This window comes from Brachypodium distachyon, chromosome 4 (genome assembly GCF_000005505.3).
Source record: "Brachypodium distachyon strain Bd21 chromosome 4, Brachypodium_distachyon_v3.0, whole genome shotgun sequence".
Classification (NCBI taxonomy): Eukaryota; Viridiplantae; Streptophyta; class Magnoliopsida; order Poales; family Poaceae; genus Brachypodium; species Brachypodium distachyon.
Window position 1 is genome coordinate 16,954,207 of NC_016134.3, and position 70,236 is coordinate 17,024,442.

General features: G+C 46.0%; 6 protein-coding genes and 1 long non-coding RNA gene across 9 annotated transcripts; 4 read left to right on the forward strand and 3 right to left on the reverse strand.

Annotated features, from left to right (window-relative positions):
• The first annotated feature begins 25,368 nt into the window (after positions 1–25,368).
• LOC106866643 lies at positions 25,369–28,300 on the forward strand. 2 transcript variants are annotated; one of them, XR_002966118.1, is made up of 6 exons: positions 25,369–25,556; positions 25,627–25,755; positions 25,844–26,389; positions 26,492–26,685; positions 27,638–28,045; positions 28,117–28,300. It is a non-coding gene; the product is annotated as an uncharacterized LOC106866643 (long non-coding RNA). The 2 variants fall into 2 exon arrangements; XR_001407601.2 differs by having other exon boundaries at positions 25,369–25,755.
• LOC100821840 (probable F-box protein At4g22165) lies at positions 27,538–30,575 on the reverse strand. 2 transcript variants are annotated; one of them, XM_014902229.2, is made up of 3 exons: positions 30,367–30,575; positions 29,001–30,290; positions 27,538–27,573 (listed from the first exon to the last, which is right to left on the reverse strand). In XM_014902229.2, exon 2 carries the CDS (start codon positions 30,266–30,268, stop codon positions 29,003–29,005), a length of 1,266 nt encoding a protein of 421 aa, XP_014757715.1. In that variant the 5' UTR covers positions 30,269–30,290; positions 30,367–30,575; the 3' UTR covers positions 27,538–27,573; positions 29,001–29,002. The 2 variants fall into 2 exon arrangements, with proteins under 2 accessions (XP_014757715.1, XP_003575956.1); XM_003575908.4 differs by lacking the exon at positions 27,538–27,573 and having other exon boundaries at positions 28,891–30,290.
• Positions 30,576–42,698: 12,123 nt separating this feature from the next.
• On the forward strand, positions 42,699–44,114 carry LOC104584965. The gene has a single exon (XM_010240823.1). The coding sequence runs from the start codon at positions 42,699–42,701 to the stop codon at positions 44,112–44,114; it is 1,416 nt and encodes a 471-aa protein (XP_010239125.1).
• Positions 44,115–44,978: 864 nt separating this feature from the next.
• On the forward strand, positions 44,979–45,942 carry LOC106866690 (vicilin-like seed storage protein At2g18540). Its single transcript, XM_014902322.1, has 2 exons — positions 44,979–45,270; positions 45,497–45,942. The coding sequence occupies exons 1-2, from the start codon at positions 44,979–44,981 to the stop codon at positions 45,940–45,942; spliced, it is 738 nt and encodes a 245-aa protein (XP_014757808.1).
• Positions 45,943–47,678: 1,736 nt separating this feature from the next.
• On the reverse strand, positions 47,679–48,465 carry LOC100822148 (protein MAIN-LIKE 1-like). The gene is made up of 2 exons (XM_024454565.1): positions 48,400–48,465; positions 47,679–48,299 (listed from the first exon to the last, which is right to left on the reverse strand). Exons 1-2 carry the CDS (start codon positions 48,463–48,465, stop codon positions 47,679–47,681), a joined length of 687 nt encoding a protein of 228 aa, XP_024310333.1.
• A 3,101-nt stretch (positions 48,466–51,566) lies between these two features.
• LOC112268926 lies at positions 51,567–52,795 on the reverse strand. The gene is made up of 4 exons (XM_024455202.1): positions 52,425–52,795; positions 52,165–52,340; positions 51,943–52,091; positions 51,567–51,876 (listed from the first exon to the last, which is right to left on the reverse strand). The coding sequence occupies exons 1-4, from the start codon at positions 52,777–52,779 to the stop codon at positions 51,873–51,875; spliced, it is 684 nt and encodes a 227-aa protein (XP_024310970.1). The 5' UTR covers positions 52,780–52,795; the 3' UTR covers positions 51,567–51,872.
• Positions 52,796–56,621: 3,826 nt separating this feature from the next.
• Positions 56,622–63,169, forward strand: LOC100836806 (E3 ubiquitin-protein ligase RNF25). The gene is made up of 7 exons (XM_003577400.3): positions 56,622–56,838; positions 59,639–59,677; positions 60,112–60,249; positions 60,822–60,961; positions 61,041–61,123; positions 61,896–62,053; positions 62,344–63,169. Exons 1-7 carry the CDS (start codon positions 56,692–56,694, stop codon positions 62,779–62,781), a joined length of 1,143 nt encoding a protein of 380 aa, XP_003577448.1. The 5' UTR covers positions 56,622–56,691; the 3' UTR covers positions 62,782–63,169.
• Positions 63,170–70,236: the final 7,067 nt, after the last annotated feature.

The window sequence follows — 70,236 nt, forward strand, 5'->3', positions numbered from 1 at the left end:
TACCTCAAGATTTTGGGGACAACTACATGAGTCTCTAGGAACGAGACTAGAATTCAGTACAGCCTTTCATCCGCAGACGGATGGACAGACCGAGAGAGTAAATCAGATCCTTGAAGATATGCTGAGAGCCTGCGCTCTAGATTATGGATCCAGTTGGGATGACAATCTGCCGTATGCAGAATTTTCATACAACAACAGCTTCCAAGCCAGCATAGGAATGTCACCATTTGAAGCTCTGTATGGGAGAAAGTGCAGAACACCATTGTTATGGGATGGTGTTGGAGATCGTAGCCTATTCGGCCCAGACATGATAAAAGATGCCGAAGAAAAGGTTAGACTCATCCGAGACCGACTGAAGGTAGCTCAGTCAAGACAAAAGAGCTATGCGGATACAAAACGTAGGGAGGTTACCTATGAAGCTGAAGATAGAGCGTATCTAAGAGTTTTGCTGATACGCGGAGTAAAGAGATTTGGTATGAAAGGAAAGCTAGCACCCCGATTTATCGGACCTTTCAAGATTTTGTCAAGACAAGGAGAGGTAGCCTACAAGTTGGATTTACCCGAAGCACTGTCGAATGTCCACAACGTCTTCCACGTATCACAATTGAAGAAGTGTCACCCCGAGATGGCCAACACACCCCCGAGGGATACAATTCCACTTGAGGAAGTCCAGTTACAGAGTGACCTCACTTATGAGGAGAAACCGGTCAGGATCTTGGATACAGCTGAAAGATAGACCCGATCCAAGACCATCAAGTTCTGCAAAGTCCAGTGGGACCATCACACAGAAGAAGAAGCCACTTGGGAATGCGAAGATGATCTTCGAGAAGACCACCCACACCTCTTTGCTAGCCACACCGAATCTCGAGGACGAGATTCATCTTAAGGGGGTTAGGTCTGTAACATCCCAAAATTTCAAACTTTTACATGTGCATTGCATCCATGAGCATCATGCCACAATTGCATATTTGAATTCAAATTTTGGATCTCAAAAGGGCTCTAAAAGACTTTGTTTACACCCATTTAAGCTTTGGATTTTCAAACCAATAGGGTTTATGTATAAAAGGGGTTTAATGCATATATAAGCTATCCCATAATTTTTGGTTAATTATTTGGAGTTGAAAAAGTATTTTATTCAAATAGATATATAGCCCTAAAGGCATTTATAGGGCAAATGTATTTTTATATATTTTATTTTGAGGGGAAACTACTCCCAAAAGTTGTATCATGGTAGGACATGATTTTACAAATTTTCTGGTTTTTATTTGGACCAATTTGGAGTTCAAACTCAAAAGATATCAAAGACATAAGAAAAGGCAAAAAGAAAAAAAAGGGGTAAACCGGACCGGCCCGGCCACTTTGGGCCGAACCGGCCCAGTCCGACCGCGCCCGACCGCGACGTGCGCCGGCCCCGCCAGCCCGGCCGCCCCACGCGCGCGCCCGCACCCGCTGACAGGTGGGGCCCACCAGTCAGGGGCTTCTTCCCCGTTTGGAAGGCGCCCGCGACGCGCGCCGCCTTCCTTCTTCGCCGCCGCGCGCCGTCACCGCCGTGATCTCCGCATCCCGTCACCGCCGTGACCTTGGAGAAGCATCATTATTCAAATTCTATCATTTTTAGACAAATAGTTTTGAATTCTATTACCCTAAGAATTCAAACTATTTGTCTAAAAATGATAGAATTTGAATAATGATGCTTTTATGCAAAGTAGCCAAACCCCACTTAGCCAAACTATGCATGTACTTGGTAGGTCCTTTATAACTCTAGTGAGCTTGCCAATACATTCAAATGTATTGACCACATAGTGGATGCAATTAACAATGCAGGTGGATCCGACGATGAGTGAGGTTCGTCGTTTTGTCATGAGTCATGTGCTTACATTCCAACATGCTCTCACCTTGGAGTAGTGTGGCCCTTATGTTCTACCCTTTTCCGCTGCAGTATTTTGAAACATCGTTTTATGATGTTGAAACAGTATTTGTTTTATGCTGGCCCTAGGAGGTCATGCAAGTTTGTAAGTACAATCTAAGTTCTGGATGATACGATGTAATAAAGTACTTTTGACCTTTGTATCTTGGTATTACATCTTGAACTGTGTGTGCTAGTGAGTCGATCCAGAGACTAGCACAAGTAAGCACAGAGATCGAACCCTTGGTGAAAGGGGATCGCTTCACCAACCCACCCTTTCTCAACAACTAGCTTCCCCTTGCCCATTTCATGTCTACAGGGATGAGCAAGGAAACATCAAGCCAAGCCACCCTCTAACCGAGTGCCGGCGTTTCAAGGAACTACAGGCTGAGTTTGCCAGGACGCAGCAGTCGGCTACTAGTGCTGGCTTCTCACAGTTACTTGGGATGCTTCCATACCCTAACGAAGGAGTCAATGCACCTTTGCCGCCTCCCATACCAGGAGCTCCAGCCATCGGTGCTCCTCCTCCGCCTCCGCGCCCAGCCAGTTTCGCCGGAGCAGTGCACCCAGTTGCACTTGCACCGCCACCAGAAGCGTCGACAACGGTCGCCCGTTCATATCCGACTCCGGTCGGTCACATCTGCATGATTCAAAAAGGGAAACCCACGAATCGGGTCCAAAAGTCCATAACTCGGCAGGTCCATATGGCCGTGAGGTCACCTCCCTCTTCAACAGAGTACCTCAACTGGTCGGAAGTAGAGATCACGTTCTTCAGAGAAGATCCACCCTGCATCCCGCAACCGGGAAACGCAGCACCGGTGCTCGACGCACAGATCGAGGGCTACATGTTGAACAAAGTGTTCATCGATGGCGAAAATGGGCTAAACATTATCTGCGCCGACACCCTACGAAAGATGAACCGCTCAACAACAAAGCTGGCTCCCACAAAGACAACCTTCCATGGGATCATCCCTGGAAAAGCAGCCACTCCACTGGGCAAAGTTAGCCTTGACGTGGTGTTCGGCACACCCGACAACTTCAGACGCGAAAGACTCGACTTCGAAGTGGTCGACTGGCCATCCCAGTACCACGTGGTCTTGAGTCGCGTCGCGTTAGCACGCTTTGTGGCAGTCCTGCATTACGCTTACCTTAAGCTCAAAATTCCTGGACCCAACAGCGTGATAACTATCTGTGGAAGCTTCCTGCGGTCCGATCACTTCGACCGTGAATTCCATAAAATTTCCGAGTCACTTGCCGCGCAGGACCAAGCTGGCCAGGCCTACTTCTTAATAGACGATGACCAAAATTCCGTCCTTAAGAAAAGAGCCATTGAGGCCTCAGGCGGTGTAGACTTGAAGACGGAGGAAGTACCGGCCTCTTCATCAAAGGAGGCCAACGCTGGCTCAGCTAACAGCCCTATCAGCTAAGGGGTACTGGCTCGCTGGGCTCCCCCAATCGCAACAACGGGAGCCCCCTCTAGCAGGCGCACTAAAACAACGAGCACACCAAGCCGGCTTCGCAGCCCATGCAGTGTAGCTCAGAAGACGCCTGCTGAAGAATGAGTCAGTTCAAACACATACCTGCGAGCTCATCCACGCCTCGACATGGCTGTTCAACCAACTCGACAGTGGGATATGAGAATCAAAAACCTCCCCCTCAGACTCCAATCCAGAGTTGGGGACTCAAGAAGCAAGGCGCGGAACGCCACGCAACTGCGCCGCCAACGCGCCAAGCTTTTCTACTTGATTTTATTTTTTAGTTTCTCATCTATTTGCCTTCTTTTTTCTGCAGTTTTAAGTACCTTCTTGTACCATCGGTACGTAATAAAACTATTTATGCTCCTCTGCTCAGAGTCTTTTCCTTTTACTTACCTTTTTGCGATCGCATCACACTCAGAACTGAGAGATCGATCCCAAACCTGTCATTGGACGCACCCGACAATCGGAGGCTACGTCCAATCGACCCCAAGAACTTGTCATTGGATGCACCCGACACTCGGGGGTTGCGTCCAATCGACCCAAAACTTGTCATTGGACGCACCCGACACTCAGAGGCTGCGTCCAATCGACCCAACACTTGTCATGGGACGCACCCGACACTCCGAGGCTACGTCCAATCGACCCAAAAACTTGTCATTGGACGCACCCGACATTCGGGGCCTGCGTCCAATCGACCCAAAAACTTGTCATTGGACGCACCCGACGCTCGGGGGCTGCGTCCAATCGACCGCAAACATTGTCATTGGGCGCACCCGACGCTCGGGGGCTGCGTTCAATCGACTCTAAAACCTCTCGTTGTACGCACCCGACATTCACGGGTTATCGCGTGACAAACATCAACAAAATCATTCAATGGTCGGCAATTTCCAAGCAAGCAAAATTGGAATCACGATGTTTTCTCATACAAGATCAACAAAAGTACAGAACAAGGAGGTGCGACCTCTTCAACGATGCTAACAGTTTTCAGTTACAAAAGATTTCAAAGTATTTGGGTCTCCACATGACTGCAAACCAGACATGCACAGATCCTGGGGCTACTCCCACCGGGAGCGCTGGTCGCGCACCCCGTAAAAAATACTACTCAGGCAACTACACCTACATCCTTAACGAATATCAAAGTCTACTCTACTCCAAGGCCTTAAGAGTCACCAGCTGACGTGCCGTGTTCTCCATCATGTCATAAACCGGTCCAAGCTGAGCATCGTTTGGAACATAAGAGGGAGTCAAATGCAGGGAGTCCAGATTCAATGAGGGGTAGCGAAGACGAACAAACGAGAGGGCCAGCACAGCCCCCTCCACCAATTGTTCATGAGTAGCCCCCCTCACTACTGCTCCTTCGCAAAATCTCTCGATCAATCCCTTTAGGTCAACAGGAACAGGAAGCTCCAGAAACAAGTTATGGTGCACCTCTGTCAAACAGTGACTGCAGGACTTCAGGCAGATCACTGCTCTTGCAACTAGATCCTGGAGCAGCGCAAGGGCATAACCCTTGTCGCGGTTCAACCAGAAGGATGGGGTCTCTGAACCAGATCGTGCTAAAGCATCAAGACGACTCTTTACACGTTCAGCTTCAACGTATGGTTCTGGCATCATATCTGCAAAATGTGGCATGTCCAAGTCAGTCGAAATTCAGTTAACTCAACAACTTCAAGCAGAGGATTCAACTGTTACCTTGCAAATCTGAACTCAGCTTCACGATTTCCCCAAGGAGGAAATTCTCTCGGCCGCGAGCGGCTCGATTCTCCGACTTGAGCAAGGAGATCTCCTCCCGTGCTTGCACAAGTTGGAATTTAACATGTCCCAAACGGATATGCATAGCCTCAAGTGCGTCGGAGGAATCCATCTCTTCTCGCAAGACCCAAGTGCTAATCAGCAGGACAAATCTCTTGCGCTGACTGGTATGTTCGAGTCCGCACTCGGTTATTTATATTCGACTGCGAGGCACCCCCACCTGGAGTACTTCAAATCCGACTCAAATTCGACTTCCACAAGTCGGAATTCGACTCAGCGCTGATTGGCAAGTCAGGGCGTTCCATTTCCAAAAAAGAAGGGGAGCAACTTCGCCAAGAAATTCAAGGATATCAAATTACAACCTTGAGTCCGGTCGCCACTACAAACTGTCACAACCGGACTCGGGGGCTACTCCCATCGGCAGTGCTGACCGCGCACCCGGTAGAATATTCGTTACAAAAAAGGAGAACTACACGACTACCTACGACGAGGTATGGTCTCCTCCTCGGCTGCTTCCCATTGCCGGATCATCTGCAGCGCTGCCACCTGCCCAGCCTCTAGGAACGACTTTATACCCTAGGTGAGAGTAGCTGGCAGTGTAGCAGTTTCCCAGAAATCCAATTCTGGGCAGTTGACTCGCACAAATGCGAGGGCAATCTGAGCACCCTTCACCAGCTGGAGTCGAACCAGTTCCTTCATCTTCTCCTCGCCGTGAAACTTCACCATCAGGCTGCCCAGTTTACGAGGCACCTTCTCCTGCGGCCATAAGGCCCGATGAGTCGAAGCTAGCATGTCACGGCAGGAGGTGAAGTACCTTTTGACCTGCTTGACCCGCTCGATCAACAGCATCAAGTCGTAGCTCCTTGACTGATCCAGCCAAAAGGGTGAGGGATCATGCACTCGGCAATAGGGCCATCATGACGACACCAGCGACTCCGGTCATTGGAGCCTCATGGACCCACGCACTACAAGCTAACCTGGTCGAGGTAATGAGCCACTCTTCGGAGCAAACACTTGCTGCTGTCGAGTCGCATCCAGCACCAACAGGCCATGTCTGCATGATTCAGAAGAGCAGGACAACGAACAGGGTTCAAAAGTTAATAGCCCGACAAGTACATATGGCCGTGGCCACGCCACCATCAGCGCCACAGTACCTTGATTGGTCTGAAACGCAAATCAGTTACTCTCGAGAAGATCACCCTCCCAGGGTCCCAAGACCCGGACATGCTGCCCTGGTGCTCGAAGCCCAGATCGATGGGTACATGATGAACAAAGTACTTGTCGATGGCGGAAGTGGTCTCAATCTAATTTATGCTGACACCCTCCGCGGGATGAACCATTCCGTGACAAAGCTTCCTACAACGGATACAACCTTCCACGGCATAATACCAGGCAAAGCAGCCACGCCACTTGGAAGAATCAGCCTGAACGTCGTATTCGGCTCACCCGACAATTTTCGGCGTGAAAGGCTTGACTTCGAGGTAGTCGATTGGCCTTCACAATACCACGTGGTACTAAGCCGAGTCACATTGGCTCGCTTCATGGTGGTCCCGCATTACGCTTATCTCAAGCTCAAAATGCCAGGGCCCAACAGCGTGATCACCGTCTCAGGAAATTTTACGCGATCAGACATCTGTGACAAAGAATTCCATACAATTTCCGAGTCCTTCGGCATGCATGAAGAGTTCAAACAGCTACAAGCCTCAACTGGCTTAGAGCAAACACCAATCTCCAAGAAACCGGCTAATCAGCCCGAGTTTAACAGGAAAGCGGACACTAAGGAGGTTCAGGTCCATCCGACCGACTCTAGCAAAACCGTTGTAATATCTACAAGCCTTCCCCCTGTGCAGGAAAGCGCGCTCATCGAACTCCTCCGTGAGGGTTGGGAAATCTTTGCCTGGGTGCTAGCTGACATGCCTGGAATTCCCAGGGAATTAGCAGAGCACACGCTTAAAGTGGATAAGAACGCAAATCCGGTGCGACAACCCATGCGGCGTTTCTCGGAGCCAAAGCGCAAAGCCATCGGGGAGGAAGTAAAACGACTCCTCGAAGCTAAATTCATCAGGGAGATAAAACAAGCGACCTGGGTAGCAAACCCTGTCCTTGTCCCCAAGAAGAATACAACAGTGTTGCGTATGTGTGTCGATTTCACATCACTTAAAAGGCACTGCCCAAAGGATCACTTTCCTTTGCCCCGGATTGACCAGATCGTCGACTCGACCGCCGGCTACGATCGACTGTCCTTTCTGGATGCCTACTCAGGCTACAACCAAATTCGACTCAAGGTCGAAGACGAGGAAAAGACAGCATTTGTCACTCCATATAGCGTTTTCTGTTACACAACAATGCCCTTCGGACTCAAGAACGCAGCCGCCACCTATCAACGCTGCATGCAGGCATGCCTTGAGTCTCAACTAGGGAACAACGTCCAAGTCTATATCGATGATATAGTCATAAAGACAAAGAAGGGAGAAACGCTTCTCGACGATATACGGGAGACGTTCGACAATCTGGACAAGTACAAAATCAAGTTGAACCCAACCAAGTGCACTTTTGGAGTACCCGCCGGGCAACTCCTTAGATACTTTCTGTCGGCTCGAGGCATCGAGGCAAACCCGACAAAAATCAGAGCCATCCTAAGCATGAAGGAGCTGACTAAAATTCACGAGCTCCAGCAGCTCACCAGTCGACTCGCGGGCCTAAGCCGATTCATCGGTAGGCTAGGCGAGACGACTTCGCATGGACACTAGAGACCAGTGCTGCCTTCGCTGACTTGAAGCGCCTATTGTCAACCTCGCCGATCCTCGTCGCCGCACAAGAAGATGAGCAGCTCCTATTATACATCGTAGCCACCACTCAGGTGGTCAGCACAGCGATTGTAGTTGAGCAAGCCGAAGATGGCAAGACCGACAGTGTTCAGCGCCCAGTCTATTACATCAGTGAGGTCCTCTTGCCTACAAAGCAACGCTACCCACACTATCAAAAGCTTGCATATGGAGTCTTTCTGACAGTACGAAAGCTAAGACACTATTTCCAGCAACACACAGTTGTGGTTGTCAGCGAGGCTCTTCTCGCCAACATTTTGAACAATCCCGAAGCGACGGGACGAGTTGCCGACTGGGGAATCGAGCTCTCGGCTCGCAACATAACCTACGAACGGCGGAAGTTGATCAAGTCACAAGTGCTCCCTGACTTCATTGCCGAACTTGCAAGAGATTTTTTGGGCTCTGGAAGCGGGGAGCTCTAGGGCCTGGGGTGATTTCACGAGAAAGAAGAAGGGTAAAAGGCATTTCCCTTTCACCTTCCTCCTTTTATAGGCTGAATTCGGCCGAATAATCTGGGCCACAAGATCCTTATCGTGGCCACGTGTTCCACATCGATCGGAAAGTGAAGCGGTGAAAACAGAAACGGTCACCCATCTTTCGGGTGCAAGAATCCATGAAATCATTATGCCTTATTTACTGCACGAAGTGTGACCGTTTTCCCACTGACGCACGCCAACAGTACGCCTAGCTATCAGGCTAGACTGTGCACCCGGTCACATCTATTGACCCAACGGCTCTTCATCTTCAATAGGTACGTCATCAGTGATGGAGTCTGACTCAAATGTCATGACTCAAAAGCTATCTCTTGTATAAGGAGACAAAGTTTATCTGAAATGTTGAAATTTATCTTGAGTCTCGACCGTGAATACCAAGAGACTCATTCGAGTCATGAAATAATCAGCTGTTGTTTTATACTAGCTAAAGACTTCATTCAGTCAGCTATTGTTTCTTCTTTACTTATAGCAGCAAAAACAGGGCAATGACTCTGACACAATACAGTCGACTTCATATAATCGACTCAAGTGAGTCACACCAGCTGCGACACCTCAGTTGTTTATGCTCATTCGCATAACAGTAAGCCTCGTGGGCTTCGTCCAGAGAGCCTGGAGCCGCACCAGCTGTGCTGCTCTAGTAAAATCCATGCTCATTGCATGAAGATAAGCCTCATGGATCTTTCCATCGAGCCTGAAATTGTACCAGCTGCGTGTTTCAGTAAAACCATGCTCATTGCATGAAGATAAGACCCGAAAGTTTTCTTACGGGCCTGGGATCGTACCAGCTACGTTATCTCCAGTCAAATCCATACTCATTGTATGAAGGTAAGTCCTAAAAATAAGGCCTGGATATGCATCGACAGCATCCCTCCGGTAACAATTCTCACTTAAGGGTCGCTCCCTACAACCATGTTCATCTCCATGTTCTGCACTTGCTCTGCGAGGGGATCAATTTGGAGGCCGAGTTGACACTGAAAGTGCATACAAAGCGCCTCATATTGATAGAACTGCACCGGGGCTGTAGGATCTTGCTTCTTCTCCACATCATACTGATCAGCGTATGTAGACATGGTAGACACAAAAACAGCAGCAACCAAGTGTATATATATGGGTGGAAGCTCTCAACTCACTCAAAACTGAAAATAACAAGGTATCTTACCGTTCTGAAGTGAATTGAAAAAGCTACTTACCGCTGCGGTGGCTGAAACGCACGTGTGTGTGATCAAGCAAATTTTATGGGTCAAGACTATCACATGACAACTAAGGTGTATAAGGTGGAGCTTGGTTGGGATACCTAACAACACCAAATTTACGAGGTGTAGTGCTGATCGTATGACTCGCTCACACGGGAAACACACACGGTGGAGATAAATGGGGAAAATGCAACTGTATGGAAGAGCTGAAAATATGATATACGTCGGAGGTAAGCTCATGTTGCAATGCACAAGGAGAGACAATAGCAAAATCTCAAAGAAAACAGGCACAAGATTGCTCAAACGACAATTGGAAAAAGCAAATTTTGGATCACAAATTTTCCACCACAACGGCGGATAGCTAAAAACGATCCCAGAAGTGTAAAAACAATATATGCTTGAAAAAATTTTGGAGAGAGTTCCAGACTCTTTTTTTTTCTCACCCCTGCTCTTTCCTTGCAGCCGAAGCTTTGCTGGGAAACAACTTACAGATCAATTGGATATTTTCTTAACAAGAGCAGCCCGTGAGCAAAAAGATATGCTAGTCTCAAATAGGTTGGCTTACGCAAAGAAGGAAACGGCTATCACTCGGAAACCAAAACCTACTAAAACCTACTAGGACTCGGCAACTCGGATCAGAAAAGGAAACCGACCCCAAACTGAACTCGGATAGAACTCGGTTGGAAAAGGAAAACCGATCTCGGCTTGTATACGGAGATAACAAACCTGACTTGGAGTAGGACTCGAACCAAAAAACTGATCTCGGCGACTCCGACTAGAACAAGAGGAAACCGAACTCGCCGACTGCAAAAGGACTCGGAAACAAGAACCTAGACGATCTACTAAACGGAAGAAAAAGTTACGCAAAGGAAGACGACCAGCAACTAAACACAAGTAAAAACGGTGCAACTAAGGCTATGGCAAAATCTAACCTAATTTTTTGTATGGGTTTTTTTTCTGGATAGGACAAAAAAAATAGATCTAACTAGGGGGAAAATTATGCTCACCAAGTAAACATTGGAGCTCTGATACCAAGATGATAAGGGGTGGCCCGATCTTCTCAGAGAGCAACGTGGATAACTTGTATGATTCTACAAATCTTCCGGCTGTTCACCCGTCGCCGCACGACGAACTTGCAACCCAATGGAAATTCGCAACACCACACATTTGCGCAGTAGTCCGCCGACCCACAAGCGGTTTCGCAATCTTCCAATTGCCAGCGGAACGACAGACTACGCTCGAAATTTCAGTAGATAACAAACACCCCATCGAAACGAATATGGTGTATAGGATTCCAGATGAATGCTTCTCGCAATCAACAAGAGTTTCGAGAATAGCTAAAACGTTGTCAAACCCTAACACTAGGCGTACCCCTTGCATATATAGGCGAGGGGCAGCCCAAACACACAAACGGACTCAGACTCAGACTCAAACTAGGTTCGACTCAAACTCATACAACCAATCCGAATAGGACTTGGCATAAACAAGGACTCGCAGGTCCGAGCGCCCCTTAGACATGTCGGGCTCGTCGTAGGCTGTCCTGGTGCGCCTCATACTCGTACTCAACTTGTGGTGGGCAGATCATTCTTGTCGTTGGCTGCCCCTTGCACACAAGTTGCTCTTATAGCGTTTTGTATCCTCCATCTTCATTTGTGGTGCGCCTGCCTCCCTCTCCTTTCTCGCGCATATCTTGATGTTGGATAACAACACATGACAATCCTCGCACGCGGCCTCCTCTCCTCCATGTTCCACGGTTGCCTCAGCCTCAAATCTGATTACACAAAGATACAAAGACTTAGACAGTATAAAATTCTCATCAATATAAACATTAGATGCTGCTAGGAGTGAGTTCACCTGTTGTTCTAATAACTTGGCACGTGCTCGTGTAATTGGTCCAATGCGTAGATCATTGGGTTTACCTTGAATAGCAAGATCATCATTAGGCAAAGATGACAAAGGACCAGGGATGTGCTCATCAATTGGTCTTGATTCCTTCTGTAAAACAGCCCAAGATCTTTGGTCCCTTGCAAGTACCGAAAGACATCCTTAACACCTTTCCAATGCCTTTTGGTAGGTTCAGAGCTGTACCTAACCAGCAAATTGACGGCGAACACAATGTCTGGCCGTGCACAATTCACGAGGTACATGAGCGCTCCAATAGCACTCAGGTAAGGAAATTCTGAACCCAGAACTTCCTCCCCCTCTTCTTTCGGCCTAAAAAGGTCCTTGTCTTACTGTAATGACTGCCCAATCATGGGAGTCTTTGAAGGACACGACTTGTCAAATCCAAATCTTTCCAACACCTTTTGAGTGTAGGTAGACGGGTGCACTAGAATCTCATCATGGGAATGTTCCAGTTGCAGACCTAGACAGAACTTGGTTTTACCCAAATCCTTCATCTCGAATTCCGACTTCAAGTAGGAACTCACTTCCTCAATATCCTGACGTGTAGCGATGATATTCAAATCATCTACGTACACCGATATTATACAGAATCCATCTTGGGATCACCATATAAATACACATGGGCAATCTTCATTGCTCGTGTAGCCCTTTTCATGTAGAAAATCGCTCAGGAGATTATACCACATTCTACCCGAGTGTTTAAGTCCATACAGTGACTTCCTGAGTTGAACACTGTATAGACCCATGTTTGCTCTGTCTTGTTCGGAACCAGGAGACCATCAGGTACCCTCATATAAATGTCTGAATCCAAGTTACCATACAGGTAAGCAGTGACAACATCCATCAATTTCATTTTTAATTCCATATTGACTGACATTGAGATAAAATATCTAAAGGTAATTCCATCCATGACCGGGGAATAGGTTTCCTCATAATCGACCCCAGGTCGTTGAATAAACCCCTGAACAACAACCTTGCTTCGTACTGTACTCCTCATTATTCTAATTTTTCTTGCGGACAAATACCCACTTATGGCCGACATGGCGTACGTGGGGAGAGGTTCGCCACACAGGTCCAAAAACCTCTCTTTTATGCAGAGATAATAATTCATTAGCTATTGCCTTATTATGGCAGTAAATTTATATACTTAAGCATTGAAAAGTTATCATTTGAATAGATCTTTTTCTCTCACTTTTTTTGACCCAAAACTATAGGGAAAACCCGAAGACACTGTTCAAAATATTTAATGAAGGAAAACATCTAACTGAACAACTACAACATACTCCCTCCGTCCATAAATAAGTATACATCTATTTTTGTCATAAGTCAAACTTTTTTAACTTTGACCAATTTTGTTGAAAAAAGTAGCAACATATATGACATCAAATCGGTATATTATGAAACTACATTTCAAAACGGATTAAATGGTGCTAATTTCGAGTCATAAATGTTGCTATGGTTTTCAATAAAATTGGTCAAAGTTTGATATCTTCGACTTAGGACAAATCTAGAAGCACACTTATTTGTGGACGGAGGGAGTATATCTTGATAAACTATCTAGCCATTGAACAATTGATGTATAAGCTAGACCATATCAACCTTGAACAAGCTCTAAAGAGAGGGCGCTGGCCTTCAAAAATAAATTCATCCCGTTGCTTCCCATACATTCCAGCAGCAGCAGATGATCGCCACCTCTAAAAAGAAAGGGCAACCAAACTCCCCCTTCAGACCTAGGACTCCGGGAGCACTGAAGAAATCTACTCATCTTGTGGCCAAAGATTTCAAAGGTAATTCCAACACCTGGAGCTAAACTGACAAGTGAATAACAAGTTCTGCCGGGTTACAATATCATTCCTCGCACAGACATGTAATCTTCAGTCACTCTCCAATGCCGGCATGCCACCGCTGGAGCATATATATCCCTCTTATTGATCCTATTGTTCATGAGCAACCAAGCAAACACTTTCATTCCAGGGATGCATTTACTCTTCCGCAGCCACAACATCTCCCTCCTCATCACAAGATGGTCAAAATTTCGTGATATATCTGCTGAGAGCAAAAAAACCAACCCCTAAGGATAACGCCATGTTCACCGAGTAAGAAGGCGATGCAAGGGACCAGATTCCAAAAGGTGGTATAACTCATCATAAACCTCAACTGACAGAAACAAATGGAAGATAGATAACCATGAAGCACGCTATAAGCCACTTTTGACACATAAAGCTCCTCATCAATCACAAAGGAAAAGAGCCTCGGATAGGCCAAACGAAGGGAATGGCCCAACCATGGGTCAGACCGAAAACTGACAGATGAACCAACGCCCACCTAGCAAGAAGCAAAATGCAAAAAACTAGTCAGAAAACTTCATGATGTTCCTCCACCAAAACGAGCCAGTCAACCTAGCAAGATGAGGCACCCCTGAGTATAGTGTTGTTGGCAAACCAAAGACACCCAAGGCTGTAAATTAAATTTATGAAGTTTTTTCACACTACAACACCACGTAGTTTAAGTAACACAATCATGTGACACATGTTAACGGAGAAAAATTATTGTATCACATCTTGACGAGAGAAAACCTAACCGGGTAGGCTCATGTGAAGGTTGTTAACGACGAACCAGGGAGGCCCACATAGATAGTTCTGACATCTGACTAAGGTGGGCCCACGTGATGAAGATTGGGCGGCTTTTGTTTAAGCCGGACCTAGCAGAAGTATGAGTCCCCGACGATGGGCAACACTTGTCCTACAAGGCAAGGGCCGTAGTCGGTTTCAATTAGGACTCCATCCCCACTCGGACCCTAAGCTGGCCGTATATACATAAAAAAATGATATACTTTTGCACTTCTACGTGTCGTAAGATTCATTAGCGTTACTTTCTCTAGGTGTACCATTGTTCATTAATTCTACCTTTCTTCCTATGTAAGCCGAAATACTAAATATGTATAAAGATGTTCCCGCGCAAGATCGTGCGAGTTTGCATTTAAAAGAAATAATTTTTTCTACAGGATGAGAAAGTGATTGATCACCACCACCGATTGGCATCTTTTATGAGAGTAAAGGAATTCTACTTGGTCCATATTCAATCCAAAATATTGAACTAAGCCTAAGTCTAGTATAACTTTGTACTAAATCAGAAACATTTTATGGATCGGAGGGAGTACAAGAGTACGACACAACATAATAATATTTGAGAAATTTTAAGGTACCCGGTACTCCATAAGCAAGGGAGGGAGTACCGATCAAATCTAGCCATCCGTTAGAAAGGGTACTTTTGACTTTTTTGTGTTATATATTTGGATTAGATCTATTTATCTCCTAATTTTCCGGTTACATGCCGCCGTGTGTCTACCTGAACCCGGATCACGTGTTGGATTAGATCTATTCCTCTCCTAAATTTCCGATCAAGCACCCGCCGCTGTGTGCCTCCCTGATCGCGCACAAATTAAACTGCGTAGCGTTCTCCTCCCTCTCCGTCATATGCACTGACACATCCTGCATGCCTGCGTTCTCATGGTGCCCCAGCCGGTCCTCGTAGCTCGTCAAATCAACCTTTGCACTTCCTTATCCGGCAGCTTCAACTAGCTAGCAATTACTCAAACCTGAGTATAGACGTGCGTGTTCATCACATGGAGGGAGCCCAACGTGGGGATTAATTAGGGTTTACCATGGAACTTTGTACGTGCTCAAACGAGCAAGATTTCCTGATTTTTAACAGTACTATTTTCTCTAATCTATTTCAAACTATATTTGTATTGTTTTGACCACACTAAATTGTGCTAGATTACTATTTTACCCTCAACATCAAGGTACTCCTTGGTTTTTTAAGGCAGTACTCCATATCACCTGTAACGGAGTACCACGGAACACTAACCGTTAGATCAGACAAAATAGACGGCTCATATTTATTTCAGGGTATCATAAAAGAACTCTAATATTTTACTAAACATCAACTAATTGAGTCTAAGCACATGCATACAGTTGCGCCAGCCGTGAAAGGTAACACTACCAGAAAGTAAGGGGTGTCGATCTTTAGCCAGTAAAGGTCGTACGTGCGTTCCTTTATTACGCATTCCTTTATTACGGAGTATTCCCTCCGACCCATAAAAATGTCGTGCATTTTGTACTAAGTCGTTAGTACAAATTTTTTATTAAGTGGCGACATTTTTTATGGATCGGAAGAAGCACCGTGTGACTAAAGGCACTCAAGTCGCTAGCTATAGTCAGACGTGCGAGTCAAGTACCCAAAGTGTAGCACGTTTCAGAAAGAATTTCCACACGTATTCTACTCCTTGCTATAGTACTACTTGCATCGTGAACGAATGTGTGTGACCCTGAATGGGGAATGCATAGATCCTGGCGTGAGCTCTACGTACGTACTACACGCACTTATATCCGCCGCGGTTTGACGCCAGACCCCGACCGTCGCCGGTCGCCCACGAACGACTTGGACCGTTGATTTCATTTTGAAGTGAACTCAATGCTTGCTTGCTACGGAGTACTATAAATCAGACACAGAGGTGGTGCCTCGGCAGGGCCAGATAGCACGTAATACAACTTGGCCACAAGACTAATTAACCACGCCATATATTAGTGATGAGTCCCACGACTAAGCTGTTGCTCCTCCTCGTCGTAGCCGCCGCTATCCGTCGCCTGGCTCCTCGCCGGCCGGCCAGGAGCCGCAGCCATCATATCCGCGACGTGTGCGCCGGTGGTTCCACTGAAGGCGGCGGCCGTCCGGAAATTTATTTGGTCCGCTTCGGCCAGATGATGAGCCCTTCGGCTCTGTTCACCACGAAGCACCTGGAGCAGCTGCAGCTCGACCTCAGCGCGCAAGAACTGGACGACGCGGCCGACGGCAGCCGTGCTGCGCCGGATCACATATTGGGCTATTTCAGGAACCTGAGACGACGCTTGAACCTATGGAGGTTCCACGACCGATCGCAAAGAAGCGATGAAGATGTTTCTTCCTCGTCTGACGGCCGTCTTGTGCATATGTTCTCCACGGATGTCTCATGGTTGACTCGTTTCCGTTTTCTGTGGCTCCTCAACATGATACGGGTCAACTAGCTACTATCACTCCGTTCCCATATATACATAGTTCATATAGATTATTATATTTGTTTCCTTATTATCATCCAATAACTATGCACATCCATTTGCTCTTAAATCAACTTGCTTGGCTAGCCACTGAAAACGAAAGCTTGTCTTGATTCAAGTGCACGAATAATATGAGATATATTAAAAAAGGTGACTATGACATGAACGGCCGGCCTCATCTTTCTTTATCACCGCACAACCGACAATTCATTATTGATCCGTCAACACACCAAGCTCTATTATAAATACTTGTTGTCGTATCAAGCCGATACATTCAAAGGAGGACGGATCCAAAGGGGTTCGCGCAGTTGCTCGAGATAAGGGAAAAAGAACAACTAAGCTTGTCACTCTTCGCTCTTCTTCTTATACTCCGTAGGATTTAAGCTTGAAGCGTTTTGGAGGTTGAGAAAATAAAAGAAAAGAAAAGGAGAAAGCAAAGCGGCCCACCCAACCCACAAACGAGATGCCCCGATCTCCATAGCGGCCACGGCAGTGGCAAAATGATCATGTTGCTCCCGGACGACGTGCTGGCCCTGATCTCCGCCCAGCTCTGCCTGCGCGATCTCCTGATGCTCTCTGCCGCCTCGCGCCGTCGACAAGCCATGGCTGGCGTAGTGCCTCCGCCTCCTCCGTCTGTTGCTTCCTCTACTCCGCGGCCCCGCTTGGCAACCTCTGGGTGCACCAGAACTCGGAGCTCGGCAATCTCGTGGCCGCGCTCCTGTGGTTCATCTGATCTCCCTCGTCGTCGTCCGCGGCGCCATCCAGGCGAGGACTCGGGACGATGTGTTGATCGTGTGTACCCGGATTTAGGCATATGATGTACATGACAAGGCCATGCAGTGGTGCGGCTCATCCGTCGTACGAGGACGCCAAACCCCTGTGTGATGCTCCAGCTGCTAGGCAGCTCGATCCGCCCGTCGTCTGCCGCCGCTCCTGCCGGGGGCTGCCGCGCGTCATCCGCAGCTGGCCGCCCTACCCCCCCCCCCCCCCCGCTCCGCGCTTGCCTCCACAGCGCGGGCCACTGCTCCTGCTACGGGCGGCTGTGTCGTGTCTACCTGGGCCTCCGCATGCCATCCGGTTCGGGAGAAATTGCGGTTGGAGTCGGGTTGGGGAACGTCCTAGGGGCTAATTTGTCTCGTGGGGAACTTGCCGGAGGAGGAGACAGCGGTGGAGGGGCCGCTCGATGCGCCGACTCCGGGATAGAAGGGGCGGCCGCCGAGTACTGAGGAAAGCCGTGACGGCGGCAGCGGGCGAGAGAGTTGGTATCTGCGGTGGAGGGATGGGGCGGTGTGAGGATTGCGGACAGGGCCGCGGGGGCGGTGGTGTCGGGAGAGGGCAGGCGTGCGACGGTTGTGGTCTGTGGAGATGAGAAATCGGGGAACGGGGGAAGCGAGTAGGGAGGGATGGGAGGCAGGCTTTCCCGACGTACAAAGGCGCCAAGACTAAACCGCGTTCCGTTGCTCCTCGCCAGATGTACCGGCCGTTGAATTAACAAAAACTTGAAGGGGCAAATTGCAAAATTCACGGACGTACGACGACGAAGGAAGCGTTCCTCCCTTTATTATTTGGGTAGATTTTGTGGAACCACATATTTTGGGTCTATGGTATCACAAAACTATGTGACTAATTTTTCTCACGGAACCACACCATAAGTTCTCAGGCAATTCTTCTCAAATAACCCAACTCTGACATTTTTGTGGGTTTAATTAACCCAACTCTCGAGATATTCTTGTGTGTACTAGACACCTAACTCACTATCTATAAGACGACGAATGTCTCGGTAGTATGATTCGGATACTAATATGAGTAAAATACACTAGATATTCTAATTCTAATTTAAAGGTGCCAATTTAGTTCTTAAACTTTGAAAATGCACGTTTGGCTCATAATTCTTTTTTAAGTTGTTCAACACAGGTCCTCACTGTGTATCTCCGTGTTTCACTGGGTGACATGGCCATTTGACGAACACCACGCAGGCATGTGCCACCTTGTCGGTACCCATTAAAATGGCTAGCTTGCAAAACACCTGTCTGTTTCTCTGTTCGTCACTCGCGGTCCCTCCCTCTATCTACTCTGCTCCCTTCTCAACCCTAGCCGCCGCCGCTTTTTGGTTGGACGGGTGACCTCGATCGCGATGAAGGCAGAAAACAAGACCGCAGCGGCAGTAGGACGACCAGCAGATCTTCCTGCAATGGAGATCCCCTAGTTTCATATTGCAATGTTCCTGCGTGCACTCGAGATCCCCCACCAGTTCCACCAGTTTCCCCACAATGCAGGTGATCCAAATCAACAACCATTCTTCCTTCTGGAGAGTTGTGACTGGATATCTCATCCTAGTCTCCTACCAATGCACTCCCCCTCCTGATATAACACAACCATAACATATGCCTTCTTCAAGAGAGTGTAGCCCCTTCTTTGCCCTTCTCCTTCTACAGGCGTCTCCAGAAAACTCCTTGGAGCCTGGCCGGATCCCATCTTCTTGCCGCCGGCAGAGCCGGTGCGGTGGGGAAGGAGATGGAGGAGGTGCTCGGTGCTCCGCCGTAGTCAGGTTTCCCTTAAGAGGGATTCGGCTTCATGCGGGGTGTGGCGCTATGCCGTTAGGGAGCAGGCGGCTGTCGTGGTCAAGCGACGGCGGTCGGTGTTTGGCGGCGGAGAAGCTCGTAGGGACTGGAGGGTAGTCCGTGTGGCGGTCAACGCCGGCAGCTCCAAGAATAAGCTTGATGGTGTCCTGGATTTGTAGGAGATCAAGTGACTTTCCCTTTGAGGTTATGGCCACCACAGAGGTGGTCCTCCGATGAGGAGAAAGCGACAGGCTGGAGCTGATGTGTTGACGTCGAACACAACCACGGTGGTCATGGTGGAGCTACAACGCCTGCAAATGGCCGCCGGCTTCTCCCTTGCCGCCAGGCCAAAGGGCGGGCATCTTCATTCCTCCTGGTCAAGAGGCCTTATGGGAGAGGCAGTTCAATGTCCGATTGGTGGCCATAGTCTCCAACTATGGCAGCCTCGTCGCCCCAAGTGGTTCCGTCCCCGGCGACGGCGAGGTGGATCCCGAGTGGATGTTGAGGACCCGATTGCATTTCTTCTTTCTTGTTTTGGGTCCTTTCTACAATTTCTAGGGACTTGTGTGTAATTCTCAGTCTTTAGAGGGTCATGTTGCAATATGTGCTAAGTTCACTACTAATGAATAAAATCCTCTTGATCCTTCCGGATCCAGCTTTTACAAAAAAAAAAAAGATATGCCTTCTCCTTTCCATTCCACCTGTTCCACGAGTGCAGCCACTTCCTCCTCTCCACTGGTACAAAAAAGACACGACCTCAGTAGTGCCGAAAGACTTCAACCTTAAGACGAGGCACAACTGGATGGTACGATCGAGTGGAAGGCCTTATGCAGAAGATGAAAGAAGAAACTTATAGGGAATTCCAAGTGAGGAACCGGCCATATGGATGTTAGATGCTCTAGTTGTGACATGTTTAAATTGCGCTTCCCGATTATAGGCGCATTACATAATATTTATCTAGACGAGGAAGAACAAGAATAGTTGCAATCTTTGTAGTTTTATTTCCTTTTTGTAATTTTCATTTCCTTTTAAGCCAGATTGTAATCTTTTTTCCTTACGATGTTTCTAACAGCTCGTTTCGCAATCAAGAATTCATTTCATTTGATCAAAATGAAATGAAATCCAATTTTTGATAGGATTTCATTTGGTTGAATTTGAATTTCGAGTTGAAAAATCATGTTTGTCTACCAAATGGAATTGAAAAGTGAAGACAATTATAGAGAAATGATGTTTTTAAAGAGGAATTGAGACTATTTATAGTGTGATTCCATGAAATTTGAGATTGAATTCATGTGGCTAATTCCGTGCCAACCAAACAAGTTATTTTTTTTAATTTAAAATGAATTCTATAATTTTATGCCCAAATGATGAATGTCAAAACGAGCTAAGAGGAAAGGAAAGCATGATAAAACACTTTGGCTTGTGCCGTGTGCCGTGTGCCCTGCTCCGTGTGCATTGAGACAGGACCCCGATCTACAGAGGTATTCCGAGACGGGCTCCACCACAGCGTCCAATATTTCGACTCCGACCGGAGCAGGGCTTGCCGCACCTCCGCCCCTGCGCCTTTATTAACCCAGGGCAACAGCGCGGCGTCTCCCCGTAGACCCATCCAGACCAAATCTCGCCGCGAATCAGATCCACCGATGGCCGGTAACCAGGGTGGGATGAACGGGTCCTCCACCGAAAGGCAAGCGGAGGCGGCGGCCGCGGTGGCGTCCAGCTTCTCAGAGCCCGAGGGAAAGGACTCTGTTTTTCCGGAACCAGCGACCGGTGTCTCTTCTGACGGAGGAAATCGCGTTGACGCGGCGGCGTTAGCAACGGACGACGAGGCGCCCAGGAATTACCGCATGTCGGACGCGTTGGTGCAGCAGATCCTCGCCCACAAGAGGACGCCATTTGTCATCCCCGACGGGATCACGCACCCGGAAGCCCGGAGGCTCCTTCTCGAGGTGGCGGCCGAGCACGAGGAGCTCGAGGACAGGTACCCCGCGTTCCAGGCCCGGATCCGCCAGGAGTACGAGGCCAACGGCTTCGTCGCGCTGCCCGACGACTTCAAGGAGATGATGGGCGAGATTGACGCCGCCGCCGGGGAGGTCGATTGGGGCGATGAGTCGGACGAGGAGGACTACTACACCGAGGAGGAGCTGGCCGCCATGCTCATGCGCCAGCGTCAGTCGATGGCTTTAGCAGGGATGATAGTTGAACCTTTGAGATGTTGAGATCGAGTCAGAAGACCCACGGGAAGTATCCATGGCCCGTACCAGCAAAACAATCTTGCCAATATAGGAGTATGTTTTTTGTTGGATGAAAGCTTGCCCATAAAACTGCTGACGACTAGCAGCTACCGTACCATTAGTCCAACGTTCTCTAACTCATGGCAAAAAAGATCCATACAGTATCTTCTTGCAATGGTTTTGTTTATCAGTTTTGCCACTTCCTCAGATCCATATTATTTGTCTTAAATTTGCCAAATATGAATGTATTTATGTCTAAAAAGATTTCTAAATACATGTAATATTTTGACAACTAATATGGATTGAAGGAAGTATTTAATTTCTGAAAACAACTATCTAATCTAATTATTGAGATTCATGGAAAATCATACACCTAAAAAGGATAAGAAAATCCAAATCAGGTGACTTTTACAGTCAACTGAGAAGTAACTATTTCTAACTTTCTAAGTACACTGAGAAGTAGTCATTCCTTTTATTTAACTGGTTCTATTTCTATTAAATCGCGCATTATTTGTTCCCTCGACTGCTGAGTGTGCACCATTTCAGAAATTGGACAAAATGCCACATCTTTCTTTGGTCTTTGCCACAGACACACATCTTTCCTAACTTACACAAGCTAGCACTATTTCCTTTGGAATTTTGACGAAATAGCATTTTTTGTTCCTAAATGCTCGAAAGTGCATATGCACTTATTGCCATCGTCAGGCGCACATGGCTCCGCAGCGTCCGATCGGGGTGGGTGGGTTGGATTTTCGGTTCATAAGGGGAGAGGGGGTCGATTAGATGCTGCTCATTTCCGAAATCGCCCTGCCAAAATGCATCTATTGTACTTGCATGTGGTGATTGCTTTTGTGGTTCCCGTAGATGGAGGTTAGATGCTTCGGAGTTGTTCCCAGTTTGTTAAACTAGGCAGTTGTATTGGCTGATTTTTGGACTTTGTTGTCCTTGTTGTTGTAAACTTGCAACTTAGGGTGCTAGGCCCCTCTAGTTTTCAGTGTGGCAGTTGCTCGAGTTGCATGTCAGCTATGGGCTGTTAGCTAAGTCAAAGCAGTTTTTGTAGATATTATTAGATGATGCCGAGATGTTGTACTCCGAGATTGTTTTAGGCAACACGTTTTTCGCCCTTTGTGCTATTAGCCAAGTTTCGTACATGTTTATAGATGTTGGCGAGATGTTTGTAGTTCTGAAATTTAGGGAAGTTTTGAACCACTTCCGTGCCCCTGTGCAAGGTTTGTACATGTCATAGATGTTGACCAGAAGTTGTAGTTCTGGATGTTAGGCAAGTTTTTAGCTACCTTTTCGTGCCCGTGGGCTATGCGCTAAAGTTTTGTACATGTCATCATAGATGTTTGCCTAGATGTTGTAGGTCTGGATTTTAGGCAAGGTTCGAGCCACCGTTAATGTAGCATTTCTTTTGCCCTTCATGCTTTTCACGCTAGTTTTGTACATGTTGTTGATTCGTGCTTTTTTCTGGATCATGTGCGTAGTGGATATCATGGATTCGAACGAGGATGAAGCAGAAGGGGTCGGATTGAAGATATTTTTGGAGATTTAATTCATTTACGTAGCAGGCGCAAACTACAAGGGGGTGAAAACTTGCTCGGCGGTAATGTTAGAAGATTTGCTTCAGGGGGTTGACAACATATTGAAGGCGCAAACTACAAGTTTACAAGGCTAATTGTGTGCAGGGTGTCGAGAGTATAACGAGCCCAATTTGGACGTAGATGCGCTGGAGCTGTGGGACAAGAGGTAATCCCCTGCTTCTTCTTTTTTGTAATATAGGTGCATGCTTTTTTTTTAAGATCCTTTGATATTTTTTGCATGGTTTTTATTAGATGCATCAGAGGAAAGTATCTTTCCTCCGATGCATCTACTTAGGAGCTTGTGATCGCTCTTTTTTTTTCTCGTTTTGCTGTAATTTTGTTTTTGAAATAAGTCACATTGCTTTGTTAAAGGTCCATAGATGTCGATGCAGTCCCTTTTCTTGATTCAATAGAGGTTTCTGCATTTATCTAGTTGCATGCTTTTTTTATTTATCTGGTTTGCATGATGTACATATGTTCCTTCAATATAGGTAGATGTCCATCGCAATCCGTTCTTCTTGCTGCAATTCAACTTTGTAGAAATTAATTAGCTGCGTGCTTTTAATTTTATGGTTGTATGATGTACACGGTTAATATAGGGGCCATATAGATGTCGATGCAGCCCTTTTTCTTGCTGCAATTCAGCTTTTGGACGATTAATGATTGGATGGATGGATTATGACAAAAACAACATACCATGAAAAACCATGGTCAAACTCAAATATGTCAGTGCTCACGCTTTTTTAGTAAGCCACATTTGTTATATTGCGCAACTACTATATCTTGGCTAGCAACCCGCTCCATATCAGACAACTTCCAATAGGAGAGAATCATCTTTAAGTTGCTTTTTATTAGATCATTCTAATAACAACAACAAACTTGGCTTCTCAAGAAGCAACAAAGTCCATATCAAGCAACTTCAAATAGGACATTAATCTCTAAGTTGTTTTTTCTAGATCAATCCGACAATTCTAGCAAATTTGTCTTATTAAGAAGCAACAAGATCCATATCAAGCAACTTCTAATAGCACAACAATCTCTAAGTTGCTTTTTTCACATCAGTCCGACAATTCTAGTGATGTTGGCTTCTCAAGAAGCAACAAGGTACATATAAAGCAACTTCTAATAGCACAACAATCTCTAAGTTGCTTTTTTCACATCAGTCCGACAATTCTAGTGATGTTGGCTTCTCAAGAAGCAACAAGGTACATATAAAGCAACTTCTAATAGGTCACAATAATCTCGAAGTTGCTTTTCCTAGATCAATCCGACAATTCCAGCAAACTTGGCTTCTCAAGAAGCAACAAGGCCCATATCAAGCAACTTCTAATAGGAGAATCAACTATAAGTTGCTTTTTAAGAACATATTCAAACATAGGTTGCTTCATCTCAGTATGGGTTAATTGCAACTATGTGTATAGCAAATTTGCCTATGCTCTATGTTACAACCATGTTTAAGTTGCAATTATTTGCATACAACTTGCTTCTTCAGCAAATCTGCGTATGTTCAGGGCCACATTATAGGTCTAGAAATTTGCATAATATCATTTGTGGTTGCAAATAGGAGCTCAGAATTTGTATAAGTTACATTTCTTCAGTTGCAATTATTCCTACACAAGTTGCTTCTTCAGTACTTTTAAAGGAGCAACTGTAGGAATAAGTAGTGCCAATTTTGCCTATAATCTGTGGGCTATCCTTTATAGGTCTAGATTTTCTTGCATCAGATCATTTGTAGTTGCAAAAAGAGGCTCAGGAATTGTACAAGTTTTGTTTTCTTCAGTTGCAACTACCTTACATGTGCTAAATTTTGCTGTAGGGGAAGGCCGACATGGCTTCAAACCATGGAGAGGATGATTTGGAAGGAAATTGTGATTTGACCTGGTTTATTTGGTTTGGACGGAACGAAACATAGAAAATTTAGGGTGGCAATTGCCAAACTAAGGATTCAATTTGCTTTATTCCTTTGCAACAAATGAGGTTGGACTAGATGTTGAGTTTCCTCCAAAAATACAGAAAATGAATAGTGTTCCCTCAAAATATAAGGCACATAATTTTGCACGCAGTCAACACTCTAGAACTTTGATCACTATTATATGACAAAATATATTAATTGAACATGTGAGAGTATTATTATTGTATTTGTCTTGCAAACCACCTGTATGCCATATATTTTTTACAAACTTTATAAACATACATAAGTTAAAGTTATAGTTAAAGTTTTAGAATGTTGACTGCATATAAAAGTACATGCCTTATCCCTTCAATCTCTACGGCCAGGTAGTTTTCGCGCATGCAGAGCACTCTGCTGCTTCCACTGGGGTTCACTTCTAACAAGGTGGGGTACTTCGTCGTGGGTTTGGTTTCTGGTGTGGTGCATCCAGATCAATCTTTCTTCCTTCCTCTCTGTTGAGCGGTGTAGTCTAGTCCCCAAAATCGCCGCCCTCCTCGGCTTGCCGTCTTGCCGCCGCGTGCATCGAGCGGGAGCTCGGCGCCAGGGCCGCCCAGACCTCGATCAAGCGCAGGGCCGAGGTGATATGTGGTGCTGTTTTTAGAGTAAATGCACCCATGGTACCTGAACTCATCCATGCTTGTTGTTTAGGAACACAATGTGGCAAATCAAAGATTAGTCTCCCTGACTCTTCTGCTGGAATCACCTGCAAAAAAAAAAGACTATTCTGCTGGAATCATATACGGTCCCAATCCTACGATTGTACCATATGCGTCCAACGTATATGCTGCTTCCCCATAATTTATGTTTTACCGTTAATGATTTTTTTATTAACTGTGTTTCTTGTTTATGGCAAATTCTATCAAAGAGGACACCAGTGCAGGCAGATCCTATTCCTGAATCCTTATTTATCCAGTCCAATATACCATCTGGGAGACCAGAGGAGGTCACTAATGCTAGCAGGGAGTGGGCAGAGAAAATGAGCAACAGAGCAAAAGAAACTGGAGCAGAGAAGAAGGCTAGGAGTGCCGCTGCCAAAGCTGATGCTAACGGCCAAAAAAATACAGATGCTGAAGCGAAGAATTGGCAGCACCTGAAGCTAAAGAAAAGAAAATTACAGCAGCTGAAGCAAAGAAAATAGTTGTAGCTGAAGCTAAAGCGAAGAAATTAGCAGAGGATGAAGCTAAGCAAGCAAAGACCCTAGAGGCTATTAGAGCACAAAGGGAGAAAGATTTAAAGAAGCTGAAACAAAATTCAGACGACGAATGTATAAACTTCAGAAAGAGGATGAGGCTAGAGCATTAAAGAAAGGAAGTTCTAATTCGAACGAAATGTTGAACTGAGATAGTTTTCAGTTAAAACTGAGTGTGCTTGTCTTTTTGAAGTGTCAATTTTCGGAAGAAATCCTTCCTAGGTAAAAGAAATTTTCTATCTATACATAGTGGCAGTGCTTCTTCAGGTTTTGCAGGCTAATTTTTGTTAGGCATGACTAATTTTTATCATCTCATTTTGTCAGGCACTAGATTTCATGGTCAGCGACGCAAGAAGGCACAAGATGAGATTGATACTCTCGCTGTCCAAAAATTTGGAAGACTATGGAGTGAAGGCACAATATGCAAGGTGGACCAATGAGGTCGGCCTAGATCTTAATTCTGACGACGATCCTTTTCTGATCCAACGATTCAGAGCTACTGCAAGGCCTTTATTGAGGTAGATTTTTTTGCTTTGCTGGCTCAAATAGCAATATGGCATTTTGAAATCGGTTTTTATATTTATTGTGCTGATTGCAAGCAGTGGAACTCAATCATATTCGTTGTACATTGAATATGATGGCAATAACGGAAAATTATACTCCTAAGTTAGTTTGACGTCGCTGTTTTTTGTAGTCCTTTTACACCTTGTGGAGTTTCACTATTTAACATATTCTTCTTTACTTGGGCTGTTCTGCCAAGAATAAACATGTGGGACGATGTGTGCGGCATTCTGTAGAACCGACAATACTGTATCTTTAACTATCCATTGTAGGTTAAAATTATTTTAGTATTAAGTTCACATTCCTTCCTTCTAACATCACCCTTTTGAATACTATGTTCTACTTTGTTAATAATATCTGTATTTGTAATCACCCTACACTAATCAGTCATGTTAGCATAAAATTGTGGACACATTGTAGTGAAATTTCTTGCAGTATCACTTCTCATTTTTATCCTCCTTTGTTTTAGGTAAATATAGTAAACTAAACAGTCATTGGCAATAATGCTGTGAATTGATCTTCCAAACTTTCTATTTTATTGTGTACATACTTCACCTTTTCAGATACATTATCTGAACATAGCATTGTTGCTGCAGTTGTTGAATCCAGTATCTAAATTTGCAGTCTTCAGTTTGATGAGCTGCTATGCTATACCTATACGGCTTCAATCAAGTTGTACCAACTTCTCCCCATCGTGTTTTTCGTTTGTGTCTTTTCTCTTGTTTCTGCAAATCAGCTCCTAATTTGGAGATAGAGACGATTTTGATCCTTTTGGAGAGAACTATGATTATGGGAGAGCAAAGAATCACACATCTGAAAAATACGACCAAACTTAATTATCTTTCCTGCATGAACAAACAATCACGAGCTAAATGGTCAAAATCTGACTCAGACTTATTTAATTACCAGGCACGAAGTATTCAAGAGATCAACCACTCTGGCAACTAGTTTCGTTCCAATATTTTTGGCTTCCCTATCTGTTGTTTGGTAGTGATTTTGCAACAATACAACAACTATTCCCTGATAAGACCTAAGATCAGGTGAGGCAAAAATTTAAAACCGAGGAGAAATGGCATCTAATGTAAGTTCACGATGCTAGGCTCCAGAGATAAGAAGTTGCTCCATAAGTGGTCCAGCCCCATATTCTGATTTGTGATTTTGCTCGGTTCAATGCTTCTGTTTTACAAACTGTATGCAGATAATTTGTATTTAAAACAAGTAATAAAAAAAAATCTCAACATCAAAGATTTGCCGATAGACGTCAACAGTACACGTAAAACAAGAGCTGCATCCAATGGAGGAAACTCTGGAAATGAGGTATTTTCTGATAACGACTCTGTTTATGTTTGAGATTATTTCATTAACTTTACTTTATTTTCTGTTTTAAGAATGTGCTGGAAGATAGCATCAACCACGTCGAAGAGAATGGTTTGAATTGTTGGAGTAAAGCGCAAGCAGGGCACAGACGGATCAGATGTCAAGGAAGTGGGGGACCCTGTTTCTGTAAATGGTGACGATGACCTTGATGTATTTGATTGGTACTGGCATGATAATCAATCGTGGTAAAAATGATTCAGGATTTCATGATTCTTTCAATCCTATGATCTCAAAACAAGTATTTTTTGCTCACTAGATTACTAACATACTGGTGCAAATGTACATTAAATAGGCTGAATACAATTTTATTGCACTTTGGCTTTTATAGCCTGGAAAGTGGAAACAGAACATAGGGGTAATATGATTTACTTGATGCATCATAAAACACTGTCGTTTAATCCACTGAGCTGAGGGATTAGCAAACCATTGAGGTTTGCAGATAAATACAAGTTCTGTTCTTCCGAAGAACGTAAAGATTTGCTAGTTCTGAATATTTGGCAAAAAAAACCTCCAGCACTAAGAGTCCCATTGTAGAAGAGTATGGAGACAAATCTTTTATAATCAGAATCGCAGGTCATGTGCAAAAGTGGGGTAGGGTGATGCGCTGAAGCTATTTTATAGTGCCATGTGAAAAAGAATACACGAGCAAGTACAATTTTTTTAACATCAACCAAAACAGTAAAAATTTAGAAGAAAACAAGCACACCAAAATACGCTGATAACTGCATGGACATATAAAAAATCCAGTTAGCAGCTCTCCATCGAGTATTTTGAAAAGGAGGGAGTAAGGCTGAAGACTCTGCCATTTATATCAACTCACCAAAACATAAGAACCAAAAGAAGTAATGCATATGCAGTACACCATTGGAAAATCAGCAAACATAGAAAAACTCACTACTATTTTTTGAGAGCCGAGTCCATCGCTCTGACATCAAGTGTAATCCACATTGGAGCTGGAAAGTCGGACCAAAGCTGAGGTGACACAAGTTCCTCCCTGATGTTATTATCCAAGTTGAGAATTGCAATATCACGGCTATTATTCTCGAATCCCCTTGTCCAAAAATAACTATCATCAGTAAAGTAGGCATGGTTTCTCTTGAGAGCCGGATATTCTACAGAACTGATACAAAGTGATTGATTATGCCCAAGAAACAATGCATGGTCATGCAAGCATTTGACTTTCTTACGTTCCCCCCTCTCGATGTCAATTTCATATATTTCAAATTTGCCAGTGTTCCAAAAAACAAATGCCCCCGGCTCAGGATGTAATTCATAATCCTTATATGATTTCCAAACTTGCAGAAGATCACCCCATGGTGCTTGCACAATGTACATGCAACTATACGTTATTGCATCAGTCATCCCCAAAACAATCTGCATCGTGACCGTAGGGCCACTAAGATCATAGACATCAATTTCTCCATCATAGTTCACAGCATACAAAAGTCCATCCTTGTAGAGGCAGTCCTCGTAGTGAAGGCGTGGTGGCAGCCAGGTCCAACTATCATCCCCGACTCTCGTAAACGAGAGCTGACGATGTGGATTGTGGAAGAGCACCACAATGTATTGTCCAGTGGTCGTATTAGGAAACACAAAAGCCTTATAGTGAAGCATCTCCCGCAGCTCATCAAGTTCAACAATCATTGGGGGGCTATAAACCTCTTTTGCAGTGTGCCGTGAGTACCGATACTTCCGGAGAGCACCAGAGTCATCATAGACCGGCTTCACCTGCTCGATGGTGATCACCGAAGGGAGATCGACCTGTTCGCTGGTGATTGGATTGACTATGTGCATTTCTGATCGCTCATCTACAGTAACGAGTAAGCCCTGAGAGGATCCAATCAGCAACCTACTGCAGATCGGTGGCTCTGGCAGACTTACCTTGTAAACTCTCTTCTCGGCGATGCTGTAGAGGCAGGCAACGTTCTCACCAGCAGATTCAGAAGTGTAGAGCAAGCACGGCGTCTGGGACCGTTTGTACTTCCCAAGGTTGAGTAGGCTGGTGTAGACGGAGCGCCAAGAGGGACGCACGGAGCTGGCACGGACGAGGTCAGGGATTTCAAGTCGAGCAAATATATTCATCAAGATGTCCCGCGGCAGTTCCGGTAACTCCACCGTCTCAATCGGCGGCATTATTGGCTTATTACTTTCTTCCTTCTCCATATCTCTTCACGGGTAAGCGAATCTGCAAATCGATAAGTGACCCTCAAACTTGCGAAATAATTCCGGGTCTCCCACTATTTACTACTCCCAGTTCTTACCAGTAAGGGCTAAAGGGGCACTGGCCGGCGGCAGGTGAGACGAGGTGATTTTAAGGAGCCTTGGAAGGAGCAGGAGCGGACACCGAGCGCGGCCAGTTCATCGACGAAGACGGCAGGTGGTAGGCGACAACACGCGGAGATTTGTTGGAGGCTTCACGCGGCCGTTCGCCGCGGCCGCAGTAGTGCTGGAGCCGGCGGCGGCCTTTAGGTTCGAGAATTTGACTAGGATTTTTTTTTAGAATCACCAGGGTTCTTCTTTGTTTTCCAAGGCTGCGGTAGGCCCTCCACGGAGGCATGCAGTTGTAGGCCGGTCGGAGTACTGATCCAATTCCACCAGGCCAAAGGCCCACAAGATACAAATACTATAACCGGTGGATTCTGCCTTCTTTACGGAGGCTATCGATTTAGGGTCTGTTGTTGTTGTAGTGCATTTTCGGTGTTTGGCTAACCAACTTTTTTCTAGTTTTGTGTATTTTTTCATAACAGATTATAAAATAAGTTAAGCGCAGCATAGTTCCGCAATACCAAACTGAACCTTAGGGCTCGTTGTTAGGTCGCCGAATGTTGGCCAGAGTTCTCATGTTGGGCTACTGGCATAGACCATCACGATTCGTGGTTGCATGTGCGCATGGGACCTGGGGCGTTTTGGTCTCGCCGAGTTGCATGTTCGTCGGTGATGCTAGAGGTTTTTTTCCTCTCGTGCCGCCCTCCACTCTTCCGTAGCACGCGCCGCCCGTTGCGTACCGCACCATCTCTTTACCATCGTGCGCCGCCGCATCTCTTCCCCACGCACCACGCCCTCGTCCTCCCCTCCGACGTGGCCTGCCCTCTTCCCCACTGCGCGTCGTCCTTCCTCCCCTGCGACTGTCGGTCCTCCATGGCCCGTCTCACCACGGGGCGCTTGAGCCGTCCTCCGGCTGCTTCGTTGTCTTCGAATCAAGGCAGCCACTGGAACTGGCCAGTGCCGGTCCGGTCACCATGTCCTTTTTCCCACTGCCGCCACGCGCTCGCCTCCTCCGCGGGTTCTCGTCGCCACCGCCATGGAGACGAGGAGGGGTGGTGCCTCCACGTCCGGATCCGGCAGCCGACGCATCACGGCAATTGGTTTCAGGCTCGGTGCGGGCCTGGGCCCCCGTGCCTTTTCTTTAAATTGTGGCAAACCACACCAGTGGCCGTTCCTATGACCGCCACTGTTGCCCTCTTTTTGGTTGTGGCAAACCATAGCAATGGTTGTTCGTAAGACCGCCACTTGTGAGTTGCATCACCACTATCGCAAGATCAGAGGCAGTTCAAAAACCAACCGCTAATCTTGTTTCTAACCGCCACTGGAGACTCTTTATGTAGTAGTGTCCCCAACATCGTCCGAGTGCCGGCGAGGCGAAGCTTTACTCCACCGATGAGCCTTTCTCTGATGAAGTAACCCGTTGTTGTTTGCACCGACAAGGTGCTAGCTAGTCACCCTGTCTGACATAGACAAAGTGGACATCACCAGCCCTAGCACTGACAAGGCGAAGGCTGCCTACCTGTCTAAGCCGATGAGGCTCAGACATAATATGCACTATTAGTCAACTAACTTGTATAAATACGATGCAATACGATCTTACACTTAGGATCTGTTTGGCATTGCTGAACAGTGCTGCGCTGAACTTATTTTATAATCTGCTATGAAAAAGTACACACGAAAGTAGGAAAAAGTTGGTTAGCCAAACACAAAAATAGTAAAACACATGTGAACAAAACGAGATTATGATAATCCACCGCCATACCAAACGGAGCCTTAGGGCATGTACAATGGAATGACGTCAGTCTTTTCTTAGTGATACCGCATAGGATAAAATCTGACGTGGAAGAGACATAAATGAAAAAAAGGCACAAGCCTTCTCTTGATTAAAAAATTATCTCTTCACAAGAATGATAAGGCAAAGATAAGGCAAATTTCTAATTATACTGAATTTCACCTTTTCTTAGCATTTAATTAGTTAATTTTATTCATCTAAACAGTAATTCTAAGATATAACACTAAAAGATAACCAAAATTGTACTACATGTAGAAGATGGAGCACTGTGGAGGAGAGATGGGGAATAAAAAGGAGGCGGCGCCGCTGGGAAGACGAAAGAGAAGATGGAAGGACGGAAGGAGGAAGATGGAATGAGGGGAGATATTTTGGGCAAGCATAACGTACGGGTCCATGGTATAACAGAGTGTTCGCGAAAAGGAGGGATACAAAGCTATACTGGTGAAATACCCGAGAAGGTTTGCTCCTTGGAAAACGCCAGCACGAATCGCGACGAAAATGCATGGCCCGTCGGGCACCGACACCTAGCCTAGAAATGAGTTTTCGCTACAAGTTGGTTCATCGACGACCCCTTCATCCTTCCAGCTACTCCCTCCGATCCATATTAATTGTCGAAATATTATATATCTAGACGCTTTTTAAGCATAGATACATCCATATTTGAACAAATTTTAGACAATTAATATGGACCGGAGGGAGTATTGTTTTTCTTTTTCAAAGCCTCTGCAGCTGGACACATCCAGGGCATCACACAGCCAACGCATCATTAGCAGATTGGGCTAACACCTGTTGCTTCAGGTCTTCACTTGTCGTTGTGGGCCAGCCCATAACCGTGACATGCACACTCATATCTTCTGTGAGCATCGTCAACGACTGAATGAACCTTGCATCCCTAAAACACACTTGGCCATCATATTTTCTGCTTTCAGTGTTGACGGATGAAGAATCATATAGACCTATGGCATCTTTTGCCTGGTGGTTGATGTGCAGCACTTTCACCATTCTATTTTCATCCCACCATCGTATTGCGCTCAAGGAGCTTCTACCAGTCTACCAGGAAGATTCGCTCAAGTTTTGGCACCTTCACCACCGCATCATTAAGGTTAAGTTTCCTAATTGAGGTGCCCGATAGATCCAGCTCCTCAAGACTTTGCGACGACCCACCCAATGTGAAGTTTCCCAAGTGCACACAACTGACCAAAGAAATCTTAGTGACCTTAGCTAGGTTCATCCTTTTGACTTGATCCTGCATCTAAACTGAATGATTCAAGTGATGGAGGGGGGACCTTAAGCTTTAGGAGCAACATGCTTCAACCCAATACAACCATCAAGAGAGTCTTAGATAGTGTTTGGTTGATGCCATGGAATAAAATGTAATGGAATGGTTCTCAAAATTGAGATGGTTTTTATGTTTTGTTCCTACTACAATGCATAAAACTGGAATGGAACCATTTGGTTCCTAAAAAGAGAATACTCTAATATGCATAACCATCTCATTTCTCAAAAAAGTAAGAATCATTTTGTTCCAAGTGGAACCAATGGCTTTAAGTGTTTGGTTTATAGAACATAAAAAGGTAGAACCGTTTCATTCCAATCATATAAGAATAAAAACCGTTTCATTCCAATCATATAAGAATAGAACCGTTTCATTCCATCCCACATGCCTCTGACAAGCTTGGGAACACTTGTATCATACAATTCCCAGACAATTGAGGAGACATTACCATGTGTGTGAACTCATCCTTGTTTCCTGACTCCCATGATCAGGTAGGCTCAGTCACTCGAAGATTGCGGAAGTTGTGTAGCCTTCGCCATGCGAGATGACTGTGCCATATCCTTCCCCTCTTAATATGTACTCCTAATGTTTGCAGCCATTTTCTCTATTATCTTGGAAGATAGATGTTCCCAGTCAGTTTCACATATGTCCAGCACGGCAGCACCCATAGGTTCTCAAAACATTCCAAGGCTGGTCTCTTGCTCTGCTTCTGCTTGTGGTCTATCCTTACAACTATCTATTGCAAGGAATTAAACCACGACATTGGTAGAAAGGAGGTAAAAAAAAGCTGAAGGTACAGTACCGGACTGGGATCCCAAATTTTGTTATGAAAGTTGGTTGGCCCATGTTCAGTAAAACATCTGAACTGTTTGCTGAAACCTTAGTTCTGTAACTCACTTGAAAATAAATAGATGGCCATCAGCAGAAACATTCTATTTAATTACTGCTAATTGGCTTCATTTCTTGTAATGTACTCACTTGACGTGTCTCGGTTAAGAGCCATGTAGCCTAAAAACAATTGAAGAACATGTCTCTCGTGATTCCAGAAATATGTTACTCCCTCTGATCCTAAATTCTTGATTCAAATTTGTCCAAATATGGATGTATCTATTCTTAAAAAATGTCTAGATACATGTAATATTTCGACAACAATTTAGGATCGGAGAGAGTATTTTTTACTTTTTGTAGTACAGGATCAATCTTGATTTTTTTAAATATGAATAATTTCTCTTGTTAGTGCTTCGTTTTTATAGTTTACGTACCTTTGTACTTCCTCTGCTTACTGCCGTATTTATGTTAATGCACTTTCCAATGATACGTAAGCAAGGTATTTCGGGTCCTTTATAGGGAAGGCATATCATAGAGAATTAGAATTCTCATATATAATATTGGGTAGGTTGTGGTATTTCATTGCTACAAACATGGGATATTGTAAAATAACACATGTCATTTGCATACTTCTCTTCAACTCCGAAGTATTTTGATATAATACAAATAGTTGAAGTTAATTTTACAAAAGAAAAAAAGGCGGATTATGGGAGTGTGTGACTTGAATTATAGATTTGGCCATGCAGATAAAGAATTGGATCTGCCACATTGCTCTGGTAAATGAATGTTCTTCATTGTTCTCCTTATTGTTTGTGTCAAGACAAACAAAGCTTAGTCAATATTTTATACTGTATTTTTGTACCCACTGTTGAGAAGTAATGGGGCTTGATTTGCTTAGATTCTGAAGCATTGTCTATAAGGTTCTTTACTCTTCAATGGTTCAATATTAAGTATGTTATCTGTATCATTAGTCTAGTACTCACTCGCTGCAATGGATGTTAGCTAAGGTGGTTAATCTGAAGGCTTTCAACATGTTTGAGAATACCTCCGATGCTCTCTCAAACGCTACTTTGCTAATTGATAGCAAGCCTAGCAAGGATTGTCCCACAGTTTGTCTAGGTATAAGCTGAAATTTCAGCCCTGAAAAGGTGAGCATCCAATAATGCTTACTAAGGCCATTGGTGTACTACTGTACTTCAGTACTGAATATTACAAACTGCTCTATGTTTTTGTCTAGCATGTGTTCTGGTTATAAAGCTCAATTTTCGTTTGAGTTATCCTGGTTGCGGCAAGAGGGCTTCTACGAGATAGTGGCAGCCGAACGGGCTGTATGTCGTCGAGGCTCCTCGCCCATTGAGAGATGGCAAAATAAAATTAGACATCTTCGTCGCTTCCTTCGTGGTTGGGCAAAGAATCAAAGTGGACTTTATAAGAAAGAGCGTGATCGTCTGCTTCATTCATTGATACCCTCAACATAAAAGCCGAATCCTCTCCGCTCTCTGCTACTGAGCGAGATGCGTTGCGTGATGCCAATGATTTTGTGTCCAAGCTGCGTCGGGATGAGGAATCCAAATGGGCGCGACGGGCAAAAGTCAAGTATGTCCAGGAGGGTGGAAGCAATACAAAAAAAATTCACCTTGTTGCCAATGGTAAACATCGTAAGAAAAAAATATTCCAACTCGAGCAGGATGAAGGTATTATTGTGGGACAGGATAACTTGCGTGTTTTTATTACAGATTATTATAAGAAACTATTTGGAACACCGGTTTCGAATTCTTTCTCGCTTATGGAAGAGAATTTGCAGGGAATTACCCGCGTTACGCCAGATGAAAATAACATTCTGGTAGCTGACTTTACTGAAAAGGAGGTTCATGATGCAATTTTTTAGATGGAGCATAATAAGGCTCCTGAGCCTGATGGGTTCCCTGCGGAGTTCTATCAGGTTTTTTGGAAGGTTATAAAAGTTGACTTGTTGGCCCTGTTCATCCAACTTCAACATGGGGAGCTGCCATTGTTTAAGTTGAACTTTGGGGTTATTACCCTTATTCCTAAAAAAGAAAATGCGGTCCAGATTCAGCAGTACAGACCCATTTGTTTGCTTAATGTTAGCTTCAAGATTTTCACGAAAGTCGGTACAAATCGCATTTCTAGGATTGCCCAAGGTGTGATTCGACCGACTCAAACGGCCTTTATGCCCGGTCGTCATATTCTTGAGGGGGTGGTTGTTTTGCATGAGACCATTCATGAGCTTCATCGTAAGAAAATGAATGGTGTTCTCTTCAAAATTGATTTTGAGAAAGCATATGACAAGGTCAAATGGCCTTTTCTCCAGCAAGCGTTGCGGATGAAAGGTTTTGATCCTAAGTGGTGGGAGTGGATTGCCCAATTTGTGCAAGGGGGAAGTGTGGGAGTAAAGGTTAATGACGACCTTGGTCATTACTTCCAAACTCGGAAAGGTTTGAGACAAGGAGACCCTCTATCCCTGATTCTTTTTAATATTGTCGCGGACATGCTTGCTATTCTTATTGATAGGGCTAAAGATGATGGTCAAGTGGTAGGCCTCATCCCTCATTTGGTGGAGGGAGGAGTGTCTATCCTCCAATATGCTGACGGTACGATTATTTTTATAGATCATGATTTAGAAAAGGCTATTAATATGAAGTTGATCTTGTGCTGTTTTGAACAGCTGTCGGGCCTTAAAATTAACTTTCACAAGAGTGAAATTTTCTGTTTCGGTCAGGCTCAAGTGTGTGAGGATGACTATAAACAGATTTTTGGTTGCGTATGTGGAACTCTCCCATTTCGTTATCTGGTGATTCCAATTCATTATAGGAAATTACTCAATAGGGAATGGAAAGCTGTTGAAGACCATTTTGAGAAAAAGTTGGGGAGTTGGAAGGGCAAGTTACTCTCATACGGAGATCGACTTATCCTGATTAATTCGGTACTTACGAGCATGCCTATGTTTATGTTATCCTTTCTTGAAATACCCGCTGGGGTACGATAATGATTGGATTTATACAGATCGCGCTTCTTTTGGCAATCTGATAACCAGAAGCGGAAATATCGGTTGACAAAATGGAATATTATCTGTCGCCCTAAAGATCAGGGCAGACTGGGCATTGAGTTGTTGGACCTTAAAAATAAGTGTTTACTCAGCAAATGGTTGTTTAAACCACTTAATGAAGATGGTTTGTGGCAGCAGCTCCTTCGTAATAAGTATCTTCATTCTAACACCATCTCCCAAGCCAAGTTACGACCGGCTGATTCCCCTTTTTGGAAGTGCCTAATGCGGGTTAAAGATGAGTTCTTTAACAAAGGCATATTTATTTTAGGGGATGGTCGTGGTAGTCGATTTTGGGAAGATACTTGGTTGGGGGATAGTCCTCTTGCGCTTCAATATCCATCATTATTTAACATTGTGCAACGGAAAAATATTCTTGTGGCCGATGTTTTATCGACGGTGCCCCTGGACGTTGAGTTCAGACGTTTACTAACTGGAAATAAGTGCACATCTTGGTTGCACTTAGTCCAGCGATTAATGATGGTTAATCTTTCCACCACGCCAGACAGATGCCCCTGGAAGTTAACTCCCTCTGGGGTTTTCTCGGTTAAATCTATGTACAGAGATTTAATGGATAGCCCTATGGGTTTCTCGCGGTATTATCTTTGGAAATTAAAAATTCCCCTAAAAATTAAGATTTTTATGTGGTTTCTTGACCGGAAAGTGTTGCTTACGAAGGATAATCTAGCCAAAAGGAACTGGACAGGATGTATGAAATGTTGTTTTTGTGACGTCGAGGAGTCCATTCATCATTTATTCATCGCTTGTCCCTATGCCCAACTCGTGTGGTGAATTATTTACTTTGCCTTTAATTTGCCTCCCCCTACCAATATTTCTAATTTGTTTGGGAATTGGTTAAATGGGATTGACAAAAAGACTAAGGCTCACATTCGGGCAGGAGTGTCTGCTGTCTGTTGGGCTATTTGAATTGTCGAAATGATATTATTTTTAATGGGGCTAGAGTTGTTCACTTTTTGCAGGTTATTTTCAGGACCACCGCTCTAATCCGCCTTTGGTCCCTCCTCCTCCCCTGTGGACAAGCGGGAGCTTTTGACTTCTGGGTGCACTCGGCTAGAGACGGTCGCTCGGGATATCTCCAACCTGGCTGGCTGGCGGCCTGTTGCTAGATTGCAAGATGCATAGGAATTATCTTCAGGATCTTTGTTTTATTTGGCTTATTTTTGTCTTCACTTTCTGTGATTCGTGAATTTTGTACTGAGATGTTTTAACTTTACAATAAATTGGATGTGTGCATCGCTTCGATGCAGAGGCCGGGAGCCCCCCTTTTCGAAAAAAATGTGTTCTGGTTATGCCTTTTCTGTCGGTATTTTTTCTTCATTTTTCTCCATGTGCAAGTGAATGTTGCAGAGCACACAAAAAATGTTGTACTTATTCAATGAGAGTCCATGAATGGGTATGGCTGGCAGTTTCCAGAGCACACAAAAAATGTTGCAGATAACATCTATTACGCCGAAAGCTGTGAAGATGATGGGCAATCGTGATTTCTGTGAGGTAAGTTGTGCTCACGAGATCAAAATTTGTGTTTCTCATGCACCTAAAGGCTTTAAGTGATATCTTCTGATTCTTTCATATACTAACCAAAGCTATAATTTCCATGGATATAGAAGTTAATGATTTTGCCTATTAAACTTCGGATTTCCTATATCTCAGTCGCCTGAGAAATGATCTTTCTCAGTCGATCTGTTTGTATGAAGGCAGTGGAAAAATGTATAAAAAATTAAAGGCCGATTTATGTTAGCATATCCTAATTGGTCTGGTGGACGGTACCGTGCTAGCACTTTAGGAGGTTGGATTGGAAGATCGAGTCATGTCTCTCTATGTTTTCTTGTTTTTCTTTTCTTTTTTTTCATTTCTTTTTTCTTATTTGTACCTTGCTTTGTTTTTATTTATTTCTCTCTGATATTATTTCATTATTTATTTGTAACTCTAATTTAAGAGCGGGTGACTTTAATAATTTTATAGTAGCCTGTTGCTCATGACAATCACGATGTATTTTTTAGAACGGGATTTAGATCTCGGTTGAATCCATAGCCTTTGGATATTGCGTGGATGTTTATATTGGTCCGGGTGCAACGGCAACTTATCTAATTGCAGCCGTAATTTTTCTTGCAAGCTAATTGCAACCGCAATTTTTCTAATTGCAAGCTAATTGACTTTTAAAATTGCAGCCGTAATTTTTCTTGCAAGCTAATTGCAACCGCAATTTTTCTAATTGCAAGCTAATTGACTTTTAAAATTGCACAACGGTCGCAACTATGATTTTTGAAACCTGACCGAACAATAGGAGATAAAAAGAAAAAGATCAGCCAGCATCCGGCAGCTACATGCTACATCGACTGAGTAGTTCTCAGTGGACGGAGGGCTAGCCATTTCCTTAAACATTTGGGAACTATGTGTCTCTTTCTGAGTACAGATCCCAGCTCTGTGACTATCTAAAAAGTAGGATGAATACCATTGCTCCCAATTTGACTGCAGTTTTCGGTGAACTTATGAATTTGGCGAAGCAGACTAGCAGCGCATGGTTGTAGTTTGATGAATTTTACTGTGCAACTGTGGAAAAAGTTTGTTCTTATGACCAACCATAAATTAGAAGGTACCCTTGTTTTTAAATATAAGACGTTCTAGCTGCGGGCCTGGATCCGTGGTTGCATATGTTGGAAAATTAAGCAATTTCGAGAATAACAATTCAATGAATAATTCCAGAATATAGATCATGATGACAGTAGCAACTAAAGATGCATCTCGAAAATACTAGAAGTATTAAACAGCCCAACGAATAGCAATATGAACTCGCAGATCATAACTAAACAACAGATCGAATCACAACGTACGTACTGTTGCAGTGGAGAGCAAGCCGTTACTGTTGCGTTCGCTTGACGAAGTTGTTGACGAAGAAGACGGCGGCGCGTCGCGCACCCGCCGGTTCGAAGAGGCAGACGGCCCGTGGTTGCAGGGAAGCGAGCAGTCGCGCGGAGCGCTTTCCAAAAAACTTATTCGCCCTCTCCCGTATAGGATAGCAAAAGCGAAAGGTTCCGGAGACCTGCTCTCCCGATCGCGGGTGCACGCCGGTGTTCGGGATGGAGTAGACTACGACGACGGCGCAAAAGCAAGAGACAGGCCAAACCCTAGTTCGGTTGTGTTGCGTATCGATTGGAGAGACGGGGCGGCTGTATATATAGTCACGCAGGTATAGGTTGGTTCGTTTTAGGAAACCTGAACCGACTCCACAAAATTTACACGCGTCCGTAACAGATTTCAAAAATACCTCGCGCGCAAAAAGATCGGAAGCACCGCACCGACACGCGACGCGAGCGGAGGAGGAGTGCGCATGGGGATTTCCCTTGCTCACTTGCTCAATAGGTGAGAAGCAACACCCCTTATATGTTGGTCTCACTCACCCTAAACTAGTAAGGTGAGACTATTCCCATTTTCACTTCTCTCATCCCACTTCATGAATGGGCTTTTGAGATTTTTAGAATTTATTAAAACTTGAGTTTGGACTGATCAAGCCCACCAAATTTTAACAGCATACACGGACGGCGCCGGATGGCTGTTTCCCTAGTATTGTGTGATCATGCACGCTTACTAAGTCACTAGTTGGGCAATGATGATATTGTCTGATCTGATCCACTTCTAACTGCCAAGAAAAACGACGATGTCTCGGGTGGTATGGTCAAGATATTTATTTGTGTCCTCTCTATGTTCTCAGAAATCTAACGATTCAAAGGAGTCCTCAACTCCTGAACATAAAAAAGAACTCATGAACAGGATAACACGAAATGCGTGAGCATTCCTGAAACTGCATCTCTTGATACAAAGCATTGCCAACTTCCCATGATTCATCGGCTTGGCCTCCACTTATGATCCCATCACACACACCCAATAATTGTAGGCATCACCGCCCAACAAAGATTTGCAGCACCTGGGAGACTCGTAGGACTTTATCCTGCTCGTCCAAGAAGGCTATCAAAATCGGTCGTGGTGGGCCATTGTGATGCATTTGGCCCAGGATACGGTAGAAAACAATGTTAAATACATGGGCCGGCACATGTGAAACTGGATTGGAACATGTGGGACCTGGGCTGGCACATGTCGTACCTGGGCGACGCGTTTTGGGCCAATTCAAAATTCGAGATTGTTAGACCGCTACATTGTCTGAGCCAACAATTATATCGGGCCATTTACTCCTCGTCCTCCGTCCGTCGAATTTCGATAGTATTGACCCAAAACACAAAAAATTTGAAAAATGGACTCCTGACGAAACTATTTCACAAAACTGACCCTTCGGTGTAGCTCCCGCATACCGAACATTATACCTACACTATAACGCCTTTCGGCCGGGCATTACACCGGTGCCAGCGTGGCGTGCTTGTCCAGCGTGGCCACGCCGTGGACCCACGGCTAGCCACTATAGCGCCTCTTCCGCGGGCGCTATAGTGGTAGTTTAGCGCCTCGTAACCAGGCGCTATACCCCCCTGCCCTAAAGCGGCCGAACCGCTCGGGCCAGAGGCTCATGCACAGAAGGGTTCGCCCTAGCCTCTCCCATTAGAACACAGCGGCGGCGGCGGCGGTTTCCCTCCAAATCTCTCCCCCGATTCGTCCCAATCTCCGTCGAATCCGTCTGCATCGGCTCCCCCCAGGTATTCTCCTCCGATCCCTTCTGTTTCCTCCGCATTTTGCCCTATGAATTTCTCTACATTGAGGCTTCGAGTTGGATTTGAGGCAAACCCTAGTTTATGTAATTGCTCAAGAATGTTTGGTCCGAATTATGGAATGGTATTGAGGGTGTCTAATATTTGGATATGTAGCACTTTCTTGTTGGATATATTTGGGGCAAACCCTAGTATATGTACTTGGTCCAAAAATGTTTGGTAGGTAATTATGAAATGGTATTTAGGGTGTGTAGTATTTGAATGCCATGCACTTTTCTTATTGGGTATTAGTCAATCTCAGGGACGTTGATGGATGTTTTCCATTATAATTATATTCTAGATGGCAAGAATTGTTCATGTTCATCACGTGGACAAAGAGGCATTTTTGGGAGGCAATGTAAAGGCGGACACGGAGGAGCGAGACTTGGTGTTCGATTTTAGTCCAACTTATGCCGAGCTATTGGAGGAATTGAGGCTTGAGTTGAAATGGCTGGACCCAAGTGACGTGGTAGAGTTGGAGGGAAGACATAATGTTGGGTATGGAGTGCACGTCCGTTGGAAGACAATGCGCATATCTTCCGAGCAACGTTGGGAGGCATACAAAGAGACGGTGGCCCAATCACAAGACAAAGCTTTAGAGATATTTGCTACAAGAAAGGCTACCAAATGTTGAGGCCGATGTTGGCAACACTATGATGAGTCAGCCTGAACCTGAACCGTGGCTAGAGGAGGACGATGATATGCATGACAATAATGTAGGTGATTTGGAGGCATATTGTGAGCAAGAGGATATGGACCGTGAAATCCCATTTAACCGAGTATTTGCATCGAATTCGGATGAAGATGGTCCGGAGGAAGAAGTTGATGAGGATGGGTTGACAGCCAAAGAAGCTAACGCTTTCAAGGTTGCAAATGGCCGGGATCCAAGTATACCATTTTTTCATGATGTTAGCCTGGCGGATCAGGCCGTGGTTGACGGTGGCGAAGGGTTCGTGCTTGGACCTAGGCCAAGTTCCCATCGGGCTGTGACACAAAGACGGTATGGCATTAAGGCTGGTTTGAGGTTCCGAACATTGCTGGAATTTAAGATGTGGATAAAGGAGTTCTCCGTCAAGCACCATCGACCGTACAAGGTTGTCCACTCTAACAACAAGATTCGATACACGGTTAAGTGTACCGAAGATCGTTGTCCATGGATTGTCCGTGCAAGGCCATGTAAACTAGGGTCCGAATGGTACATCGTGAGTTGTTGTGCTACTCACTTGTGCGATGGTAAGAACATATATGAACCTATGGTGAAGAACGATCATAGACAGTTGACCTCAGAATTCATCGCTTATAGGCTTTCTAATTCCATCAAGTCACTTCCAATAATGCCCATTAAGTCGGTCATGGAGCTTGTCTATACTCTCTTCCATTACCGGGTGAAGTATGGGAAGGTATGGAAGGCGAAGCAAGCCGCATTCAAGATGTTGTATGGTGACTGGGAGGAAGCCTACAACCGTCTCCCAAGGTTGTTGGGTGCTATGGCGCATACAAACCCGGGCATGGTTCATGTGGTCGAGCCTTTTGGCCAACGAAAAAGGACTTACAAAGGTGCAACCGTGCGGATTTTTGGCCGTGCTTTCTGGGCTTTTGAACGGTGCATACAGGCTTTCCAGCACTGCAGGCCGGTGATATCCGTGGATGGCACCTTCTTGACCGGCCAATTCAAGGGCACAATGTTGGTGGCAATAAGTTGTGATGCGAACAGCCGGTTGTTGCCTTTAGCTTTTTCATTGGTTTTAGCAGAGAACAACGATAATTGGGCATGGTTCATGGGTCTGCTTAGATCGAAAGTTATACTGCCGCAAAGGGAAGTATGTGTCATATCCGATCGCCATCAAGGAATTTTGAACGCGGTGGAGGTTGACATTCCTGGCCATGCTCGATTGCACCATCGATGGTGCATGCGGCATTTTTGTGCCAACTTCTTTAGAGCATGTAGGAACAAGGAATTGACGGACCTTCTTCAAGAATCTTGCAAGGCTTACTCCGATCGGCGTTTCTCAAACTTGATAAACGCACTGCTGGCTTCACGGGACCTCAGCGAGGGGGGCATGAATTCCTGATTAGGCACCTCGATGATAGATCAAAGTGGGCACGCGCTTTTGATGAAGGGGGCCGCCGGTACGGTCAAATGACAAGTAACATGGCGGAATGCTTCAACAACGTGCTGAAGGGGGTCCGTGCATTGCCCGTTACGGCAATAGCTCAATACACTTTCGATAAGCTGAATGAGTACTTTCTGAAATATTCAGACGAAACCGCCAAGCAGATTCTAGGTACGTGGAAGAAGCGTAACAGGCCTCTCGAATACCCACCTAAGGTTGATCATTGGTTGACATATCAGTCACGGAAGGCGCACACTTTAAAGCTTGTATGCTTTGACAACGATCAAATGATTTACCAAGTAAACGAGCCTGGAGGCAGCACAAGCGATGGTGTGCAACATGGAAGCAGGAGTTTCGAGGTCTTGTTAACGAAATCTGAGTGCTCGTGCATGAGACCATCGTTGCTGCATCTCGCGTGCTCACATTTGCGGGCGGCGGCACGACTTAGAAATGTCAATGTTAACAATCCGCTGACCGTGAGGGAGTCCGAGTACTCGATCGATACCACGAGGAAGACATGGAAAAGTAGATTTCACCCATACTTTGACCAATCGCGGTGGCCTGAGTATCATGGAATTCAGATGTGGCCCGATCTAGAGTTGAAGGTGGTTTCACGAGGTAGACGAAAAACCAAGCGTCTTAGGGGTGACATGGACGGATGGGGTGGTGGCGGCCGCCGAGAAATGGGCAACAATATATTCGAGGAGCCTTCTCGAAGATCAAGGTGTGGAGATTGCAACTTGGAGGGACACAACACTAGAAGTTGCAGCAGCCAGCAATCTAGAAAACGATCGAAGAGAAACGCGGCAAGCACAAGCCAACATGGTGGCAGCCAACAAGGTACTGCCTAGCAAGCTCCAAGCCAACTTGGTGGCAGCCAACAAGGAAGTACATGAGATGGTTCTAGCCAACAAGGTGCTAGCCAAGGAGTTAGCCAACAAGAAAGTACACGAGATGGTTCTAGCCAACAAGGTCCTAGCCAAGGAGTTAGGCAACAAGGAAGTACACGAGATGGTTCTAGGCAACCAGGACATACCCGAGGGAGAGGTCGCCAACGAGGTACTGGTAGCCAACAAAGAGGGACACGAGGGAGACATACATTTCAAGCTCCCAGGCAACAAGTTGTCAACCGGGGTGGTGGTATGATTGGATACCTATCAGGACCGTTTCCGTAAGAATTTCTTTATTCCATTCCATATTTGTTTCCGTAAGAATTTTTTTATTCCACTACATATTTGTTTCCGCAAGAATTTCTTTATTCCACTACATATTTGTTTCCGTAATATATACATTATGATGCTACATTACCAAAACTAACATATACGTTGCACATTTTGTAGGTATGGCCGGTACTCAACCTCCGAAGGCGCCACCTAAGTGGGATGATGAAGAGGAGTGGGACAAGGGTGAGAGGCTAGGGTGGTGGAAGGCAGCTGAGATGAAGGTGAAAGAGCAGGAAGCAAGGGAGAGGGAGAAGAAAAGAATTAGGAAGCACAATGAGGAAGTTCAAGAGGATTCTCGAATGAGATTTGAGGCGCACATGTACAGTTGGAGCCGGGAAACTTGGTTGAAGCAACAAGCTGAGCTTAGGAAGAAAGAACAAGTAAGGAAATTAACTGAGTCATGGGAAAGGGCTGAGAAAGAAGCCGCCAAGAAGAGGGAGAGGGAGGAGAAGGAATGGAAGGAGAAGCTGGTTCGTGAGGCTAGTCGCGCAACGACACTCGACGACAAAGCAAAGCTCAAGGAGAGGGAGAGGAAGCGAAAGGGTCCTTGTTCGACCCAATAGACTCTTGTCCGTGCAGTTTACTCCTTTTTCCTGAATCAACATTTGTAATATGTATTGAACTATGAACTACGAATTAGAATTTGTAATCTGCATTGAACTATGAGTTGTGATGCATCATTTGATTCAGGACATTATAGATTCCGAGTGTGAACATTTTATATGTGCTGTTATGTATATCAATCTGTCTGTTGCATCACAGCTATTTGTTTGAATTTGCAACAGCTGTTTGTATTCCAACGGCTGTTTGTTTGAATTTGCCCAGGTCAGCGTGTAGCGCCAAGGGAACGGGCGCTACAGATCCATGATAGCGCCTGGTGCCTGGGCGCTATACATATTAATTTTAGGCAACAGAAGGGTCCAGTACCGTTTTGGGGCTGAAATTTCTCCAAGTCAGTTTGTAGCGCCGAAGGAGCGGGCGCTACACCTCCACGTTAGCGCCTGGCGTCTGGGCGCTATACATATTAATTTTGGGCAACAGAAGGGTCCAGTACCGTTTTGGGGCCAAAATTTCTCCAAGTCAGTTTGTAGCACCGAAGGAGCGGGCTCTACACCTCCACGTTAGCGCCTGGCGTCTAGGCGCTATACATATTAATTTTAGGCAATAGAAGGGTCCAGTACCATTTTGGGGCCGAAATTTCTTCAAGTCAGTTTGTAGCGCCGAAGGAGCGGGCGCTACACCTCCATGTTAGCGCCTGTTGTCTGGGCCGTTACCACAAAGTGCAAGACATTCACATATGATGTTTGCCTCCCATCCTTTACAAGCCTATTGTACTCCGCATTTGCAGCCTCGTCGAATAGGTTGTCCTCTTCCAAAATCTCATGGCTGTACGCGGGCCGACAAATCTCCGCTCTGGTGTTCTGAAGATACCAACGAAGGTAGTTGTTAAATGCATCAGGATTTGCCGGCCGTCAGGGTGTTCCTTCACCATTCTCCATCTTGGCCAAGCACCTTTTGGACTTATCCACATGCACCCTATGTTCCTTAGGCCAGTTTTGTTTGCTCTTCTGTTTTTTCCTATCAAGCCTACAAATATTTGGAAGGTACCATATTATAGCGGTAAAAAGGTAACACCGGAAAGCTTAATGAGAACAACAAAAACTTACTCATGCAGCTGTATGTTTGTGTCCTTCCACTTTGGGGGATTCGTCTAGAACAATCCAAACTGTTGCATCACACGCTGTGGTTGATGAAGTTCAACCGCCCACAAGCATATCATTGGACATCGCATCAACCACATATGTCTTTCTTCCAAGCACTTCAGGTTTAGCTCATAATCGAATGGGACTCCGAAATCGTCCCCACTACCATATGGCTGCCATTTCACCTTAAACATATAACAAGCATCGCAATGTTCAGTTAGCATAGAGCATGGAAATCATAATAATTTTCTGCAATAACAATATTTACCTGCTCAGGGGTTAAAGTGCCGAAATCGTTCGTGTACTGCCTGTACAGAAGTTTAGTGTCGTTCTAGTTTTCTCTCGTACGGTCCCACCTGTAAGCCCAAGTGGGTCTCCGCAGCGGGTCTTCTTCATCGTCCCAATCGTTGAAGGCCAACATTTTCGGGCGTCCAACGGGGGAGCGTTCCCAACTCCAGACAGACAGTAGAAGCAATGGACCACCTATGCCGCTGTCTGGTTTGCTCCTACGACAAGCATCGTCCAACTAAAACAAGAGGCAATCAGGAAATAAATTAAGACATGTCATCAAAGGTCATTGCACATAGAAACAACAATTAAATATTTATTACCTGCCGGTAAAGGTAGGCAAGTGCAGCTGTGCCCCAACTCCAATTGGAGTCCCATACGGTCAAGGCCTTCAGCCAATGCCATTGAGCTGTCCTGCCACCCCCGTCAGCAAAGAGAGTGCGTGTGATGACATACCACACGTATACTCGTGCGTACTGCTCAACCACCTTGATGGCAGCATCCTCGGGGCACTCGGAGAAGTTCTCAACTATCCAAGTGTACATTGCTCCCGCTGGCACTCTGTCGTTAGCGGGGTCCTCAGGGGCCTCTGGTGCCCGACCAATAAGATCCGCCATCTGCTGGCGCCATCCCGAAGAGGCCGTGTTGATACACACTAGTTCCCCGCCGATGGGGAGTGCCAGAATCATGGGCACGTCCTGAAGAGTGACAGTCATCTCACCGGTCCGGAGGTGAAAAGTGTGGGTCTCAGGCCTCCACCGGTCGACAAGCGCGGTGATTGCACAAGCGTTCATGGCTGGTGTCGACCGGGTCACCATATGGATGAACGAAAGGAGCCCTGTCCTCAAGATGAACGGTGTGTACTGCTCATCGTAAGACATGGCGCCTGAGGAGGCGCCGTGAGACCGAAGTTTGAGGGATCCAAGATCCTACAAAACAAGTACAAAAACAATTAAAGTTAAGATCATCTCACTTACACATTTGGAACAAAACAATGACAAAAAAAAGAAACATGTAAATGCTCATTACCATTTCTTCATCCCGTAGCAAACGCCCATGGTGAGCCACGTCGTAGTGATCCATTAGGAGCGTCATCCTACATGTTCCAATTAAGACATATTAACAAACAAATGGGACACCCGTACTCCCAAATAGTTGTAACAATTTACACAAATTAATTGATTATAACAGCCATCCCACATGCATGGAAAAGAGCCATTCCACAAAACTACAATTGATTATAAGATATACCAACTCATGAACTTCCATTTGAGTCTACAACTTACTGCCTAACTTCCGTTCTACTTGAAGAACACTGACAAATACATATATGTGTGTGTGACAGGAGATGCATGTGCAGTTCAGTCCTTGCTCAGTTACTAGATTTTTGTATACATATATGTGTGTGTGACAGGAGGTCCTATCTTGCATGTACAAGGGGAACAAGACAGTGCAATGCTTAAACGCTTTTAATTTTCAAGTATCATGGGCGTTGAAAGTTAGACATTTGTACCTGAAAATTGAGCTCGAGCTAAAGTTTAGATACTAGTCAAGTATTTCAGCCAACTTTTCACAAATCAGAAAAATATTTACTAATTCAAGAATCTCTAGCTACTGTCCACAGTAAAAACGTAGGAAATTCAATCAGTTTTTTGCATATCTTGTTAATGTGTGCCGTTGAAATTTTGTGACACGAATACATGTTGCATCTTCCACTGATGTATCAATTGGTAGCACTGAACTGGAGCTTTGTACCAATAAGACCAAGTTTAGCCATCTAAATGTGTATCATGTGGAAAATTACTTGGTGGCAACACAGAGGGGATCCTAACCCTCGAAGCCTCAATGTAGAGAAATTCCTAGAGCAAAATGCGGAGGAAACAGAGGGGATCGGAGGAGAATACCTGGGGGGAGCCGATCTGGACGGATTCCACGGAAATTGGGACGAATCGGGGGAGAGATTTCGAGGGGAACCGCCGCCGCCGCCGCCGCTGTGTTCTAACGGCTGTGCGTGAACCCTTCTGTGTTTCCGCCTCTGGCCCAAGCGGTTCGGCCGCTTTAGGGCAGAGGGGTATAGCGTCTGGTGACGAGGCGCTAAACTACCATTATAGCACCCGTGGACGAGGCGCTATACTGACTTGCCGTGGGTCCCCGGCGTGGCCACGCTGGACAGGGACACCACGCTGGCACCGGTGTAACAACCGGACGCAGGGCGTTATAGTGTAGGTATAACGCCCGGTATGCGGGCGCTACACCGAAGGATCAGTTTTGTAAAATAATTTTGTCAGGAGTCCATTTTTCTAATTTCTTTGTGTTTTGGGTCAATTCCGTCGAAATCTGCCGACAACGTTGCCGCCTGCCGCTCGCTCGCTGCCCTCCACTACTTCTCATCCTCCGTCACGAACGCCGCCTTCACCGCCGCTCGTCGTTGCTCCGCGGCCTCGTGCACCCGAAGCCATCCTCAGGCCCGCCGCTCTAGCCCCCTACCTCCCTCGCGAGCCGCCCTCGTCCTCTATCGCCAGGCACACGAGGGCCCACCGTCGTTCCTCCGCCGACAGCCGACCGACGCCCCCCACGCGTCCTCATTCGTCGCCAACGTCGCCGCGGCCGCCCAATCCTCCTCCTCTACCTCCGATGGCCCGATGGCCCAGGTTCTAGAGTGCTGTCACTTGGGCCAAATGAACAAGTAACACAATAATTGCAACCACGTGGTGGGCCTAGACTGCAAGGTACTGTTAGCATACGAAAAAGGCTGCATCTGAAATACTAAAAACAGCCAGCCCATTTGGACGGAACGATGGAGAAACACAAGGTGTCGATACCGTGCTAAGCATGTCCCGAGCTACGAATGGAATTTCCGGAAGCCGAACCATTTTATTCCGTTTCATTCCTATAGAAACGGAACCATTCCGTTCCTTTCACCCCGCTCTGCAAGCAAACATTACCGGGGTCCCTTGACCATTTAGGTTCCGGGATTCCAAAGTCACTGAAGACCATTGCTGCCAATATGGAAAATGAATAAATAAATGCGTCCTTGCAGAGTTGATGGATGTCTCTCGCAACGCCTTGTATTCTACTTCCACCGTTTCATAATTCTTGTCTTAAGTTTGTCTAAAAATGAATGTATCTATTCCTAAAAAATATCTAAATACATGTATGATTTCGACAAGAATTATGAAACGGATGGAGTATCTCATTCCTAGAGCCTTCATCTACCATTCCAAAATTTTCCTCTTTGTCCTGTCTGTCCAAAATAGCGAGTAAATGTTGAGGAATCTCTAGTTTTTCCTCTGGAGCCCATTTCGATTTTTCTACCTTGAACAATCAATGTGGATGATATTGTCAAATTTCTTCTTTAAGGGTGATGCGCGTTGTTCTTGCGCCGGTCGCCGCCTGCTGCTCCGCCGGATACAGCGAATCCCCAAACACTGGGCCGCAGGCACTGTTTGCATGGCGGATGCTTGCAGGCCAGCTGCCGTATCCGCCGTGCGGTGCGGGTCCAAACACGCCCATAGCTCGGAGGACCCCGGATGCAGCCAATCCCTCTCATCCATCAAATTATATGTTCTCCCATGGATCAATGAAATCTGGTTCCTCCCGATTAATTATTCCTTGGACAGCCCCTCAACAATTTTACACTGCATTAATGGATGATATATGAGATTGCAGCAGATCTAGCACCTGTGTACAGCAACTTTGTGAACCTTACTTTCCAGCTCGGTGAATTATTGCAGGAATGATATTAGCCTTTCAGTCCATAATATAAACTTTACTTTCCAGCAAATGCAGACCATGCATGCAAGGAAGAACAAAAGTTTCTGCAGTACCCAAGCATCTAGTAGACCTCAGGGCACACACCAAAAGCCCTAAGAATGTTCAGGTATACCACTTTTTTCTCATATTGCCAGAAATTAGCTTTTGTCTGTCATACAGCAGTCACAAAAGACACAGCAAGCCTGAGTATCAGAAAGCAGCAGAGTTTCTACAGAAACAAGCAGTTAGTTCCACATGAACTATACAGAATTTGACAAGAGCGTGAGTATCAGAAAACAGCAGAGTTTCTACAGAAACTAGCAGTTAATTCAATAGGAACATATACAGAATTTGACGAGTTCACTGAAACTTATTCATAATACTGGGAACTAAATCTTTTAAAGTGCTATAGGTAGCACAGCACCTCTTAGGTTCGGCTATAGAATCAGTGTTCGCTGCCTAAGTACACTCTGACTACGTTATCCACCAATTGGTGGGTAGTTTATGCACAAAGTAATAATGTAAGCGCATTTCCTTGTTGGAGCGTGTTCTAGTTACGCAACGATCTTCGTTGCAGATTATAGGATCTGGGCCGGTCACACGTGGTTGAACCCCTTCCTTATCCTTCTCTGTGAACACCTTGGCCGGATCGTTATCTTCCTCCTTCTCCCGATGTCTGGTCTTCTTGTTCTTTTTGGTTGTTTTACTATCAGGTTCCTCTTTACTATGGTGACTGTCATAATGGTCACTCATCTGCAGTTAATGTACAAGTTATGTTAACTGAATTAATGTAAGATGACAAAATAAAAGTCGACAAACCTCGAGAGAACTTTCACTTTTCTGTCAGCCACTCCATCAAATGAGCATAAGTGGCAAACTGTCATGTTCTCACCACAGGTTAATCTTGCTTGACAATGCAAAACAAATATGTTGACAATCTCCTGTGGGACAACCTGCCCTGCAACAAACTAAGATAGGAGAAGAAAATAAATATGACATCAGTGATTATACCGATGCATTTGATGTAGAACAACAACTTACATGGATTGGAGGTGCTGGTGGAGGCGGTTGTCTAGGGGGGATGTGCTTCTCTATTTCTAAAATTCTGTCGGGCTTGTGGAGCACCCTGTGGCCGTAAGATAACGAATGCGGAAGTTTCACTCTTGGGGTTGCAAATTCTTCTGAAGTTTCAATCATATGATCTGACAAAGCCAAATCTGTACAAAACATGTAAAGGTATAAGTATTGCTTTGCTTAAGATGGATATGGACTACCAAGTTGTCAAAGAATATATTTGTCACCTGAGGCTTGTGGTTCTGAGTCACCTTCTATGGCAGCAGGGGACATATGCTCAAGTAATGTTGCCAGTTCTTGCTTAAGTGATGCAATTGTGCTTCTGTTTTGGGGTGGAGAAGACCTTAAGAGCACTTGTTGTTCAGCAGGATCATCAGGCTTGGTGATACCAAGAGCTCTGATGCACTCTGCTCTTGCTGCCTCAATTTCGTTCAGCTGATACAGTAATCTTGCCTTGAAGAGTGCAATCTCAAGTGAGGAACGAAATTTGGTTGCTGCTTGAGCTATCACATGAAGGGCGCGCCTCTCAAATCTATCATCATTTCCCCTAATTTCTTCAGGGAGAGCAATAGCAAACTGCATAGTGATATGTGCATGAAGCAACTGCGCGCGAGCAGAGAAACCATATGCGTTCGCAAGAGCTTTTGCCTGGGCCAAGGCGCGCGCAGGAGCGCTTGTTTTGCCTTCATGCAGGATCTTGAAGATCTTTTGAGATTCTCTGGGGAGGTACACCTCTGTGATGAAGACCTCATAGTCGCGGATGGCTTTCTGCAGTTTCTGAAGTTGTTGACTCATAGGATCAACCCCGGAACGCGTTGTCTCGTACACAACGTTATTCTCTGCTGGGTGTGCCGGCTCTGCGATGGACCTGGCACGGCAATACTCCACATACGCCTCCTCAACCTTCTCACAAGCGGCCAAAGCATCAGCATGACATATGGCAGTGGCGATGCAGCTGGGGGCTAGCCGTGCGGCTGCCGAGTAATGCAGCACAGCGGGATTGTAATATGTGCTCACAACATGCTTAATCTCACTCTGCTCTCCGGCGCTGTTCATCGCCTCTACTCCCATGTTGAAGTATATTGTGCCTGCGGCATTATTTGCCACTGCAGAATTCGGATTCTGGAGAGCCAGCGCCGCCGCTATCTCTGGTGCATCGTAGGTTTTCCCGTTGTTGTAGGTTCGGATCACATGGACCGCAGCCTTGCGGATTTCGGCGACCGACATGGGGGCGGAGGCGGAGGTTAACTCAGAAGCCATGGCGGTAGACGAACCGGCGCTTGCGGAAGCAGAAGACGAACTCGAGGCCATGCGAACTACCGGTGGACGGGACGGGAATCGAGGTGGATTGGACCTTCGGGACGGCGTGGGGATGGAGCGATCTCTGAAGGTGAGCTGTTCGACGTGATCGAACTACCGGTGGACGGGAACCGAGGTGGATTGGGATATCGGGACGGCGTGGGGATGGTGCAATCTCTGCAGGCGAGCTGTTCGACGAAATGCTGGTTTGAGTTTTTGGGGGTGCGCCTTGGTGGAGAAAACAGGACGGGTAAGGAATGACCGCAATCGCAAATGGTACTTGGTGGTTACCTGATGAGTACACTTTTTTTTTCCGCCAGCAGGACGAGGGAAATAACTCGGGAAATAAACCCACCGAATTTTATTTGTTTGGGAAAAAAGACATTGGCGACCTCGTCTGGACAGCTGGCGAACATGCAAATGTTCGATGGAATTGCGACCCAAAGCGTGCCCTTGTTTTGACTGTTCGACATTTTGCAGACGATTCCTGCGCCCTTTTTTTTTCTGCTGTCACTTCTGATTTTCGTTTTTTAACCATCTCATCTCCTGTTGGACTCTGATAATGTGGGTAAAACTCCAACTAAATATAGTTGGACCGGTCCGTTATACTCCCTTCATTCCATAATTATTGTCGAATATTACATGCATCTAGACATTCTTTAAGAATAAATACATCAATTTTTAAGCAAATTTGAAACAAAAATTAAAAATTATGAAACGAAAAAAGTATTAGATTAGTTTGATTGGTGTGCTGAAGTTTCTTCAGACTACAGGCCTTCACGTTTTCAAAATATGCTGGCTAGAGGTGTCCAAGAGGATACATTACTAGAACTTGCAAATATACATACCAATCATCCGAAAGTAATGTTGGCCACACCAGCCATCTTTTACTTTTTGTCCAAAACCTTTTTCCGCTGAGGAGCTCAGCTAAAACGTAAAACACACCCATCCCCACTATTTGAACTCGGGATGCCTTCCATAGTTCCATGTCAAGACGACTACGCAGCAGAGTCGCGCCAGCCTGGCGTTTGATCCTTCGCCCGGGTTCGTCTGAGCGTACGCACAGAATTTCGACGCCAGACGGCCAGACCCATCATGCGGGCAGCCCGCCTAGCGTGGTCCGATCGACTAGCGCGCACGGAAAAGGCTAAAATTTAAGCACGATTGATCAGGCTTCATCCACTCTCACTTTAGCATTTTTTTCTTCTCCTTCTGCACTACACCTTTTTAGAGTGTGCAGTTTTTTGATCGATTAATATATAATATTCATCAATACACGACAGGGTTCCTATAAATTACATGTCTACTTACTGACTTGCTAATTTATCCACGTTTAATTACCGATACATTATTTGTCAAGATATCTATATCTACTTGTTCCGACACCTATCTACCTGCTTATCCACGGTTACTTGCCAGTTTAATTCCGCCTACTTGCTAGTTATCCACACACAGTTACTGGCTTATCAAAAAACTTGGCGGTTTAAATATGCTCACATGTGGTTAACTGTGTCTATTTGTCGGGTTTACCTGCGTGTACTTGCCCGCTTATACATGTCTAATTACCAACTTAGTAGCTTGCCCACACCTAATTGTCAGTTTAGCTATATCCACTTGTCGGTTTATCAATACCTACTTACCAACCAGTCTATTCACGTCTACTTATCGGCTTATGAACATCTACTTCAATTCCCAGGTTACCCGCATCTGCTTGCCAAGTTAACCGTGTCTATTTGTCAGGTAAAATGTGTTTGCGGATTATCTGTGCCTACTTGCCGGCTTGTCCACACCTATTTGCTAGGTTAACTGTGCATATTTTGCGGTTTAACCATGCGCACTTACCCGCTTAGCGTACTCTCCTCAATCATTGTTCGCACGCGTTGCTTGAATCGAGTCGATAGGCCGGTTCATGTGCGTGTCCAGATTCATTATAATCTCCTCATGTTGTTTGGAATTTTTGCTAGCCAAGGTAATTGAAATCTTTTACGGACGTGTAACATATCCAATTTTTGCGGATTTCGATTCAGTTGCCTAATTAACCCAATTGACCTCTGCTTGCGTGGCTATGTATTGGGACGACCCCATCCCCTGAAACGGACAACACGCTAGGCTATGTATTGAGCTGCCATCATAGTCTACTGGAGTACATTCCAAGCTCTAGCTTGCACCGACAAACGTGAGAGCATGTCTCTGGTACCTTCCGCTCTCGTGATCTTGTACGAGAGATGATGAATTAGTGTTTTGGGACTTCATCGCAGGCAGGACGGAATCACGCCTAGGACAACTATAGCTCTAGCCCTAGGTGTGAGCCAGCTAATACATGTATATTGCAATGGTGACTTGGCAAAAGAACCTAATTAGCAACGGATTAGCCCTAGGCTTCCATACTTAGCCTAGTTTAGCCCTAGTCTTTAGACAATTCTAAATCCACCACTGATCAGGTCATCTACCGTCCAAGTCGAACGGTGCTGCATACTGCCGTTTTCGTAGTCTTCTTCAACTTTTCCAACAACACTACAGAACCCAGGACGAAATGGTGCAGTTGCGTCAAAGATATCTTTACTCCAATCGCAGACGGTGGTCTATCACCTTCGCACTGTGTTATTTGTTTTTCTCAATCTTTTTTTTTGCAGATTGTTTTTCTCAATCAACCGTTGATTTGTCGCAATCATTATCTTTAAATATGTATGTTTTTGTGCTCGTGTATTTTATCAATTGTAATGTGCATGTATCATAAGTTGCACAAACACACTTGCGCTGCTAAACAATGAGACCCACTTAAATGGCTAAGTGAGAAAAAAAATGCTAAAACAACTTATTCTAAAAAAGAAGATTTGAAAAACAGGTTTTATATTCTTATACGTGCAAGTGCAGAAGATATTGACACACTTTACTAGTAGTGAAAATAAGGTGAGACCAAAGAGGCAATGAAGAGCTCTCCTGTTCATAAACCTCACGGCTCGTCGGCACACCGCACACGGAAAAAAAGGCGCGAGTAGAGATTTCCGCGTGTGATCGGTACCGTGAGTCGTACGAAAACATCGGTTAGTCGCATTTGCGCAATTATATTGGGCTCAGCCTGGCAGCGAAATGGCCCAACTCCCACACAAGGTGAATACCCAACTTGCTCGAATAGTCCAATCGCTGGTCGAAAAAAAAAAACTTCCCCGGCCACCAGTCCACCGCTGAAAGGCAATGGCGGCGGCGGAGGAGGAAGAGGTGCGGCTGGAGGTGGAGGCGGTGACTGCGATGTACGGCGACGACTGCCGCGTGGTCCTCGACTTCCCTCCCCACCTCGTCGTCCACGTCCGTCCCAACACTGCCGACGATTCCTCGCAGCAGGTTCGTTTCGCATTCTCCCCATGCCCTCCACACCTAGACCGGCTCCACAGCATCCGGTCCCTCCCGATCATAGTGAGAGGGATTGCGCGTTTGGTTGATTGACATGCGGGCCTCTTTGTGTGGGAGTAGTCAGCTGTGGTCGGCGGTGGGGCTGCCGGTTCCGAACCCTAGCGAGTAGCTATGGGAAAACAGGAGGTGATCAATGGGTAGCTTAGGCCTCTGTGGATGGTCAGTCGTTCTTATATTACTGATTAGTTCTTAGGGTGTTTGGTACTGAGCCAGGATGCCTGCAGTCAATTGTTAGTATGGATTGCATAATCGTTCTAATTCTGCTGTATTAGCAGGCAAAAAAAATATTCTTGGGTTCTGAGTTACTAGTTCCACAAAAGTGCAAGTTATCAAGTATCCCTGACTCCTTTCTAGTATGTTAGGTACCTAAGCAAAATTCCCAATACCAAGGCAGGGCAGGTGAAAGACAAATGATTCTCTGTTTGTGGGAGCAATGAGCACCTGTCAAATGGGGGTTGGATGGATGACACCCTCAGTGGGCTCTCCTTGGTTGATCTCCAGTAGTTCATGGTTCTTTGGCGTGCAGTCGCTGCCTCTCATCTTTCCACCGAGGAGCCCGACTGCCTCGTCTATAGCTGGTCCCAGTATGGGATCTACTTGTACTTGTCTCGCTCCTGCGACAGGGCTTCCTTCATTGGCGCAACCGGTTGCCAATCCTGGTGGCTGACATGGAAGTCCTGGGCCTTGCGTAAGGTGAAAATTCTTCTTGTTGGCCTGCATCTACCGCTGTTGGACTGCAAATAGACTTGCATGCCGAGGTCTCCCTCATAATCCTGCACGCGTCCTCTGCGATCAATCCCCTGAGTCAATGCAGCACCTGCTGGTCGATTGCCCCTTCGTCAGGATGATCTCGCATATGGTCCTCTCTTGGATCCGAGCTCCCCTCAGAGCACCTAGCCTCGGCAATCCCCTCATCGATGGTGGCTCGGCATGAAGCTGCCTCCCCGAGGGCTGGGATGTCCACTAAGCCTTTGTACCTTTTTCCTTTTATCGCCCGCTTGGGTCTTTAATCAACCCCCCTACCTTTTCAATACACCGAGATACATAACTTTTGCGTTTTCCTGAAAAAACAAATACCAAGGCAACTGAGCAAAATTTGGAGATTCTATTTGGCGAACTAACACATTTGTTTCCTCTAATTAATCGTTGTGGGACCACTATTATGATATTATCCTTACATGCATTGGCCAATTCTGTACCGGTTGGGATTACAAGGAACAGCTGGCATGCAGGGTGGCATTAACTACTAACAAAGCTGTACATGATATAGAATGGGGGAAAGTTTAGAGTGGGGAGGATGGATCTGCACTACGACTCACAAACAGGAATTTTTGCGATTTAGTTAGCCGCCTTACAAACCTGAAAGGAGGGAGTATTATGTAGAAAACTGAGTCCCGGGGGCTGACTCTTAAAACAAGAGTCACTATGCTTAAGTAGATGTGGATTGCTCTTTACCTAGTTTCCCTAAGTGTTGACTGTCTATCATAGTGCTAATTTAGTCGGAACTTTCTTTTGCAATATGGTGTAGTTGTATCATGCAAGCAGGGATCTTTTGGTGTTCTGTACAGCTCAAGCTAGATAAATATTTACTTCAATTTTGACATGCAAGCTACATGCCGAGGGAAATTCAAGAGATCTTAGTTCACATGAAAAGTTCTTGACCCTTCCAGAATTATGCTTCAAAATGTGTTACTGTGATCTACAACCATCCATGCCTAGTTTTGCATTTTACTTGCATTTGCGCACTGTAGATGAAAATGCTTTATCTTTTTTTGTTAATAATCTTTGCACGTAATCCGTAGTAACTGTTTTTTAACCTGATAGTACTGCAAGCACAAAATGGACTATTCAATAAATAGTATTTATTCTTAATCTATCTGTCATGTGGGGTCAGCACTATACCCACAGGCACAAGCCCAAGCGGGACTCCACGGCACCAGATCAGGATTAGAGACAGACCTTTCTTATTTTAGGATTTGTTGCTTTCCTTATTCCCAAGTTATCTTGTTAGTTATTTGGAAAGGACCATTAGATTGAGTCCCTACAATAATCTGTTAGGGCCGGCTGTTATAAAGCCTGGCAGTTCCTTGTTTGGAGTATCAAAGAAATAAACACAGAAAAGGGAGGCTTGCCTCCACAACCCTATTTCCCCATCAGTCGCCACGGCGCCCAAACCCAAACTCCCTCGTCCCAGACCTCCCACAACCCATAGCCATCCTCTGAGAAACTTAGCCCCTGACACTATATATTAATAATTGGGGGTAGGTCCATGTTATACAGATATTTTTTGTTGTGGCATATAGTACGCAAGGCACGCCTACATGACTGCCACCTTACTTTCTTCTTTGCAATCACATGTCGCAAATGAAGTCAATCATAAGTCTACATTGTCCTCATATGTTGGAATTTTTTTGTTGTTGAACTTGCATGAAATGACAACAAGTAAATTTCAGCATGTCCTTGAGTGGGATTGAAAACATTAGATGGAAAACTATTTGGTTTGCCTTCCCATGAGTTTTGAAGTGTTTTTAACTTGTATGTGTTTGAAGGCATGGAGAATGCAATTTTATTTTATTTTTAATTAATATTTATAAACTTTATGTTTTACTCTATTCTTGGTATCCAACACAAAATTGTAGTGTGACCAATATTACCGTAATTTCACTTGCTTCTATTAAAAGGATTTATGCATATTTATTCTTATATTTTATGGCCAAATTCTCCTTTTCAGTTTGTGGAACTCTTTCTCGGAATTAAAGCATCTTCCCAGGTATGAATCTGTATGGCTTACCTCCTTTCTAGTTCTGATCTATCTTCTATTTACATGTTGGTGTTGCAGAATGAAATGTTCAACTCATTGACTTGCAAACATATTTTTCTTGGTGTGGTGAATTTTCATAGTTTTTATTTCCTTAATGTCTCTTGCAGCCTTGATCGACTGTTATCTAACTGTTGATCCTAAATCGATGTATCATTTCTTATCATGCCATTCGTTTTATCATAACAATAATTGTGCAACCACTAGGCGTTAAGTTGGTTAGCCATTTAAAAAAATATACCATATTTGTTTTAATTGCTTTTGTACAGTGACGGTACATTATATCCGAAAGAACCACCTGATGTTTTTTGCAACTACTTGGAGTTACGAAGCTTTTGCACTGTCTTATTGGTAACACTACATTTTTTTTGGCATTTGATTTACAGTATCCGAAAGAACCACCTGATGTTTATGCTGTGGAAAGCAAGGGTCTTGATGAGACTAGACAGGCATATCTTATTAGCAGCATCCAGAACAAGGCAAAAGAGCTTTCCTACTATCCCATGCTTGTGACTCTGTGTGAGGTATTCATTGTCTTTTCCTTTTTTCCAGTAGATAACAAGACTTGTTCCATACCATACTGTTTAACAGGAATTTGCATACTCGTATGTTAGTTTGGAGTTGAAACATTTGATAGTTGCATGTGTTTTTTGGGGTGCCACATGTGCTATAAGCATGGTATTAGATTCTCACTTGAATTCATACTCAATTCTCATATTGCAGAAGAAGGGGTAATATACAGTGCCATCAAAATAGTGCCCGATGTTACTCTGCAAACTATGAACTGTGTTATGTTTAGGAACTGTCAGATGATATTTGCAGCTTAAGGATTGCTATCAGATAACTTGCAGATTCTCCAATTTTTTTATTTTAGCAAGTGTATATAGCAAATTGAAACCAAGATGTGTGTTTAGATAATTATGAAATGAACACTAACATAAGCTCTCTCTCTCTCTCTCTCTGGATCCACATGCCTCCAGATCCAGTTCTCAGCGGGTATTCAGCTTTCTGTTACAGAAAGCTGTGCATAATATAATGGTTTGTTGTCAACAAGGCTGGATAATGGTTCTGTTTTTCACAGTAATTTCATTTGCAGGAAGCTGGAGAGATCCTCTCAAATATGAATCATCCAGCTGGGGATTGTCCACTGTGTCTATATCCTTTAGTCCCAGAGGATAAGGATGACTTTGCTTTGCCATTTATGAAGTTGATGTCATGCTACCACTGCTTCCACAGGTTGATGGCATGCCCTTGCTACATATATATACAAGTAGCTTATTCTCTCTAGATGTTGCTTAGTATGTTGTGACTGCAGTAACTGCATTATGAGATGGTGGGGATGGCTCCAACAGGATGATGTCACTTCTAAGCAGACTAGTACAGCAGTAACTACAGGAGGTACAAGAAGCATTTCTTTTCTTTCTCTTTTGAAAAGCTTTTGTTCTTTGTACACATTGCATGTAACAGTTTCATGCACTTTAAAACTGGATTGGTGACTAACATTGTAATATTTCTAAATAGAGAAATGAGTTGTTCATTCACTTGTTTCTTATAGAAAAAGTCGAGTGTATGATGTGTTTCGTGAATTTCCCCTAGGCTCTAATTTGTGGTTAGAGGATAACTATATTCTGGTATCATATTACTATTCTCCTGATAACCTAGGTCAGTGCTCCGACCAAATGTGTGGATAACGAGGCCACCTTCACAACCTTCTTAAAAGTCATGCAGCACATTACTGTTCTTTTAGGCGTCGAAAGAAACTTACTAATATAGTGCAGCACATTAATACTGTAAATGAACTATCAGCAGTGATAGAAGTTCTTAAATTACAGCACCACTCAGTTAAATTATCTTCATTGCAGCATACAGTAGGATGTTGGGAAATGGATTAGAAGGGCATGTTTGATATATATGGACCTTTATGTTTTTTCCACTTATGTTATCATCCTAGTAACTATAAATTCCATTTAAGCAAATATAAAATGTTTCAGAAGCCAACCTCTGCCCCCAAAGGGATGTGAGCTTGAACGTTAGCTGTTTTATTTGAAAGATATGAAACTGTTTGCTTTGTTCATTATTGGCAGTAATTTGGTGCATACCTTACTTGGTAAGGTAACATTTGTCCATTGGTTATATGTCACTAATGGTTAATCTTGTCTGTTGCTACTAGTTATTGATTCTTCTGGAGGGTTGGATTTGTCCAGATCAGGCAAGATATACAATGCAAATCATCACAAAGGATTTTGTCCAGTTTGCCGCAAAGTGTTTGATGAGAAGGATATCAAGCATGTTCATGATCTGTTGGATGCAAACACTTCTCAACTGATGGTATGATGTATCGAACATTATTCAAGTACAAGTAAACCATTTCAACATTTCCAGGCCTTGTCAGTTTTGTATTTAGAGACCAAAGCTCTTGCCCTCCATCAAATTTTCATACTTTGCTGTGCAACTATCTTATTGTTAATAAACTAATCATACATATTTAGTTTCATCCAGAAACTTCTTACCCTTTTATAATTCTCGATCCACTTAATGAATTTAAAGTATGTCACCCTCTTGGGATGGCACACCTCAGGGGAATCCATTATAATTGTCTTTTATTCTTTCACCTATAGGGGTCTTTAACAATTGATCTGGAAGACGATGATAAAGAATTGCTCTATTCTGAGGCAGAGAACAAGAGGAGAGAAAAGTTTGGGTCATTGTTTAATCTGCAACAAGAACGGAATGGTCTGATTGAACCAAAGAAAGACCTTGCCATACAGCCTGGAATGTATCTTTCTCTTCCTCCTATTGAGCCAACCACAACTGAAGCAGACAGCACCAATTCCTGCGAAGAAAACACAACTTCAACTTCAGAAACAGATCCAGGCAGCATGGGAAACAACACTGGCAGCCGGAATAAGCAAAACAATTCAGGGCACCGAAGGAGAAACCGAGCTTACGTTCCCAAAAGACAACCTCAGGGCCAATCTACTGGGCAGCAGTGGCAGAGAGGCCAATCTGCTGGGCAACAATGGCAGAGGAAAGACACAGGCAATTCACAACAATAGCATTATCCCAACGTGGATGTGGAGGTTAGTGAGATTTTTTTTTATCAGCCATGTATATTGATGGAATACTGTGGTCACAAAGATAAAATTGTACTGGAGTTCATGTCACCGCAGAATTGAAGCTAGATTCTGTCGTCATCACACCACCATTTCGATTATTATAGTTACACCACAGAAGAATTTGACAGCCAGTTTGTGCAGTTAGCCTGCCCAACCCATTGGAGGCAACATCTAGATTCATATCCAGTGCTGTATGAACATGCTTCAATGGATACATATTAGGGCCCTGCTTAAACTATGAAACCTAGCATGCTTCAACTGAAATATGAAACCTGGCATGCTTCAGCTGAAATATCAAACCTGGGAAGTTTCTTGTTTTCTGCTGAAATTGAAATGTGTCCTGTGAAATCCGTGCAGAGTTCCTGTGCTGCAAGCCCAAGCCGGCGGTTTTTGTTTCATTTGTTCCCACTCAATTTAGGGCATTTTTGTTTAATAAGAGCTTTGCTGTGATTCCCAATGATGGACTAGTCCTACTACCTTCTAACATCTCAAATTTTCAAAACCCTTCATATGCATTTCATTCATAAGCATCATGTCATCTTTGCATTTAACTACAGTTAAAACTTAAAACGCACTAACAAAAGTGTTTTTATTTGAATCTGGCTTTTCATCTTTCTTTTGGTTAATTGTATTTTAACCCATGAGGGTTTTGACATAAAAAGAGGGTTTAATGCATTTATAAAGCTACCCCATATCTTGGCATTTCAATTTGATTTTAAACACTAATTATTTTAATAGCTAAAAAGCCTTAAAGACTAGTTTATAGGCAAAAGTATTTTTTAAATATTTTATTTTGAGGGAATTCTTGTCCCAAAAGTTGAATCATATAAAAATATGATTTTACAAATTTTGTTGCATTTTATTTGATTTGAATTGGAACTTTGAATCAAAAATTGGTATTCAAAAACAGAAAATAGAAAAAGAAAAAGGAAAAAAAAGAAAAGAAACGGCCGGCCCGGCTAAATGGGCCGAACCGGCCCACCTAACGCGCCTGACCGCACCAGGCCGCAGCCCCGCGCGCGCGCCCGAACCGCCTGCCACTGACAGGTGGGCCCCCGCAGTCAGCCGTCGTCTTTGTCTCCAACTGCACGCCGAAGTTCCCGGCCACGACCGCGTCTGAACCGCGCACGACTCCGCCCGTTTTCTCCGCGCACGCAGTCCCATCTTCGATTTTGAGCGCGTCACCCCGAAGCCCATGACCCCCTCTCTCTTTGCCCCCTCCACTTTCGCCCGATTGCGCTCCCACCTTGCCGGAATTCCTCGCCGTTTTTCGCCAGTGCCGTCGCCTTCATGAGCTCGCCGCCGACGACTCGGTGAGTCCCTCGCGCCGCCGCCTACTTTCTCTTCCTCTCTCCCTGGCGCTGCTTGTGACGCGGTTGATTTCGTTTTTGGAGTTCCGCAGCCGTCGCCCGTCGTCCGCCCGAGCTCCGCCGTCGCCGCCGACCTCCGGTCGTCCTAGACGTCGCCGTCGTCGCCCCCGAGCTTTGCCACCGCCGTCATCTTCCTCACCGGAGCGAGCCGCGTCATCCCCGCCGCTTCCCGAGCCTGCAGCCTTGCCGGAACCGCCGCGTCGCCGTCTTCCGTTGCCGCCGCCGCTCGCCGGATCCCTAGCGCCGCCGCCGGTAAGCCCCAATCCTTCACATCGTTCGATCTAGGTTAGACGGCCCTGATTAAATCACTTACCCGAACCGGTACCGGCCAGTAAAATCGCGCCACGTCTCGCCCATTAAAATTATAACTTAATTCTCGGCCGAATTTATTTAGTAGTTTTGCAGAAAAGCCCCTGGAACTTCAAATCATCATATCTTTTAAACCGTTTGACCAAACATAAAGTTCTATACCTTTCTGGAATCCTCACAACATGTAGAATCTTTTGGCATAGTTTAATTTTGACTTTGAACAACTTTAACCGAACCAAATTGCAGGATGCTTAATTATGGTTTAAAAATTCATATGAATCATTTCAAACTAGTTTTGAACATGTTAGCATGTTGAAAAATGTTTTGAGTATACTCTCTGTCCATTAGGACCAGAGGGGAAATTATTTTGTAAACAATATTGCCACACCAAAATTAATCTTGCACCATGCCTTGTAAAAAGCAAATAAGCTTTTAATTAAAGCTCACCTTTGTTTTGTACAAAGCAAGCATCTTATTATTATTGTATAATCTGTCCAAACCTTTTGTGAAGCTGCTTAAAACAGAAACTAAACATGTTAAGTTTAGAACCAAGCTAAGTGTGCATCATAATGACAATTGCATCATAGCATGTTTTTGTATTGAATAGCATGTTTATGTGTGTGTGTGTATTCTGTTATCTTAGATTTTGTGGATTGTGAGCCTTGTTGTTGCGAAGAGTGCGAGAACTACCACAACCTTGGACAAGGCAAGTTCACTTTGATCATCTTCCAAATATTTTTACTATGCACTAGTTGCTTTATTAATTGCATTAGGAATATTATTTGTACCTCTATGCTAGCTATAAATCCCAGGTAGTATAGTTTTACCCTTGTCAATACCTTGCTACCAATTTGCCATCGATTGTAGTTGAATGCTAAGCAATGGTAGTAACGTGGGGGAAATTACTACATTATGATAATGTTAAGTCTATGGAGAAATGAGATGTTTTATTAGAGTAAGGCAAAACAATTAATTTAATGAACCATCCTGGGTGGACGGCTGGGTGGACGGCTTTGAGGATTTAGAGGTTATGCGACGTCAGGTCCATTTCTATGGGTCCATTTCTATGAGTCGTCTCTCCATGTCTATGAGAGTGCCTGCGTCGCAAATGTGGAATGCCACCTGGGGTAACCGAGACTGGACTAGTTTCCTATTTAGTAGCTTCCAGTACAACCACATGCTAAATGGGCTCTGTCGAGAATAGAGTATGTTGTATGAACCTAGACTCGAGGAATTGTACTGAGGTAGCCTGTGTAAGGGGAGCGTGATTCTCTCGTGGTGTAGGGAATTACTTCTGAAAATCTCGTAATCGACGCCGTTGCTACTCTACCCTGAGGACAGCAAAGGATTAACCCGTCGGTTTCTTGTGGGGAATTTGTACAACCTCTCGAGAATGTCAAACTAAGTACTTAGCCGTGTCCCCGGTCGTGGACAATTTTGAGCAACTGGATGGTGGAGCTGTAAGGAAAGTCTCACTCATTCTAATTTCTTAATAAAATGAATGGTTTGAACTTGGGTTTAGGAGCATTGATGTGTCTACTCAATGTCCTTAGTTTAATAGGAGCATGGGTGTGTCTACCCCACGTCCATTAGTGATAAAATTATTTGACTAAAATGATAGGATTAAACAATTAAGTTTTTATGCAAATAGCCTGAACCCCACCATGCCAGATTATGCATGTACTTGGTAGGTTCTGATAACTCCTAGTGATCTTGCCAATACATTCAATGTATTGACCCTAGTGGCTGCATCGTTTAATGATGCAGGAAGCTCCGACGAAGAGTAAGGGTACGTTCTGGTCTTTGGGTTGCGGGCCTACATTCTAACACGCTCTCACTGTGGTGTTGATGTAGCCCTTGTATGTTTCGCTTTCCGTTGTTAAACTATTGTTTTAATTCCAGCTAACCCATGGGGTTATGCAAGTTTGTAAGTACTCTTAAATTCTGTCGTAGCACGGGGCTTTGACACCGGGGATGCGCGAGCACCCCCTTCTTGGTTCGGCAGTGGGTGACGGGGATCGCTCCGGCAATCGCCGGCGGGGCCAATGCGAAGCGCGCCAGCACACAATGAACACGGACGCGCGTTTTACCCAGGTTCGGGCCACCCGGAGGTGTAAAACCCTACGTCCTGCTTGTCTGAGCTTGTATTGACGGAAAAAACCGGAGCTTGCAAGTTGCCGGGAGGAGCCCCCGGGTGGTCTCTTTTTGGCTAAGTATCCTTTGCTACTTTGGGCTACCGCTAGAGTGGTACTATGAGCTGGTCCAACGACCGAACGAACCCCTTTGATCGTTGGCGGGGGACCCCGCCGTTACGGACGGAGTAGTGGGTGCGAGATTTCCGCCGTAACCTCCCCCTTTAACATGGGAAGTTAAGACACTCTTCGCATTATCCCCACGATTCGTATTTATCCCAGCGCACCCGTGGGGTGCGGATGCGACCGTTACTGAGCACTGGGTGCTATAAGGTCCCACTGCTGCGCCGAGGGGTAAACACTTAGCCCCCCAGTCTTTCTCCTCTGCCTTCTGATTCCTTGCGCCCAGGAACCTTGCCAGCTTCCGCTCACGCTCCCCATGGCGCCCCCCACAACCAGGAAAGGAAAGGAAGGGAAGGCCCCAAAGAAGCCGGCGGCCAGCAAGGCCGCCGCAGATAAAGAGCAGAAGAAGCGGGCGATGAGGGCCACGCTCACCTTCTACCAGCCCGGGTACAACGGCGAGGCGCTGGACAAGATCCGGCACGCCGTTGCCTCCGGGTTCAACAAGTACGGGGAGACCCTGATCTTCCCCGCCAGTGCCGACCACCAGGAAAACGACTTCCGGGTGTTCGGGCGCTTCATCCTTGCAGGGTTAGTGCCGCCGTTCTCCCTATTCCTCCATGCGCTCATGGAGTCGTATCAGTTGCGGGTGGCGCAACTCCACCCCTCCTCCCTCTATCTCCTCGCCATCTTCCAGTTCCTCTGCGAGGCATTCGTCGGAGTAATGCCGTCGGTGGCGTTATTCCGGCACTACTTCTACCCCCGCATCGATAACGCGAACGCGATGTCGTCAGGGATGGTGTTCCGCGCCCGCGACCGGCTGAAGTCCAAGTTCATCGTCCGGTCGGAGAAGAAGACCGACAAGGAGTGGCGGGACGACTGGTGCTGGGACCGCGTGGAAGACCCCGAGGAGTTCATCTACGCGCCCATCGAACTGCCGCAACCCAACGACGGCTGGCGGGTACCACCGCGACGCCGATCTCCTCCCCATCATGGAGAAGATCAAGGCCCTGTGGCTAGCGGGGCTCACCGACGTCGATGTGGCGCGCACCTTCATCAGCCGGCGCGTCGCGCGCTCCACCTGCTCTCCCGCCCCGCGTGGATGTATACGGGGTCCGGGGACAGGACACGCCTCCATCGCGGGGGCGTGGACCGGGAATCACTCCAGGTGTGGGTGAAGGGGATCTCCAGCGAGGACGTCCCCATCACGGGGTTGCCGCCGGGGGTCATCTCCCTCCACGCCGACGTTCCGGGGCTGACCGACATCATCGCCTCCTTCCCGCCCTGCAATGAGTGGGGGCTGATAAACGATTCCCCCACTAGGACCCCGCGTGCTCCTCCGCCTGCACCTCGCGGGAAGCAGGTGCTTGAAGAGAGAGGGGGCGAGTCGGAGGTCAGCTGGCCCTCCATTCCGTCCTCTGACGACGAGGTGGCCCAGCCTGCCGCGCCCGGGTTGTCATCCCCGTGGACGTCGAGGAGGAAGAGGAGGATGACGCGCCCCTGATCGTGTGCAAACCAAGGGCGCCTGCAGCGGTAGCGACCACCTCCGCAGCGCGGCGGCGGCCACCGGCAGCGCGGCAGTCACCACCCCAGCAGCGGCCCCCGGCAGCGCGGCGGCGACCACCTCCGCGGTGGCCGCCAGTGCCGCGGCAACTCCCTCGATGGCTCCCGCGACGCCCCGGGCTGCGGCGACCTTACGGGCGCTCACGGACCTGCCTGCGCGGGGGCTCTTCCGAGGCTTCAAGCTCCAGCTCAACCTCTCAAAGGACGGCTCGCCGGCTAGCGCCGGTAAGAGGGGGAGGGCTGATTCACCTCCTGCCGCGCCGAGCAAGAGGGCGCGCATGCAGGCTGGCAGCAGCGCCGCCCCGGCCGACGCGGGGGCCCGCGGCGCCACTGCTGCGCCTGCCGCCGACCCGGCCCCGATGGAGGTGGCGCCGGCAACAGGTCCCGCATCTTACCCCGCTCCTTTGCTTTCATCCCCTTTGCTAGTAGATCCGCAACCGTACTATCATCTCTACCTGTAGGCGACGTCCCGCCCGCAGCAGGCGTCCCGGCAATGGCGGCCGGAACGGAGAAGGAAGCTCCTCCCGCAAGCCCGGCGGCCCCGCAAGGTACTCGTCCAGAGCCTCCCGCGTCCGCCCCTGAGTTACTCGGCTAGCCCTTCGGACCTTATCCCTTCTTTCTGTTGCAGGCCCGACCACGCTCGCGCCAGGAGCGGGCGCCGCTGTGATCGACCTTGACCCTGTCGTCAGGGTCGCGGGGACGGCGGAGGAACTGGAGGTAACCCCCACGCCAAGCCCCACCGCGCTGGCCGCAACAGTGGCGGCAACCACCGCCGCCACCGAAGCGGCGCTCGACGACGCGCCGGCGGCCGCCGGCGCAGACTCTTCGGCCAACCAGCAGAAGGCGGCCCCTGCTGGGGGCGCGGAAACCCCACTAGCCCCGCAACCCTCAGGCGCGGGTTCGGGGGAGGCTGCAACGGAGGACCAATAGGACGCGCCACCGCAGGCGGACGACCTCCTGCCCGGCCAGACAGTGGCGGCGGGCGCTTCGTCCACGTCGGCCGCCACCTCCAGCACGGACCTCGGCACCCTTGCCGGGGGTGGCTTGGAATCCCATCACTTGGGACCCGAGCATTTTCGACAGGGGGCACCGGTTCCTTGACGCCATCAAGGACCAACAGCTGGCCTTCGTCACCTCCTTCAACCAGGTGAGGAAGCACCACGAGATCGCCAAGAGTCTGCTCGGCGAGGTGCGACTGGCCGTGGAGAAGGAGCGGCAGGAACTCTCCCGGCTGCGGGAGAAAACACGCCTCGCCCAGGAGGAGGCACGCCTCGCCCGGGAAGCCCAGGACGAGGCCGCCATGCCGGTCGTCCCCGAGGAGGAGCTCTACCGGCGACTAGTGGCTCAGCGCGCCGAGCTCCAGGAAACCCTGGACTCGCTGGTGGCGGCGTAGGCGAAAGCCAAGAAGGAGCACGTGGAGGTGCTCGCCGAGGCTCAGGCTCGCATCAACGAGAAGAGCGACCTGATCAGCAGCTACCTCGGTCAGATCCAGGGCCTGCGCGGTAAGCTGGAGGTGCAGACCAAGGCTACGGAAGACGCGGTAACAATGGCAGCACGGCAGGAGGTAGAGCTCAATTCTACCAAGGTTAGGAGGGCCTGACTCGAGACCGAGCGGGCCACCGTTCGGGAGGAGCTCGTCAAGGCGGGCGAGGATAATGTGGCCAAGGCCGCACAACTCTCGGCGCAGGCGAGCCTCCTCCGCAAGACCAAGCACGCCGTGCATTTGGCTCGGACCAACCACGGCACGCTGATCGGGCAGCGGGAGCTGGAGACCAAGAAGCTGCTTGGAATCGCCCAATCGCTGCGTGACCTGCTGCCGCGGTTCAAACTGCAGGCTGCGCGGGTGGACGGGACGGACGTCACCACGCTGATCCCGTTTTTCTCCGACTCGGTGGCGAAGC

Excerpts from the sequence above, each read along its gene's own strand:
- LOC112268926 (XM_024455202.1), bottom strand. The coding sequence starts at position 52,779 with ATGCAGTTTGCTATTGCTCTCCCTGAAGAAATTAGGGGAAATGATGAT. Across the intron at positions 52,341-52,424 it reads CTCAGAACCACAAGCCTCAG|ATTTGGCTTTGTCAGATCAT; the intron begins GTGACAAATATA and ends TGTTTTGTACAG. Across the intron at positions 52,092-52,164 it reads CACCAGCACCTCCAATCCAT|TTTGTTGCAGGGCAGGTTGT; the intron begins GTAAGTTGTTGT and ends CTCCTATCTTAG.
- LOC100836806 (XM_003577400.3), top strand. The coding sequence starts at position 56,692 with ATGGCGGCGGCGGAGGAGGAAGAGGTGCGGCTGGAGGTGGAGGCGGTG. Across the intron at positions 61,124-61,895 it reads TACAGCAGTAACTACAGGAG|TTATTGATTCTTCTGGAGGG; the intron begins GTACAAGAAGCA and ends TGTTGCTACTAG. Across the intron at positions 62,054-62,343 it reads CAAACACTTCTCAACTGATG|GGGTCTTTAACAATTGATCT; the intron begins GTATGATGTATC and ends TTTCACCTATAG.
- LOC106866690 (XM_014902322.1), top strand. The coding sequence starts at position 44,979 with ATGGTGGCAGCCAACAAGGTACTGCCTAGCAAGCTCCAAGCCAACTTG. Across the intron at positions 45,271-45,496 it reads CATACATTTCAAGCTCCCAG|GTATGGCCGGTACTCAACCT; the intron begins GCAACAAGTTGT and ends CACATTTTGTAG.
- LOC100821840 (XM_014902229.2), bottom strand. The coding sequence starts at position 30,268 with ATGGAGAAGGAAGAAAGTAATAAGCCAATAATGCCGCCGATTGAGACG.
- LOC100822148 (XM_024454565.1), bottom strand. The coding sequence starts at position 48,465 with ATGACGCTCCTAATGGATCACTACGACGTGGCTCACCATGGGCGTTTG. Across the intron at positions 48,300-48,399 it reads TGCTACGGGATGAAGAAATG|GATCTTGGATCCCTCAAACT; the intron begins GTAATGAGCATT and ends CTTGTTTTGTAG.
- LOC104584965 (XM_010240823.1), top strand. The coding sequence starts at position 42,699 with ATGAGTCAGCCTGAACCTGAACCGTGGCTAGAGGAGGACGATGATATG.